This window comes from Lotus japonicus, chromosome 2, assembly GCF_012489685.1.
Source record: "Lotus japonicus ecotype B-129 chromosome 2, LjGifu_v1.2".
Lineage (NCBI taxonomy): Eukaryota > Viridiplantae > Streptophyta > Magnoliopsida > Fabales > Fabaceae > Lotus > Lotus japonicus.
The window spans coordinates 63,208,695-63,269,642 of record NC_080042.1 but is presented as its reverse complement, the minus strand read 5'-3'; the positions used below and the strand labels follow the sequence as shown (position 1 = coordinate 63,269,642).

The 60,948-nt window shown below is 36.9% G+C and overlaps 4 protein-coding genes across 4 annotated transcripts; 3 read left to right on the top strand and 1 right to left on the bottom strand.

Moving 5' to 3' along the window:
* Positions 1 to 13,346: 13,346 nt before the first annotated feature.
* On the bottom strand, positions 13,347 to 17,788 carry LOC130738793 (zinc finger protein VAR3, chloroplastic). The gene is made up of 8 exons (XM_057590946.1): positions 17,282 to 17,788; positions 16,964 to 17,081; positions 16,006 to 16,367; positions 15,357 to 15,473; positions 14,921 to 15,037; positions 14,008 to 14,100; positions 13,740 to 13,844; positions 13,347 to 13,644 (listed from the first exon to the last, which is right to left on the bottom strand). The coding sequence occupies exons 1-8, from the start codon at positions 17,641 to 17,643 to the stop codon at positions 13,536 to 13,538; spliced, it is 1,383 nt and encodes a 460-aa protein (XP_057446929.1). The 5' UTR covers positions 17,644 to 17,788; the 3' UTR covers positions 13,347 to 13,535.
* Positions 17,789 to 24,273: 6,485 nt separating this feature from the next.
* Positions 24,274 to 29,067, top strand: LOC130738792 (uncharacterized). Its single transcript, XM_057590944.1, has 6 exons — positions 24,274 to 24,743; positions 25,685 to 25,819; positions 25,890 to 25,977; positions 27,176 to 27,270; positions 27,976 to 28,143; positions 28,557 to 29,067. Exons 1-6 carry the CDS (start codon positions 24,425 to 24,427, stop codon positions 28,715 to 28,717), a joined length of 966 nt encoding a protein of 321 aa, XP_057446927.1. The 5' UTR covers positions 24,274 to 24,424; the 3' UTR covers positions 28,718 to 29,067.
* Positions 29,068 to 52,013: 22,946 nt separating this feature from the next.
* LOC130736817 (uncharacterized) lies at positions 52,014 to 52,508 on the top strand. Its single transcript, XM_057588599.1, has one exon. It carries the CDS (start codon positions 52,014 to 52,016, stop codon positions 52,506 to 52,508), a length of 495 nt encoding a protein of 164 aa, XP_057444582.1.
* Positions 52,509 to 53,507: 999 nt separating this feature from the next.
* Positions 53,508 to 54,512, top strand: LOC130736816 (uncharacterized). The gene has a single exon (XM_057588598.1). It carries the CDS (start codon positions 53,508 to 53,510, stop codon positions 54,510 to 54,512), a length of 1,005 nt encoding a protein of 334 aa, XP_057444581.1.
* The last annotated feature ends 6,436 nt before the right edge of the window (positions 54,513 to 60,948 follow it).

The following is a 60,948-nucleotide window of genomic DNA, read 5'->3' as shown; positions in this document are numbered from 1 at the left end:
GATGATGAAGAAGATGGAAGAAGGATTGTGGCAGTTAGGAAGCTACAAGCAAGAGATCCAAGACAACTCCTCGACCAAGCTTCAAGAATCACCTACAAGACCCAAGAACTCAAGATGAACACAACCTCTCATCTACTGAACATTTTCAATCGACGAGAAAAGCCTTCATTGGGTTTCTAAAGCTAAACTTTATCGATACTACAGTCAAAAGTTTCGGAATCAAACATACATTCTAAAACAGAACACCACAAGGTCTTGTTCCTACTCCGATTAGAAATCGAGGCTTATTTAGTATTTTACGGCGAGAGATCGCTTGTTGAATATTCTGAATTGTAATCAGTCTTTCAATACGATTCATAACTTTAGAGTTCGAGATGTAATTACAGCTTTATATATATAAGGCTTTTACATTGTTCCACTTGTAGGTTTAACATACACTTCTTACAAACATCCTTACGTTTGCACGAAACCCTAGGCATAAATTAAAAAGTAATGAAGAATAATACTCCTAGGAATATGGGTTGTACATAACTGGACTCATGGTAAGAGCTTCTACAATGGTCATACAATTTATAAATTCTACAACAGAACGCATTGTAAAATGCATTAACTACGCACTCTAAAGCGCATAGGTAACGTACTTTAAAGTGTGAAGGCAACCCGACTTTAATGTGTGTAGTTAACGCACTTTAAGTTGATTAAGGGCAGAAAACTAATTGTTCAAAATAAGACAGTACCTTGGACAAAGATGGGCGACGTACACGACGGTGACGACAAAGGTGACGACAACAACGAGGGACAACGAGGGACAACGACAAAAGCACTGAAAGAGAAGGAGAAGGAATTGGATGATGAGTTTGGATATGGTTATGGAGATGGGTATGGGTCTGGGTGGTGTTGGTGAAGGATGAAGAAAGAGGAGAGAGAATATGAGGATAAAGGGTGGTGGATGGTTTGAAGAAGTTTTCTCATGAAGGGTATATTAGACATTTCTCCTTTTTATGGGTGGTATAACTAGATGTGGGTGGTGGCAATAACAACTACCTCACCGGATTTGACCTTATCATCGCCGCTGAGACCCATCCTTATACTCTGTTCATGGTATCTTTTATGGGCTATGGTATCCTGAAGTCACTCTTGAGAAGTTTTCGCAAAATGAGTAAGAGTTTGATGCATCTAATATTCAATAGGGGCTTCTTCTTTGTGATAACGTCTTCTCTCACCTATGTACTAGGTGATGCTAGATTTTATAAATGGGTACAGAAAATGTCATTTGGAAGACAAACTAAAGAATAAATAAAATCATATACATTAATCTAGCAATATATATTGTCACGATTTTGTGCTCAAACATAATTTACTTTAGCGGTCTTGTGTTTAAGACACGACACTATGAGTTGGATACATATTTCTTGTATGCGCTCATGGTTATTTTTGAGTGTATTGTGTTTAAGAATCATAATTAGAATTTTCTGCTTAATGAGATTATTTACATCGTTCCCTACCTTATTAGTTATTGCTTGCCAACATATTATTATTCCAAAAATGGATGTCTAAGAAATATTCGGATGTCCATTGCTTCATCACGATGGTGAGGTTGTCTAGATCATTTAGTACTTGGTTACGCGATCGTTTTGACCTGAATACATACAGAGAAGAATGGGTCAGGGACCATCAAAGCCTACAAAAAGGGTTTTGTTGATAGGTTCTGATTGCCGACCACCATTAACCTTATCGAACATGGTTAATGTTCAGCTGATAAATGATATCTTGGTTACTAAATTCCATTTTTCAGAGCATAACATCACTACTCTTGTTAAGTTGAATTCTAATTTTAACTTAGCATCAGTAAGCAAGGATTCCACTAAGGCAAATATAGAAAACACCATCAAAACATTGGCACGACGTTGCAAATCTGGGGATGTGGTTTTGTTGTACTATACAAGGAGTGCGCACAAGACTGATGTCGATCTCTTCTTTGTTGGATCAGATGAAAAATATGTATCAGAGGCTTTCATGCGACCTTTGCTGGAGAAATTTCAGCACATTGTCGAATGTATATGCTTATTGAGAGTTGTTTTTTTGAATTGTTTTTCAATGACATTCAAATGAATGTGCTTCAAGACAAAAGAAAGTAAGGAGATCAGACAAAAGCACCATCCATTCTAACTTGTTTTGCTAAAGGACGGACAAAAGGTCCGTCCGGGCTTTTCTTTCTTAGAGCCTGTAAAGCAAACATGACAGCGGTTTATAGTTCAAATCCATCCCTGGATCCTTCCCTAGAAGATTCTGACGATTGTAAAGAGGCTGCGGATGAAATTTCGTATGGGTATTTTACTCGAACGCCCATCAGAGTCATTAAAAATTGCAAAGGGAGGATTGAGAACCGTTGGTTAGCGACCGAAATGTCGGTTAGGGTGCACAAGGTCAACCACCGACGCGTGTGGTGGATTTATGAAGAGGACCTCGGACTTCTCGAGTTTCTAGATTGAAGACCATTTCTAAGAGAGTTAGAGATAGTCACCCACCACATGGAACTTCATCTGTTCTAATAATTTCTTTCTTCAATATTGTTTTATCAATTAATTGATTCATCTCAAGTTTCAAGGAACGTTGATCTGGAGTATGGACGAAAACATTGGTCTAGAGCAAGAAGTGAAGTGTATTAGAAATTCCAAAGAAATTGCTAGGATCTTTTTGTTTATATATATTGTCCTCATTTTTTTAATTGATTGGGCATTATTGCATTGTGAGATGGTGATAAATGCTAATGAAGCTTGAAAGGGATTGGAACCATTTTGAATTTATTTCTTGTATGCGCTCATGGTTAATTTAGAGTGTATCGTGTCTGAGAATCCTAATTGGAATTTTCTGATTAAGAAGATTATTGACTTTGTTCCCCACCTTACTAATTATGGTTTGCCAACATGTTCTTTGTTTTCCCCTTTTGTTCATCTTATGTTTATGCAACTTGGAGTACTCACCTAAGTCAGTCGTCCCTGCTGTGTAACCCTTTGAGCATTTTTAGGATTTTTCTTTTCTTTCTTTTCCCCCTTTTGTTCATGTTATACCACTAATTAATCACCTAAGTTAGTCATCAAAAAAGATGAAGAAAGATTTGGATGTTCATTACTTTGTCATGATGGTGAGGTTGTCTAGATTATTAAGTACTTGGGTACGAACCCTTTTGACTTGGACATGTCTTTCTTGTATGTTATCAGGGTTAGTTTGGAGTGTATAGTGCCTAAGAATCCTAATCGAAAGTTTTCTTAAGGAGATTATTGCCTTTGTTCAGCACCTCATTAGTCTTGACTTGTCAACATGTTTTTGTTATAGAAAGGATCGTTCAAGGAATAGTTGCCAACATTATTTATTTCCTCGTTGTGATGGTTGAGTTGACTACATCTTTAGATCTTAGGTACAAGAGTATTCTGACTTAGACACGATATTCTTGGATTTTCTCATGGTTAGTTTGGAGTGTATCGTTCTTGAGAATCCTAATTTGAAGTTTATGCTTAAGGAGATTGTAGACTTTGTTCACTACATTTTAGTCATAAGTTTGCAACATGTTTTGGTACTGGTGGAAATTACCTAAATTTGTGGTTGGATGACATTTTTTGGATGAATATCAATTTTTAGTGCATTTACTCGAGAGATTCATGACTTTGTAAGCATGTAAGACAATTGTTCACAAGAATCAGCTTACACAGGAGATTGACGGTTGTCGTCATAGATTTTATAGCATATTAACGAGAACAGATTAATGCTTGGATGGCATGGAGAGGTTGGATTTTATTATGAAAATGAATATATTTGCTCCTTATTTTTCTTCAATGCAACATATTGGTAAATTCTTTGAGCTATTGGGTACTAAAGAGATGTGGAGGGACATTTTGGTGAATATATGACCTATGTTGTCTAGGCTAATTATTTTGTTTGCAAAGAAAAACGATAATCATGACTAGGCTTATCAGTTTAAAAGTGTGATAACTTTTGAAGCTAGGAGTCATTTGGCATTGATGCTATTGTCTGGTATAAAGGACGACGATAATGATCAGCATAAGGCGTTTAATGACCGGTAGGAACTTCTAGTTGATTCGTTCAATAATATTATCAACGCAAGGCTGCAAAATGGCATTTCTGTCGAGTTTTTGAATGAGTAGGGCAAGGTGTGGGTGTGGTGAGAGAATGGATTAGTTTGGTGTGTCACGCATTATTCAATCCACTCCATAAACTTTTGGTGGAATGCCCTAATAACTGTAGGAGATTTTATCCCAATTGTGGTAAGCATCATCTCTAAATTTGAATGCATTGGTTAAAAGACTAAACCATTCAAATGGATATTATGGTCATTTTATCATGTAATCTGATTTTTTATAAGCATGCAATTAATATGATGATATTGGTTTTATGAATTTGTTATGAGTATCAAAACCAATTGGAAAAAAAAATTATGCAGAGGGTATCCAAGTTCCAGTATTGTTAATGGGTGTATGTGTGTGACACTGTTTCTATCTTGTTCTTATTCTTGTGCATATGTGTAGGTGAAATGTGCAATGTCTTCTCATTCATCCAAGAACATTTATACTTATTCTTGTAATTTTTAGGCTTAATAGCACTTTTGGTCCCCCACGTTTCAAAAATGTGCAATATTAATCCCTCACGTTTGAAAATAGCATAATGGTACCACAACGTTTATCTCTGTTAGCAGTTTTGGTCCCCCACCAGTTTTCCGTTCAAAAAACTAACGGTTCAAAGGGCAAATATGTAATTAAACAAAAATTAACTAATTAAAATATTAACAACAATTAAAAACCCAGAAAAATATCCCCTCCTCATCTCCTTCATCATCTTCATCACCTTGCCCAGAAAACCCAGAAAAAAAAAATATATTCCTCTCCTAAAAATCTTCATCTTCTCCATTTTATTCCAGAAATATATCACCTTGCCCGAGAAAAATCAGATCAAACACTTGGATTCATTCTTCCATGGCTGGTCTGAACTCTTGATGCCACCACCACTTCATCTCTTCCGCACTTATGCCCGGATCTGGGACCAGATCTGAGTTGGGAGAGGCTGAGGGACGAGATCGAGGGATTCGACGGTTGTGGGTTGAGAAAACGGGATTCGGCGGTGGTGGAGGTTTTTAAGATGGGGGTTTGAAGGGATTGGGGGATGGCTGAAGAAGAAAAATGGTTGGGAACTTGGGATTGGTTTAGTGAGCAAATGGTCTCTTCTCTGATTCGTAGGACCATCACCCACAACATCAAAAAGCTCCCATTTTTATCTTCTCGTTACTGCAATAGCAACTTGGGATTGGTTCAATTCCTTAGTGATCTTTAAATGTTGTTTATTCATGTATCCACTGCTCCCTTGGCTTGATAAAGTCTATTCTATTCAATTTTGACATAAAGAAATATGATTTTGATTTTGATTTTGTTCGTTGGATAAGTGAACTCAGAGATGAAATGAAAAAGTTTTGAGTTGAAAAAAATTCATGCTTTTATTCATGATTTATGTGTTGGGAAAAATCAATTTATTCATGATTTATGGTTTGGGTAGTGCCTGGGGAGGTTGGAGGTGAAGAAGAAGATAAAGATGATGAAGGGGAAGATTTTAATTAATTTCATAATATTTTCCAATTTTTGGTTAATTTTTAATTAGATTTTTGACGGAAAATTTAAATGTTAACGGTGGGACCAAAATTGCTAACGGAGATAAACGTTGAGGTATCATTATGCTATTTTCAAACGTGGGGATTAATATTGCACATTTTTGAAACGTGGGGGACCAAAAGTGCTATTAAGCCTAATTTTTATAACATTGAGTATGATCATAAAAAATTTGTCTGCAACATCTTTTTTACCCCTTGAATACTTCAATTTCTCTGATCGTATGGTTAGTTTACCACCGATATATGAGGTTCAAGTGGGCATTTCTAATCGTGTGTTTTCCTTAGAATTGGCTAGAGAAGAATATATTTCATTTGATGATATACATGATTCAGATCCTTACCTGTACATGAGCAGCAAAGCAATATTAGATCATGATGTGGATTTAGATGCATTAGTACTCAGATTTGTTAGGAAGGTTAAGGTAGAATGTGGATAGAAAAAAATGGTTGAACTTTGCCATCATTGGAAAAGGCTTGTTGTCAATAATAGGAACATGGACAAATATATTGATCTTCTAATTTAAAACTACTTTGTGACTTCAATATCTCAGTAGATTAGTCATTTCAAGTTTTAGACCTTGACGATTTCAACAGGATGTACGGCACAGAAATTGCAATTTTTATTGAAGACGGGAAGAGTCACACTAATTGTTATGATATCAAGCAATTGATCCCAAAATAAGCTGGTTTTCTGAGGTATTTATTGAATTACAATCTTTATGTTTTCCTTTCCTCGTTCTTTGCTTCCCCCACCCCCATTTCCTTTGAAATTCAAGGTTTAGAGCATACTATATCAACTTTCCTGATGTGATTTGTTTTATGGGCAGGGGTTGCTTCATTGGGCAACATGTTGCCCTCTATGCATGTATCTTTTTTATCTTATATGGTCTTGGTTACTTACAATTGAATTATTTGCCTTGTCTATCTTATTACCTGTTATTTTTGTAGCCAACTTTCTCTTTCTTGTCGTTTTTTTTTATACTTTCTTTTCCTATTTCTCACCTCGTTGAAGGTATTCTTTCTGATGTTTTTCAAATAATTTATCATTTCATTTTTCTCTAATTGCTACTCCAATTTTTATTAACATTGTATTATGTTGAAACAACTCAAGAGGTTAAACAATTCTTGCATAAGAAGATCTACTCTTTTTCTCTATCCTCCTTTGCTTTGACAAGGTTTATGTCAAAATGACGTAGTGAGAGGTTTTGGCCCCTACGTGGGATCTAGATTTTCTTTCTACATTTACTGTTTCCTTTTGTCATTTCCTTCTGTTTGCTTTCTCGTTGATGTAATCGTGGAAAAATCTAGAATGGATCGTAGAAAAAGTGTGACGCTTGAGGGGGGTGTAGTGAATCCACTCCAAGTGATGATTGATGATGGTGAGTTCGATTCTCAACTGTTCTCAGATTTTTAGCTTATTGGCAAGGTGCTCACCCAACACAGCTACAACGTCAATGCTCTCAAGACCATTATGGCACAAATCTGGAAAGCGGAGTGTGGTGTGGAAATCAGGGATGTGGGGGAAAACGTTTTTACTAGGGGTGTCAAAGCGGGCAACCTGGCCCGCCCTGCCTAAAAGTGGGAAGGGACGGGCTAGCCCGAATGAGATGTAGGATGGAAAAGTCTAGCATGACCCGTGTCGTGGCAGGCTTGCGGGTTCGCGGGCTAGTCTGCACAAAAGAAAAAGAAAAAACAACTTCTTTAAGTGATTTTTGCCTTAAAAATATATTTTAGCTTATAATATATTTATATTAGCCCATTATTAAGTATCATAAATACTAAAACTCATAATAAATCAATCTCTCGTCATTTTCACTAAACAACTCACAGATTTAATTAATACAATTCTTTACAAAGTTTATCTGTTAATTATATACCAAATCTTACTAATCCGTTGAAAAGTCAATATAACAATAATTGAACCGGAAATATTAATTTATCAAATTAGATTTGAAATGGAGCCAAATTATTGGATATTCAAATAATGTAATCGTGTACAACACCAACACCATTTATTGTTAAATAGTTATAAATAGTTAAATACCCATCCATGCATGTTTTGTACTGCAAATTTTTCTAAAAAAATATTAAATGAAAAAACAGTAGGCTAGCCAGCCCCGCTGCGGGTTGGCCCGCCATGTTTGAGGGGCGGGTTGTCATTGTTGCGGGCTCCTCTTTTGTGGCTCAATCTGCCCCTCTTTTGCGGGCTTGCGGGTTGAGCCCACGGGCCATGCCCACATTGACACCCCTACTTTTTACGTTTCAATTTTTTGAGGCGAGAGATAGGGATTGTGTACTGAAGCAGGGTCTATGGTCCTTTAACAAATTTCTCATCATGCTTCAAATCATATATCCTCAAGTTCCCTTTTGAGGTTCCTTTAGAGAAGGTCCCTTTCTAGGTTAGGGTTCATGATTTGTCTTTGGCCCTTCGTAGGGAGTATGTTGCTAGATTTATTGGGTATATCTTGGGCGGTTTTAGCGCCTGGGATAGCATGGATGATCATCGATGGGGGTCGTTCATCAGGATCGGGTTGATGTTGATGTTCCGATCAGACGTGGTAAGTTGATCTACATTCTAGGTAAGGAGCCTGTGAAGGTTTGGTTTCAGTATGAGAGGCTGACAAATTTATGCTATGGTTGCGGGGGTTTGGATCATGTTCTAAAAGATAGTGATAGATGCGATGGAGTGGAGGAGGATGGGGGACTCATGCTTTCCCTTTAGCTCCTGGATTCACGCTCCTCCGCTGCATCCAAATGTGATCTCTGGTGTTAGGGCATGCCAAATTACCGACGACTTACCAACAATTTGTTTCATCGTGTGAAAAGTATGTCGTGGATACAATTATTGAAGGCTTAAGCCATTACTGATGTCGTTAGTTAATAACTTATGGAAATATGAGAACCTCGGAATTTTTTAGGCGACCCGCTATCTTTGCGACATGTAAACCGCCGTAAAGTCAAACAGTAACTGATCAAGGAACTTACAGGCAACTTGAAACTGTCAGCAGTGTGGATGTTTGATGTCGGATATAAGATCAATATGATCAGTTAAAACTAGTGTTCTTTGAAAAAATTCATGTGTTATACCATCTAGTCAATTGATGTATGAGATACATTCTTATTTATATCTATATTAATATACTAAAGGAAGGTTTTTTTCTAGAAGGTTTTGCCACGTGTCACCCCCATATCATCCCAATAAAAAATATACAAATTTTGTTTTTCAATATTAAATCTGCATTAAAAAAAGCAAATATTTTAAGAAAAAATAAAATATTTACGAATGGATGGGGTAGATATATATATTTTTAATGCATATTTAATATTGAACATTCCTTTTTAAAGGTAGCAATTTATTTCAAAAATAAATAGGGAGCAACTATTTTATTGCTTTCATTCACGTTTTTACCTCATACGCTTGCTTCCCCTGTTTCGTATATTTTCTCCCGTTGCAATTTAGAAGCTCTTTGACAACCCGTTCTTCCTCTTGAAGTCATGCTTAATTTCTTCCAGGTAACTATCATTTGCATCTAATTTTTCTCCTAAGAGAATTTGCATCTTTAATTTGGTTTTGTTTATACGGAACAACTGTTCACGTGTGGGTTCCTTTGTGAGAAGTTGTTGCGTGGTGTGGTGGATCTACATGGAGAAAGACCTTGCATTAGGTATAGAACCGTGAGTGCTGGTTCTATTTTGATTTCATCTCTCTTTTTTATTTTTACCTTTTCATTTGTATATAAAGGTTTTATGCAGGTCTAAAGGAATTAGAAAAATTATCAAAAATAAAAATTACCCCAGTTATTCATGCATTGCTTCCATATGTCATCATTGTTGTTTGTGTTGAGTTACTGCATGTGAATGTCTTCCCTTTTTTCTTTTTTGTTCTCTTATGCATGCAAATAGGGTTGATGATGAAAGATATTTTACTTTCCAAGTCTATTGTTATTTTGTGATGCACCAGACAAGAGCTTAATCAAAAAATTATTTCAAGTTGCTGTTGTGTAAAAATTTCCTTAGGGAGTGGTTTGATAATAATATTTTCCTTTTTTCTTCACCTTTTAAGGTTTGGAAAACTTCATGTGCTAGCTCCAAGAGATACAAATTTCAAGAACCAAGAACACGAAATTAGTGATAATATGGAAGGCTCATGGAAGTTAGTGCAATAATGTTTTCTTATTAATAAAATAATAATATTTTTTTTATGAAATCTTCCTACCGGTATAAAAAAAAATATAATTTAATCCATTCTAAATACTAAAAGCAAGAATCGACCACAAACAAAGATCTCCAGAAAGAATTCATGGCATTGATTAAGCAAGATTCACTTATTGGAATATGTGAAATAAAAAAAATGCAATCGAATTGATTACGAAGTACTAAGTTTTATAATTTGATAAAAAAAAAAGTATTAAAATAAGTCGTATATTTCAATACACAATTTTTTCTGTTTTGTTAGCATTGAAGAAGTTTTGATTTTTTTTGAAATAAGAAACAAATAAATTTAGTATAATTTGAAAGATTATATAATAATATACTAAAAAAAAAGTTTTTTTCTTGAATGTTCTGCCACGTGGCACCCCCATATCATTCAAATTCTCTCCAAAACAAAAAAAAACATTATATCAACTTTTTTACACAAAAATCTATTTTTGATTTTAATTACGTATTCTTTGACTTTTTGACCCAATTTTTTATATATTCAAATATGTCATCAAATATTTATTTTTCAGAGATTGATATAATATATTTTATTTCATTTTTCCCTTGAACAATTTGCAATCTATAAATAAAAACATATTTTTAACCACTCTAGAATTTTTGAAAAAATGAAAAGAAATATTAACTCAACAAAAAAATATTTTCCGAGATTCTTAGTATTTTTTAAAGCAAAATGTATTTATATGGAGTACTAGAGGTACTCCAACCCACTATATACAAGAGGTTTCACCCACAATACAAAGGACTGATAAAAAACAGAGCAAAAGAAACGAAACAGAAAGCTGAACACAACACAGATACATGGGCTGCAGGTAGCTGAAGACACTACACAGCTGAACACAACACAGATAGCCCTTCCACATTCATAAATTCTTTCCCAGCAGTAGAATTCACGCATCCATCAAGCAGAAGTGAGGTGGAAACACACAAACATCCAAGGAAAATCAAAGGCAGCCCAGGAAGTACCTTGGATTAGAAATCCACATACGTATATGAAACAACATTTAAAGTGTAATAAATGTGATACTTTAAAGTTTGATAGAAATCGAATTTCAAATTTCATATTGATTATTTCTTTTAGTATATTACTAAAATAAAGTTCGAAAAAAAAGTATATTACTAAAATAAGTAGTATATTGAAATATACTATTTTTTCTGTTTGGTTAGTACAGAAGAAATTTTGAATTTTTTTTTGAAATAAGAAACAAATAAATTTTAATATAATTTAAAAGATAAATTTTTACTAATAAATGTGCATTTAATAATAAATATAATTTTTTTAAAGAATTTGTTATTTATTTCGAAACTCGGGTAATCACTTCTTAAATTTTACCATTGATCTTTTTTTTACAGTAAAAAGGATATATTATTTACCATTGATCTTATGAAGTCCAAAATAATAAAAAAAGAAATTTTGTATAATTTGAAAGATAAATCATTACTAATAAAAGTGCATTATATTTTTATTTTAAACTTGGTAATCACTTCTCAAATTTTACCATAAATTGATCTTATGTAATTAGAAATGAATTAATATAATTATGATTTTTTTTGTACAACAGAAAGATAAATTACACCCTCCAATGATTGATCCCTGGACCTCCTCCTCTCAACTCATATGTCTCAAACGGTTACCACTTGTGTTATCATTCGGGCCATCATAAAATTGACTGGGGATGAAAAAAATGTGAATAAAGTATTTTACTTCAATAATGTTATTAGGTTAGATTTAGTTTATTTTTAAAATACGAACAAAATTATTCGCTAACCATCAATCTATCTATCTTATATATTAAAAGAATATTTTCTTCTAGAATATCTATGTCACGTGAATTCTCATATCAATCCATTTCCCTAAAAAAACAAAATATGTCTCTTTTTTGCACATCACATCTATTTTCAATTTTTAATCCCATTAACTAAACACAATATTTTATTTTTAGGAAGTTATTAAAATATTTTTGAAATTAAATAAATATTTGTAACAAAATATTATTGAAAAATAATATTTTTGTAAAATAAAATGAATTATTTTTTGAAAAGGATATTATTTTAACCTGTCAACGATTTTCCAAAAAATGTAACATAATATTAACAAAAAATAATAATTTTTTTAAAATAATTTTTTTGAAATCTCGAATATAGATAATAATTTATTTTTATGAAATCATGCACATGTAATACAAAATTAGTCAACTTTGACAATAAATCATGCGCATGTTTTTTTGTCAATAAAATTTTATAGCAATATATATATTTGGAAAAGAACCTAAAGTTTTAATAGAACCTAAAACCCAAGGAATGAAACAATGAGAGATTTTACAACATTTTTTTTTGATCAAAATGGAGAGAAGAAACAATGAGTGAATAACAAACTTATATATATTACTATAGATATATAAGTCAAAAAAAATAATGGTTATGAGTAAACACAAATTAATTTTTTAATTTTGAAAATGTAAAAAGAACAAATATTTAATTTATTATTTAAAAAAATGAAATTCATTAGTATAAAACACTATTACTAATAATTGTTAAAATTGCAATAACTAATTCGCACGTTGCTACTAAGATAACCCATTTTTCCATTGTTCTACAACCTTTCTCAAGTCTCAGTAGTATATACTATATAGGTACAATTTTGTTGGGTCTAAGGCACTTGCCTTTATTGTCTAACCCATTACACGACCCTGGGAGGTGGCGGCAGTGAGTGGTGGTGATTATGAAAGTGGAGCTGGTGGTGGTTGAGGTGGTGGTGGCATTGTCAGCAACGACGATGGTGGCAGGAGTGGTGGTGATAGTTGTGGCAAGTAGTTTATACAACATAATCTTATTCATTTTGATATATAAGAGTAGATTAATGTATTGTACCAAACTAACCCTTATTATCATGATTTTAAATGTTAATTGTACAATTTTCAACCTAAAGATCTTTTTTATTAACATTGGCATTTAGTTTTTTAGGAAATATTAAATAAAAGATAACTTTAAATATATTTTAATATTAATGTGGTTGTTTGAACGTATAGGTCGAAAGTTCATTCCTTAAGAGCCACACTTTTAAATAGACTTTTGATCTCCACCACACCCGGGTCAAAATTATAAGAGCATTTTAACATACAAAAAATCTAACAAACATTTATATATTTATGCAATTGAAAATCGAAAAGAGTTTAAAAAAATAGTATTAAACAAATTTTAGATATAACAAAAGTCACCCGTGCATTGCACGGGTTAATCAACTAGTTCTTATACATCTAAAGGTAAAAAAGTTCTCAACAATCAAGAAAAAAGTTCTCGACAATCAGTAAGTGGTTACTCTGACTGCATTATTCCCCCCTAAGTATTGTTGTAGCATTGGCTTACGGTTCAGCCTCAGTATTTAAATTTTCAAGAGTGCATTTATATGATATGTATTCTTAACAGAACAAATTGTGCACAAAACAAATCCACATGCAATCAAATAACTTAGAATATAACTATAATGATTAAGTAGCAATTTCCGGAGGTGAAGTTGTTTTCTCCACATTATGAAAAGATTAAGAAAATAAAAATGGACAGAGAATGCATTTATGACAAAACTCTGTAACAGACAAGGCCACAACCGTGACATCCCCAAAAAGGCTTTTTTCCCCAATCAGTTTTACCTTCTCCATATATTCTCCTCATACTCACCACTTGGTTGTTCTTTGGGCCGCTTAGTATTGCACTTCAGGCAAGCCATATTTTTAGTGTAATTGTAGAAATCACATCTGCAGGAAGAAACACATTCATGAAATGAAACTGAAAAACATAGTGGGCAGTGAAGATAGGGTGGGTTGGGGAGAAAGAAAAACAATGGTCTCACTTTGGACAATTCCAATCCCCAGGATATTTCTTGGGATTTTGGTTTTGGTTTGGCTCCAGACAACGTTTGCACTTCACATTACTAGCAAAATTCATGAATTGACACCTATATACATCGAAAATTTCATGATTAATACAAAATGAGAATGATAAGAGCCAATGCCCACATTTTGATTATACAGCCCTTGCCTAATGGAACAAATCAGATATACGCTATGTAACATGAGAAACAAAAAGTTTTTATGATGGGGGAGGTAAAGATCACTTACTTGGGACAATTCCAATCGCCAGCATTTTTCTTGGGTCTTGGCTCGGGGCAACGCAAACACTTAACATTACTGGCATAGTTCTTGAACTCACACCTATACACACAGGAAAATCCATGAAACTGTGATATACAGTTAGCAGTCAATGCACACATATTGATTCTAGTCATCCAGTGCAAATGTGCAATGTTAAGATATTAATCATCATAATGGAATATAATTTTTGTTCTTGCTCATATTCAAACTTATCTCCTTTTAGCTAAATGTAAATATTGTTGTTAAGAACTGTGATTAACTGATTAACAATTTTAGCCAGAGATAAATTAAAGAGTTATAAAGGAGCAATAATTGTTACAGTGCCATAAGTAATATAATATTAATACAGTAATAATGGTGCCCATAAATTGTTGTAAAGATGTGGGAGGGGGGGGTGTCTTTACTCTTTAGTGCACGAGTTAATCAGCTAAGACCATTATAAATATGGCCACCAACCTCGCTCCAAAGGCTAAAACTTGCCAAAACAATAAGATAGGCGTAAAATACACGAAATAAATCAGACTGCAGGAAAAATAGAGGATATATAGAACTTAAATATATAATCAAGTTAATAATGTGGTAGAGTATTTAAATGAGACGAGATCGTATGTATTACTGTGTGGATTGCCCAATACGATTATATCATATGGATTATTTTAGAACAAGAGGACTTCCAAAACTGAAGCTTTGAGGAGTCTTATTATTAAATATTGATAATCACTAGTGCCAAATGCAATTGTCCAACAGCATGCAAATACTCAGGCCAAAAAAATCATGAAAAAAAACAGATAGCAAGTAATAAAATGAATTCATCTGCTAGGAAGTAAAACTGAAAATATGTCAATGGGAATTTCCTTGTTAGTAGAAATAGGAGACTTACTTTGGGCAAGTCCAATCTCCTTTTTTCATTTCAACTACGCCTAAATTGACCCTCTCTGGCCCCTCTGTTTTGCATTTTAGACACTGTTTGTTTCTGGAAAAATTTAAAAAATTACATCTGCAGCAAAACCAAAGAGCAGCAGTCAGCATACCAAATGACACCAAAATCGGTATAACTGGGCACAAGTATTTGATGAGAGCATGAATAAGGGAAATATAGGAAAAGTGGAAAAAAATCTTAAGACTCATTTAAATACAAGTCATTTTGACAGCAGAATAGCATATTGAAAACAGAGAAAGCTTGCAGGACAAAGGTCAATAGAAAATCCAAGAAGCCCTTCATATATATTGTTTATAACTGACATCTTCAGGTTATTTAAAGGAAGCTGACAAAAAACAAAGAAAATAAAAAGAGAGTAAGCAAATAGAGGACTTACTCAGGACAGATCCAATCGCCTTGCTTCATTTCAACACCAGAAAGGTCACTATTCTTAGGCCTATCGTCTTTACAATTTAGGCACTGCATATTCCTACTGAAGTTCATAAAGTTGCATCTGCAGCAAATATTGGGGGGGAGGGGGGGGGGGGGGACCAACTCTTAGAAGCGAATCATTCAATAGCGAATATTTAATTTTAGATGTCATAAAGACAGAGAACACTTCAGCTGAACAAGAATAATTGTGGAAAACTAAATCATCTTTATTAATGATAAGGAAGGAGTAAGTATATTTTTTACAAAAGGGATGTAAAACAAATCAACTTATCCACCAGAAAAAAACATACTTCTGAATGAATGATATTACTAAAAACTATCGCATGGAAAATAAACATTATTACACAGGAACAAAAAGTAATAATTCTCACTACACACTTTATTAGAGAGAATTTTATACCTACAATATCTAGTTGCTATTACGTAAGTTTACAATTGGTAGGTGATAGATCACTCTGTTAATTTCTGCAGAAAAAAAGCCAGACAGATGGAGAAACTGTAGTTTTGCATATTAACGTCTTTTAAATTTTATATGAAAATACAAAAATACTACACACGCTATGAATTTATCTGCATGAACTAATATAACTCACTTTGTACACATCCAGTCACCTGACTTCATCTCAACATCTTTATGCACCTTATTAGTCATTGAATTTAGTTGCCCTTTTGCCACAGCCTCCTGTGCAGTGCGCTTTGAACGAACAGGAGCAGGAGCAGGAGGAGGAGCAGTGGACGTCTCGCTCAGCTCAATCAGCTGAGACAGAAGTTTTCTTACAGAGGAGTCAATAACTTCTCGGCCTGGCTGTTTCTCTCCTCCGTTAAAAACAAGTGGATCTATCGCGTAGAACAATAGTATTCGTACTATATCCACAGTTCGAGCATCAGCTTCAAATTCATTTAGAGTCACATAAGCTCTATCACAAGAACCTCGGAGACTACAAGCACTACAAACCTGGAAAGAAGCAAACTTGCACTGTCAGCTCCTCCAACTCCAAGACGAACAACAAAAAATTAAAACAGGTAGAACTAATGACAACATCGAACATCCCGCTTCATTAATGCTAGCAATACACTCTTTAAAGACTTAATTTTCAGCACACCCCGTTTAGGAAAACAGCTTAATTAAGCGCTTATACATAAGCTATTTTAAAAAATTTATTGAAATAAATTGAAAATAAGCTATATATAAGCATAAGCTCTTTTTCATAAGCTATCCTGAGAAGCTTATGAAAATAAGCTCAAAACAGCTTATGGTAGAAGCTCTCCCAAACACTGGCGCTTATACTATCAGATAAGCTCAAATAAGCTCTTCCAAACGGGGCCGTCTAACTGCCCAAAATTTCAAGGTAACTTCACTAAATAACCAGAGTCCACTCTCCATTAGTAGAGTCAGCAAGAGACCTCTCAATGGTAAAGACTGTAATGGAAAAAGAACATTTCTAGCATTTCTCCGGTTAAGTCTTACTTGCAAGTTGCATACAACCATTTTGAAAACACAAATGCTTCAAAAAACAAACAAAAACAGAAAAACAACAGCAACAAACATACATCGGCTTCCTCTAATTTCAGGTGAGCTCTCAGCCTTTTAGCTGAATTAACAGCTTTACGGAGAAGATTAGGGCACCCTCCCTCCACAATTGCTTGAATATCTTCCACTGGCAGCAATCTACATAACACAACATAACAAGCAGTGTAAGTTAAATCAACGCAATTGCTTAACATGTATTCTTACATAATCAACTTCAATAAACCACAAATTAACAATGAATAATAGCTTTTCACAACAATAATCTCAGTTTTCACATTCTAAATCAGCAAAATTAGGGAAGAAATTGAATGAAAGAATGGAAGAGGATGATGACGAACTTGAAAATGTCGTAACGGTCACGTCCAAAGCTGAGACAAGCGTCCTTCAAGAGGTTGACGTTGACGTAAACAGTGCCATCGGAAGGACGGGGTTTGGTGAAGTAACCTTTGGTGTTCAAGCGGTCGATGAAGGAGACCCATTCGGGCCAGGGATGGAGTTGGTCGGAGGAGGCGGCGGAGGGTGTGATTTCTTCGGTGGTGGTGGTGGCGGTGGCGGAGAAGCAAGTGCGGCGGTGGAAGTGGAGTGGTGGGAATGGGAGGATGGGTTTGAAGGAGAGAAATGGAGAGTTGGTAGTTATGGTTCGAGAGGTTCGGAACAGTGCGGTTCCGATGCCGTACAGTGCCAGCTTTGAACTTGACATCGGTGTTGTTTTGTGTCTCCCTTCTCCGCCTTCTCCTTCTCCTCCCTACGACTGCTACCGGTGACGGTGGTGAGGTTTATCGTAGCGAAACACACACAGGGTTTTGGGAAAGGGGATAAGGAAATACACCCAAAAAATGCAATATACTCACGTAATATAAAATGAAAACAGAAAATATTTTTGATTTAAAATAATTTTAAACATGTTTATTTTGAGTTTCACTTTTCATTTTCATCGCCGCCACTACTACCGTCATTGCTGCCTGAGCCTCCATTACAACCACCACCACCCCTACGGCCAACACCACCACCAACCGTCACTCTCACCATCGCCAACCTCCACTACCACTATTTTTCATCTAACTCATTTCAATCGTTTTCATTTTCAGAAAAAACGAAACCAACTTTTAAAGATGTGTTATTGTCTGACATATTTTATAAAATATTTTAAAAGAAAATAAGGTGAATCGTCACAACAATTGATTAAGAAATCAACTATTAATTTTTGTTTTGTTTTTAAAAGTAGATTTCATTAACCAATAAAAAAATGGGTTAAATGTCGGTACAACTAATATGATTGTGATTGTGTGATGACTTGTAAAATAACTCCAAACTAATATAAAAAGAATAATAAAAGGAAAAGGGAATAACTATTCTCACCATCCCCACGCTAATTCCCACCACCATTTTTCCCAATATACCTCAATCTTATTACGTATTGCAAACAATTTTGCGGAATGTATTTTTTTTATTTATATTCGGCATTTAAGAATGCATCATGGTGGATGGTGAAGAGGGAAGCAAAACGAGGGAAGCGGAGGAGGAGACAAATGCTGTGTTTGGTTTAGTGGAAAGGGAATGAAAAGATTCGTGATGGAAGGAAAACTGCTCCAAAACTTTTCTTTCCATTGTTCGGTTGCACTGCTACAGGGGAAGGAAAGAAGATTTTTTGTGGGCCCTGCCTGAAAAAACTTTCCGCTCTATACTGGACGGAAAACATCAAAGGCTTGTGAGTTTAAGTGAGAAAGACTAATATACCCTTGATTAAAAAAATTCACTACCTCTCCCCACATGTGCTATTTTATCTCCTTGTCAAAATTAAACAAGATGTGTACCAAAACAATTTGCCAAGGTTGCATATTATATCTACTACTTCTTATTCTCAAGTTTGATTTTTACTATTCCTACAAGACCTCCAATCACGTTGCGCCATCTGTCCTTCTTTTATTACTTTTTTGAATTTGTTTTTCATCTTCACCGTTCATCTGATCTTTTGCTTCTTTTTACTGATTTCCTGCTTTTTTTTTTCCTTTTTCCCCTCACCGGTCATCCTCTTCTACGTCATATGAGTGTATTCTCACCCATCCATCACAGCTCGCGTTTCCTATCCAAGGTCGTCATCTTCGTTCGCTGGCTCCTTCTATTGCTTGCTCATCCATGTCTACAGTTCAGTTGCTCATCTGCTCCCGTCAAATCGCGTGTTTGCTTCCTTCCATTGCTCATATGAGTGCATTCCCTAGGAGCAAATCGCGGATGAGCAATCCTTTGGTCAGTAACCGGTCTTAATCGCTTTGAATGTTACTGATTTTCTTTGATTTTTTTTGTACTTCTCATCCATCTTTATTTGTGTTCACATGATTATTTTCACTTAATTTGATTTTTGGAGTGAACATTTTTTATTCAAGAACATATGATGACCTACAACTCTCTATCAGCTGTAGGTATGTCAGTTAATTTATGCAATTTCTCTATAAATACTCCCCTATGTGAGGATTTTCATTCATCCTGCTTTCCCATATCCCATTTGCATCTTTTGTTCAACCATTTGTGTATTTTCACTGATATCTCCAATCTCCAATGTCTGGTCCTGCTTCAGCAAATTCGAAGCTTATGCGCTGGAAAAGAAGCATGAAAGATCAGAGCAAGTGTTATCAGAAAGGGAACTCCATAGTTGGCAATTATGATCTTGATTTTGCTGAAGGACTGTCGGCTAGTGGGTTAGGTGAGAACAAGAATGAGGACAGTAAAAACTTGAAGGAGAAGGAGGAAGATCCACAGTCGATTGTAAGGAGGACAGTAGACAGTTTATCCTGAGGTGGAAGCTTGAAACTAGATATCTTACCTCCAATTTTCCCAATTCAGATATCACCTGCATCTAAAATTTAAGTCCTGCATTGTCCCTGCTGCTCCTTGGGCATGTCCCTATTACATTACCTAAAAATAAAATAAATAAAATCTTGATATAAAGTACTGCATATATTAACATGTAATATCTAAGTGTCACGTTTAGAATTTGCTTGCTTCTATGTGAAGCTTCTTGCTATAAGTTAGGGGAGTTGTAGTTCAACTTACTTAATCCAAAAATTTGCTCAGGAAGCTTAAAACTTGGTTTTTAAAATTTTATCATTTGAAAATCTCAGTGCTCATTTTGGCATGCAAATATTTGGGTATTAGACTACTTTTTCTACCCTTTAGAGGTTTATTTTCTCGATTTGTTTTTAATGTTTGTGAGCTCATCTTAAATGTATCTCAAGTTTCCATTTGAGAAAAGTATTTGAAATTGTTACAGTTACTTTGTTAGCCTTTTGTGATTAGATATTACATTAGTGTAAAAAAGGCCTAAAGGGGCCTGTCATTCTTGGTGTTTTGCTATTTCTTCATTGTCTGTTGTGTTTATTAACTTTTCTGTTTATGCTTTATGACTACATATATGGATTAATTGATTCAGCCAACTTATTTTGTCCAAATGCCTATAGTTTTTTTATTTCCAGTCACTTTTATTGAATAGGTATGTTTTTTAGTTGTGACACCTCTTATTGCTAAAGAATAAAGTTATTTTTTGGTTTATGGTTTATGATGGACACTACCCATTGTAGTGCATCTTCAACTTCACCTGAACTACTTTGATGCTTTGCAATTCATTATTTTCTATTTGATATCCTGTTCTGGAGCATTATGTTTTGGGGTGAAGTTTCTTTATCATTATATTGTTGGTATGGCTGATCAGTGGTATGCTATTTTGATGGGGCTTGTGATAATTGAGCTTTAGAATTATTATCAATCTTAACATCTATATTTTAATGAAATATCACTTCTACTTTTTGTGCAGATACTGGTTTGCCTTTCTCTATGTATTCAACCTTTATGATTGAGGCTCTTCATGGTTTTAATAAGGTTTATATCCTTTTTTCAAATTCAATCATCTATCTCTTATTTCATCAATCATTTTAGTCCGCAACTTTTGAGTTTGATCTGGCATCTTATTTTGCTAATATTGATAAAAGTGCATCTGTTGTAAAATTCATATATGCATTCCTTTTATCATGTCCTTAAAGAATAGCCATGGTGTTTGCTGTATGATAGGAATTTTCCTTTCTGTAATAACTGGTTCATCTATTGTGGTTGCAATTGAAATAGTACATATAAAATCTCAGACTACTGGAAATAACTATCACTTACTTGAAACCTTAGCTTTTAAATAATTAAATTTGGATTATCTAGCTATTTTTGATTTAGAGTTACTTTTGGTTGTGAGGCTTTGATCCATCAAATTTAGAGTATATATAGCCTTGCTGGCAATGTGAGTGAAAAAAAAAGGCCCTAAACACTACTGCCCAAGTAGTTTCCAACTCTCTTCTTTGATTTTCTTAATTCCATTGGTTGTAAGAAAAATGATGATCACAAGGTTTTTATCCAAGTTTTGGAAGTTTAAGGATCTTTTAAGAAGCCACAGTTTATGGAAAACTCAACATTGCTTGAGTTTTAACCTATTTTGCAAGCTTTATTAGTTTCATTGAATAACTATGACTCTGTCTTTTGAATTCAGCTGCTTGCTTTAGACTTTAGACAAATTGAACTCAGGTACTTGAGAGCTTTTTGGCATGATATCAGAGTCTTTTGAATTCAGCTACTTGCTTTACACTTTAGAAAAATTGAACTCATGTACTTCAGAGCTTTCTGGCATGATCTAATGTATTCAAAGGATATATTTTTTCTTTTTCAATATAAGGGTAGTCAATGTAGAAAATGGATAGCTATGACTGATAGTTGAAGTGAACTGAATTTGGTTGATGAACTTGGTTCGTACTTAATCTATGTGATTTTGGTCCTTGTGACATGTTCTTTTCTTTCTTAATATGATACACTCCTGAGGTGATAATGAACTATCCCTGTCTTTATCAAATTCTGAAATGGTACTTACTTCGGTCTCTTATTAACTTTATTGAGTGTTCCTAATCTCTTTTTTTGTTTCATTTCATTATTCTTTTCTTACTTCTCCCTATGTCTTATCACCCCCACTTTCTTATTTGGGTTTGTTGCTGAAAGGTTTAGCCTTGCCATGGAGTTCTTGAATTATAGACTCATATACAAAGTACAAAAGGTATGATATTTTTTTCATGCATAATATTCTTGGGTTGTTAAGGGTACTGTTTCTCCAAGAATTGTGTAATGAATAGTTCTATTTATTTTCATTGATTAGTCTCTGAAGGCCCAAGAAATCATGTTTTTTGTGATGTCTTTTTCATTCTTCTGAGATAGGAGATGAAACCCCTTTCCTTAGATTTTTTGTGTTATCATTTTGTCTGTAAATGAAAGAACTAACGAGGAGGTGAACTCTTCGGTTCGTTATGAAAGAACTAACGAGGAGGTTTATGTGGTATTGGTTTATCATGCTCTTCATCATTCTCTTCAGTTTCTATTAAAATTTGAGGGAGAAAAGTTTTGAATCAAGCAGATTTTACTATAGAGGTACATGATCAGCCAAAAATTTAGAGGTGCGGAAAAATAATCTTTTATATAAGATGTCAAGCATGACTTGAATTTTTTTTGGACTTGCTTTATTGTGATGAACCATGTATTGTAAAAGATTACATTGTTGAGATTATAGCAAATTATCAATGGTTCATATTAAAAGGGTCAATTTTGTACAGAATGTAATAATTTAAGAAGATAAGGAAATTCATGGACAAGGAAATTATTTATTCATTTTTGTGCTTTATCTTAGTCACTATAGATTTATATTAGCAATGGATCATGAATCCACACTCACAAGCCATGTGCTTATTTAAAATGTGAACCAAACTTAATATTACAGAGTTATCCAATTACTATCTATAAGTAAGATGAAACATTTAGACATAAAGAAAGATAATAATGACATATAAATGTTTTACTAATTAAAATTGTATGTTTTAATAAATATATCATTGTATTAATCCGTATATATCAATTACTCAATGCAATTAATAATTGATTTAGTAAAACATTACCCGTGCATCGCACGGGCAAACAGGCTCTATCCTAGTTAAAGTAATTTGTTGACCTGCTACAAATATTAATATGAACTTAGCTTTTAATACATTGAGTGCATTTTCTTAATTATCATGTGTGAGAATTGATATTGACTATCCAATTTATCATGTTTTATATATCACTAAATCTTTCAAGAAACTATATCAATGACTTTAAGTATTTTTAATAGATTTTTTTTCGCAAACAACTCTCAAATTTGCGCATAGTTTGAATTTTCATAAAATAATAAGGACTATTAGTTTGACAAGTTTATTTGTGGATAATTATGTCATTTCACAAATATGACCTTTTCTTTCCTCTCACCTTTTCTCTCAAACCAAACAACCTAAAAAATCATCTCACTTTCCTTTCCCTTTCTTTTCTTTACCTTTCTTTCCTTCCTCTCCCTTTCTCTTCCAACCAAACATACCCAAAGAGGGAAAACTTCACATATGGGGAGAAGAGAAGACTTCACATGGTGAAGGGAGGTGACACAACCTCGAGACTCAAGTGGCCCTAACAATGACGTTGATCGAAATGGCCTCATTGATAAGTTGCAAAGCACATATGAGGATAGTGAACCATATTTGAGAAGGCGCAACACTATATTTTACGAAGATGAAACACGCAAGACTCATATACCTCTTTGTAACCAATGGTTTGGTGGAATACAAATGGAAATATCCCAATATTAAAGTAATTTTGACCAATAGGATGAATTCCTTTCCATTCTTTATGATATCTTTTTCTAACACTAAGCATTTCTTTTTAGAAGAGGGTGGGTTACAATGGCTCCTAATAGCAAAAAAAAAGTTGATTCAATTCAACCGGAGCTCCATTCACTTCAATTTTTTTTACACTCTTGCTTTATGTCTCTTCCTTCTTTCTCATTTTCTTGCTGCATTTTTACAACCATGGAGGCTAGAAAAAACAGAGGAACCACCCTATGAAAGATCATACATGAAAGAAGGAGGCGACGAAAATACAAAAGGGGATGCGAACGGTGTGCTCTTGGAGCTCTCAGTCCACGATGAAGTAAATGGAAAGTAATTGTGAAAGAACGAATTCAAATCCTCTTCAGCAACTATGGATCTTGCGAGTGCCATCAAACGTTTGAACCCTTAAATATAGCAATCAATGGTCATAAAACTGCTTGGAGGCTTGTGGTAGAGGATTTTGCTGTGAAGGATCCAAATTCGTCCTTTCATAGTGGGGATTTAATTCCGGAAAAATAATCAAATATTTATTATTTATCTATTTTTCAATTTTTGGGAAAATGAAAAATGGAGGAAGGTGAGAATAGTGAAAATAGTTATTCCCAAAGGAAAATATGTGAAGAAAATTCATGTCCACGTGAGCCTTCAACGACCATCAAATCTAGAATCTCATTTCTAAAACCCTCTTGATCTGCAAAACCGACATAAACCCTTCAACCTTAAACAACTCAACCATATTTTACCAGATCTCGTTGCTTCTAAATCTCACACACTATGAGAATCGCTTCCTCCGTTCTCCGCCGCACCCTCGCCGCCGCTAGCGGCGCCGGCTCCGCCTCATCCGTCGCCGTCCCCAACCGTTTCCTCCAGGCTGCTCTTTACAGCAGCGGCGCCGCCCGCACTCACCGCCGCTGGTTCTCCTACCTCATCGGCCCGGTCGCCGGCGCGTCACTCGGCGTCGCTGGAGCTTTGTACACTGCCGCCTCTTTCTCCCAGGAAGCTCTTGCCAAGGAACCTCCGCCGCCGGAAGCTCTCCCGAATGAGGTCGTTCTTTATCAGTACGAGGCTTGCCCTTTCTGTAATAAAGTCAAAGGTGAACTGAAATCTCTCTTTCCTTTCATTGCATTTTGGGAATTTTAGGATTTGATTGGTGTGATGTTGATAATGTAGTTTGCTGTAAATTGCAATTGATGTTCGTCACGTTCTTCAAACTGTGATTTGCTAACACCATGTGTTTGATTCAGTATTATTAGAATGAGTTTTGGTTTGTTCTGGTCATTTGGTGAAATCAGGAATTGGAAATTTTATATACACACATCACTTAAATAGAGTAGAAACAAGAAAGAGATAAATAAAAGGGGTATTTTGTCCAATTAAGATGTGTAATTGTAGAATTCCCTACATGTGTAAATGAATACATTAGCAGTGTAATAGATAATGCTTTGCTTAATTTGATCTATGCATGAAGAACTCCTTTTTTTAGTATGATCACCGAGGTGCAGTTCCATTGGAAACTTATTTTGTTATGTAAAGCTTCTAAATGGAAGCATTAAGTCCTAGAAATAGAAGGACGATGAAAAAAGAGTAGTGTACATTGGCAGTCAATTTACAATTTTAAATGAGGTTATTTTTCCCTGATAGGTACTCGGGGTTAGTTAGTTGGTAGTTAAGAAGTGTTAGTAGTTTGTTAGTGGGTTTCAGGGTTTATGAGGAATGTTACCTATAATAAGAGAGAGTTAGAGTGAGTTTGGGTATCTTTGGTATCATTGAGGAAATTTGGTTAGGAAGAGGGTTTGGACTTTTGTATTTCTCTCTGATTCCCTAATTGAGAATTAGGGATTTGGGTGAATAATAACAGATTTCTGGTTGGTTCCTTTCATCCCCATTGATTTATCTCACAAATAATAGTGAACGTGTGCTAGGATGTTGGTATATTCTGCTCCATGTCTTTCTTTTTATTTCTATAGTTTTTCCATTGAGCATTCGCAGCACTTTTCTAGTTTCTGTTGCTGAGAATTTTAATTGCTTTACCAGCATTTTTGGACTACTATGATATACCTTACAAAGTTGTCGAGGTCAACCCACTCAGCAAGAAAGAAATCAAATGGTCTGAGTATCAGAAGGTGCCAATATTAATGGTAGATGGCAAGCAGCTAAATGACTCATCAGGTTTTTGACATTTTTCCCTTTGAAAATTCCCGCTAGATAAGCCCCACTGTAACCTCCTTTTTATTTGCAGCTATAATTGATGAACTGGGGCAGAAGATTCTGTCAAAGAAAAAGGCACATGCAACGTCTGAGGATGATGAAGAGACAAAATGGCGGCGGTATGGTTTTCTTTTTCTTGGTCCTTTTTTTTTTGTCAATCAAACATGCAAGAGGGTGAAGATGCAGCAATCCTTTTTTAATATCGTTTTTCATTTCATTTCATTTTTTCAATTTTAAAAGTTGTTTTCATTTGAACCAACTACAAAGGAGATTTGTGTGTGATGTAAAGAGAGAGCTTTCCTTCCCTATGGTGGAATTTCATGGTGGGTTGGGTTTTTGGCTCTCCACCATGGCCGATATCCTTCCATAATCCGCCACCTAACATCATTATTTGTCAAATATGGCGGGTTTTTGGCTCTCTGCCATTAATAACAGTGCTTTCTTCCTCTGCTTTTGGTTCTTTCTTCCTTTTACTCTTCCGCTCTAGGATCAAAAAAATATATTTGGGAATGATTATATAACATTTCACCCATCTTTTTAGCTGTAGTATGCATGGAAACGTGGTGGGCTATCATGCTAACAAGAATATATATCCTTGGGCATTTATCATGTCAAAATATCATAAATTTTGTTGCTGCTCTCTTTCTTTGTGATTGTGTTAATTCTTAGCTTTCATTCTATGATGTGGAGGTTGGTTTCAGCCGTTATTTATTACACATGACTTGTTATAGGAATCTTATTTCTATGCATAATGACAATTTACTAAATATCTTTATGAGTAAGATTTCGATCAACCTTCATATTTTTTCAATTGTTCACTTCTGCATCTCCTTTTTTGTATTGTTGGTCCTTCCTGATTAGCGCACCACTATGTTGAATGTAAGGGGTCCCTTGGCTCATAATTTTTATTGACAATAAAAGAAAAGGAATTTCGGTCTTTCATCATTAAATATTTACATCTTCTTATTCTTTTATTCTAGCTCCAGCCCTGGTCACCATCAATACCATTCATTTAATTTAAGTAAGAAAGGTTAGGTGCAGGCTGTGGACATTACCTGCCAACTTTTCTTTTGGGAACACTACTTTTCAGTGCTCAACATAGCACCTAATTTTATATACTAAAATTTGTATTTCCGAACAATTTGACGCTTTGCTTGGATTGTGAGTTACAGTGATATAAGTAACCTCAGTTGCTGACTTGCTGTCAGTTAATTGAACTTGTTATAGGAAACTCAGACAAAAGGGGAAATAATTGAAGCCTATTTTAGCTTAGCATGTGCATGCACTAGGATAATTAATTTTTATCTTCTGTTGTAGGTGGGTTGATAATCATTTGGTACATGTTTTGTCACCTAACATATATCGAAATACTTCTGAAGCGCTTGAGTCCTTTGACTACATAACGAGCAATGGTAAGTCATGCTAGCCTTTGCTATTATTATTTATATTTAGTTGAGTGTATATTTTAATGTTTTTCCAACTAAGTTTTTTGCTATATAAAAAGGCTTTAGTGTTTTTTACGTTTTTCACTTTTAATTTTCATTTTTGGTGTATGTCATTTTGTACATGTCGTGTGTACCTCGGGTATATTTCTTGAGGCTTGTTCCCATTAAGTTTTTTATTTATTTAAAAAAAAATTGTGTCTGATACCTGTTATCCAGCCAAGAAAGAAATTCAATGTAGAAAAGACGTAAAACACGTTACATTATGTGTTTGGCACATGTTCATTTCGGATAATACTTAATATTTTTTATTTGTGAAAGGATCTGCATTACGGACCTCCATTCATCCATAGTTTTGTAACTTGAAAAATGTTGGTTTGGCATAGTGGTGGAATCTTCATAAGCGGATACCATTTTAATTATTGAAAATGTGGCCATTGAAATTTTGAAGAGGTTCAGATGGGATCATGCATATACAAAAAGATATATGCAGACATGCAAGGAATCAATTTGCCTCTAAACCTATCTTTACCTATGTTGTTTCATGTATACCTTGCTGGGAAACACTTATGCTATTTGAAATTGAGCTTTTTTATTTAATCTTCTTTGATCATGCTGCATTAAACTCCAAACTGGATAATATGTGAACATATTTCATTTTTATTGTTATTTTAGGCAATTTTGGCTTTATGGAAAAAATTTCGGTGAAGTATGCTGGAGCTGCAGCCATGTATTTTGTCTCTAAGAAACTTAAGAAGAAATATAACATCACTGATGAACGTGCTGCTCTTTATGAGGCAGCAGAAACATGGGTAGATGCTCTGGATGGCCGGGAGTTCCTTGGTATGTCCTCTACTGTTGAGTTAATAAATAAGTCTATACTAATACAAGAGCATGCATTCACACTGTGTGTGAAACTGAAGCCTGAGGATATCTCACTATGTTTTAATGTTTTAATTTTCTTTTATGGTGGATTTTGGCGAAGCGCATGTGTAACAGATAACATATTGGTTTTGTCATGATTGGCTCTTATCACAATATTTCCACTGCACTTGTTTGATTAACCTTGAAAGAACCTGCACATAAGAAAGTAACTCTTTCATATCTATTTGTAAGTTTAGCTATGAAAAAGTCTCAAGGGTTAGCTACATAAATTCTCCAGCGTTTACTTCTATTTTATTTTGCAAGTGCTATTGTAATGAATAATTATTTTATTTATTTGGATATTATCAATGATTACTTTTCTGTCTTTTCAGGAGGGTCTAAGCCTAACTTTGCTGACCTGGCTGTCTTTGGCGTTTTAAGACCCATACGCTATTTGAGGTCTGGGAAGGATATGGTGGAGCACACTCGTATTGGTGAGTGGTACACAAGAATGGAGGATGCCGTAGGAGAGCCTTCCAGGATTAAAGCCTAAACTGGGTGTCAGGATTTCAGCCATTTTTTTGCATCTATTACTATGCTCTTTGGGGTTTGCTTCCACATGTTGGAGGGGAATATTTTGGGGTTTCCCAACGAACATATTTTGGCTATTTAGAAAGATACAGCCATGTGGTGATGGTGGTAGTTATATATAAATATAGGCGAAGTTTTGCTGAACAATTGATTCTTTAGAAAAATGATTAAATCTGTTATAGCTCTGCTCTAATTGTAAAGATCAAAGAAATCTTTGAGCTATGTCCAACAATAAGGCAGCTGCTTTGTCTGTGATATTTATAACTTTGGAGTTAATCAATTTGATACATAAAATACTGGTTTGAGTTGGAATATGGAGTTTGATTGTCTCACTGATCAATTGATGTAAATAATTATTGAATAACTGCATTGGATTATGTTTAATTTTATGTGGTGTGTCTCCACCCTTGAAGAAGATGAATGATACTCTTGATTTGGCAGAGGCTGTGGGGCAGCCATGCCATACTCAATGAGTATTTTTTGTGGAACTGTCTTAGGCTTGGGAACCTACAAACAGTTTGGGCTTTGTGGAAGCTCAACCACTCAGAAGCTCTTAGCACTCTCATGAAAACATGTTAGCCTTCAGCTAAAATGTTAGCACTTTGTGGTTTTGGTAGTTTTTCAAATGTTTTTTGGACCGGGCGAGCCCCTATAGGGGCAACTCCCTAAGGTTGCCCGCCCACCGGCGGGTCACTTGGCTTATAACTTGGGCCAACACATGCGGCCCAACCAGCCCTTTAGGACAGGCTGGCATACGGGGGCCCACACCCTCACCCCTATAAATAGGAATCGATTATCAAATGTAAGAGACTTTTTGCTCATTTGACAATAATACATGAAATTCAGTTACTCTCTCTCTCTCTCTAAACTCTCTCATTAGTGCAATCATACCACACTCTAGGTACATTTTTCTGATCTAGTGTTTGGAATATGGCATGTCTAGGGCGGAGGTTTGTGCTTGCTTTGGAAGGATAGTGTGGAGGTGGAGGTAGTGCATGCATTTTGAATCACATTTTGTTTCTGCGTACTCATCCGACTCACGCTTCTCAGATGCAAGTATGAGGAACAAGACATATATAAAACTTGGGAATTTGTGAAAGGGACTAAGGCTGAGGCTGTAGTTCCTTGACTTTGTATTTGGGGTTTTAATGATCTTCTCTGCTTGTTTGACAAGCTTGGTGGTGATTTGCCAGATGTTTTGCACATTCGGGTGGCCCAACACGTTTGTTATGATTGTGGATTAAGGGATTGTGATTTTTCGGGTTATCGTTTGGTCCAGCAAGAGAAGGGAGCCTGATACTATTGAGGAGAGATAGGATTTCACTTTAGCAAAAGTGAGTTTGCATGGTTTATGACCAGTGATCCTAGTTTCTCACGTCCCACATTTTCGTGCCAATCATAATTCGATTGTGGTGGAGTGTGGCCTCCGTTGGTCGAAGCCTAAGTGTAGGAGGGGTCTTTAGAGTGAGGAAAAGTGTGGTGAGGTTGTTGTTGAATCTTGGTATATGATGAGGTAGCCTTTCTCCTCTAAGTTGGCGGCTTTGGGGCCATATTTGGATAGTTGGGTGTTGCAAATTAAAACAACACACACATTTAAGAGTTAGGGCACTCTGCTCAAGTAATATAAAATTGTGAAGATCGAAGTTCGAACCCAAGGAACTAGGAAAACAAACTAACCTTAGGGTTGATTTCATAGTTCATGCAAATATATATTGGGAGTTGGTGTGATCCAGCAAGCAAACAGACAGTAAGATAATAATTCAGATAGAGAGAAAATTATTTGTAGATGAGTAGGCGAATGAAGGGAAAACCAACATCTAAGCTTAAACTAAAATGCAAGATACTAAATGCATTTAAACTGAAAGTTTAAATAATACATGAATGCATAAATGAACAAGAGAAATCATTTTTGAATACTTATGCAGAAAATAAACACCACAAAATGCTGAAGGATGCTGGAAAACTTGAACTATCAACATGCACTTCTTATGAACAAATGCCAACGAAACAATGAAGTTAAGAAATGAAAACATGTTGGAATCAAAGTTTTTAACTATTAAAGGTTGTATTTTTACCAATGATTGAGAAATTAAAGCAATTCAAATAATGTTCAAATATTGGAAAGTAAATAACTCGGATTAGAATTGTAGAGTTGAAAAATAACATGATTGAAATAAAAATAAATGGGATTTACTGAAAATTCGACCTCTCTCCCGAATTCAGTAGGAACTGTCAGGAATATTCTTTAGCTATTCAATGTTTGAGTGGTCTTCACAACCTTTATTATGCTTGGAGGGTTTGTAGGAATTGGTTTTGGATATATGTGATTCTGGTACAATAAGGTGGAACTCGTATTGTTGGAAAATATATCAGTATTTATTGTTTTCCAGTCAATTCTAGAGATTCTATTATTGACTTTTTTATATGTAATAATTTTCTCCTTAATTCAAGGAGTAGTAATTCTCTCCTTAATTCAAGGAGTAATAATTGTATCCTCTCTATAAATACCAGCCTTTGGCTGAGGAATAAAATAGAACAGCATTTACCTATTATTTTCCAATATGGTATCAAGAGCCCTAGGTTGGGACTTCTACTGTAGAGCTTTCCACAGCTAGTCTGATCAACCTATTTCCTTCCCCGACCCGTTTCACATACCCATTTAGCCTCCTATGGCAGGTCGCAATAGGTGGCCCTCCATAGCAGAGGCCTACACCGGATCCACAGCCAACCACGGCGAACAATCACTTGACTCGGGCGTCAACAACGGTGATGGCGGTGGCAAAGGAGACGACGGTGGCCGCGGTAATGGTGGTGGTCGTGGAGATGGCACACCAAAGTTCGTCGCAAACAGTGGCGGTAATGGCGGCAACAATGAAAACAGGAACAACAATGTTTATGGTGACATTAATGTCAATATAGGTTGCAATGACCAAGAGGGTTCCTCATACTCCCTCAAGGTCAATATTCCTAAGATGAATGGGAAGAACTATAATGAATGGGCCCAAACCGTTCGCTTGGTATTGGATAGCAAAGGGAAGCTTGGTTTTTTAACAGGAGCAGTAGCTGAACCAAAAAGCGGAGACCCTCGTTACAAACAATGGAAATCTGAAAACTCCTTGATTATTGCTTGGTTGGTAAGCTCTATGGAAACTGGAATAGGTAAGCCTTACATGTTTTTGCCTTCTGCAAAGGATGTGTGGGAAGCTGTTAAGGAAACATACTCTGATATTCAAAACTCTTCCCAAATCTTTGGTTTAAAATCAAAGTTATGGCAGGCTAAACAAGGTGACAGGAGTGTAACTGCTTATTACAATGAGCTGTTGACCCTGTGGCAAGAATTAGATCTCTGTTATGATGACAATTGGAGGTGTACAGAAGATAGTGTTCTGTTTCTCAAGAGGCAAGAAAATGATCGTGTCTTCATGTTTCTTGCTGGGCTAAATACAGACCTTGATGAGGTAAGGGGTCGAGTTTTAGGAAAAATACCATTGCCAACTCTTCGTGAAACTTTTGCAGAAATCAGAAGGGAGGAGGCACGACAAGGAATTATGATGGGCAAGACACCACGAAGTTCTGAATCTGAAGGCTCTGCTCTGGCTACTAGGAACCTCGGCGACGGAAAAAGGTCAGACAAAGTTCCTTGGTGCGATCACTGCAAGCGCGAATGGCACACGCGTGAAAATTGTTGGAAGCTCATAGGAAAACCTCCTAACTGGAAGAAGAAAGGTGGTCGTGCATTTCAAGCAAGTAATTCTGATCAAGGGCAGCAATCCTCTTCGACTCAGCTTCCGCTCACTACGGAACAACTAGACAAACTGCTCAAACTCCTCGAGTCTTCAACCCCTTCTTGCTCTATAGCAACAAAAGGTAATTCTGCATGTCTTAGTGTCAGTCCCAGTCATACTTGGATATTAGATTCAGGTGCCTCGGATCACATGACAGGTGAATCCACCTTGTTTTCTTCATATAGTCCATGTGCAGGTAATCAAAAAATAAATTGCAGATGGCTCTTTTTCAGCCATTGCAGGTAAAGGGTCAGTTGTGTTGTCTCCAGTGTTAACTCTTAACGATGTCCTTCATGTTCCAAACTTATCCTGTAATTTAATGTCTGTTAGTAAATTAACCCGAGATATAAATTGTCAAACCAATTTTTTCCGTTCTCACTGTGTCTTTCAGGATTTGAACTCGGGGAAGATGATTGGCAGTGCTAAGGAGAGTGGAGGACTTTACTACCTTGACATTGGATCTGCATCACAACTACCTCCAAAAACAATAAGTTCCTGCTTTGAATCTTTTTTTGTTTTGAATAATAATGATGACAACGTTATGTTATGGCATTTACGATTAGGTCATCCTAGTTTTCATTACTTAAAACACTTGTTTCCTAAGTTATTTTATAATAAGAACCTTCCTTTGCTTAAATGTGAAGCATGTGAGTTTGCAAAGCATCATCGTTCCCAATTTCCAATACAGCCATATAAACCATCAAAACCTTTTTCTATTGTTCACAGTGATGTTTGGGGCCCTAACCGTACAAGTACACTTTCTCTTAAAAAATGGTTCATCACATTTATAGATGACCATTCAAGAGTATGTTGGGTGTACTTGTTAAAGGGGAAATCAGATGTTTGTCAGACTGTAAAGGATTTTTGTACAATGGTGCAGAACCAATATCAAACAAATATTCAAGTCTTTAGAAGTGATAATGGCAAAGAATATTTTAACACTAGTTTGGATGATTTTTTCCTAAAAAATGGGATTGTACATCAAAGTTCATGTCCTAATACTCCTCAACAAAATGGAGTTGCTGAAAGAAAAAATAAACATTTATTGGAGGTTGCTAGAGCATTACTTTTCTCAAGTAAAGTACCAAACTATTTGTGGGGCGAAGCTGTTTTAACAGCGGCATATTTAATTAATAGAATGCCCTCCAAAGTTCTCAATTTCCAAACTCCAATTAATACTTTCAAAGAATGTTTTCCTAGTACTCGTGTTTCAACTGATTTGACATTAAAAATCTTTGGTTGCATAGCCTTTGTTCATGAACATAAAAATGTTGGAAAACTTGAACCACGTGCTATAAAATGTGTTTTGTTGGATACTCCCCAACCCAAAAGGGGTATAAATGTTTTGATCCAAAAAACAAGAAAATGTTTGTCACTATGGACGTTACGTTTTTTGAAAATAAACCTTTTTTTAATGACACTCATCTTCAAGGGGGGGATATAAAGGAAGACTCGTTTCAAATTGAGGACATGAGTTTTTTAAATAAATTATCTTTGCCTGTACCACAAAGCTCTAAGACTTATAGTTCTGCACCAACAGAAAATGGCCAAGATACTCTATCTGATCCTACTCCTGTTATGAGTAAGGAACTTGGGGAATCAGAGCCTACATTTTCTCATGAAGAAACCAATGAGAATCTTGACAATAGGGATGATGATGATCTAATTAAAATGCCACAAAATAATGAATCACTTAAAGAGAACAGATTTGAAGTAGGAAACAGGACTTGGAAAGGGAAGGTTTATGTGAAAAAGCACCACAAAGAAAGGAATGAGTCCACATCTCAACACTGTCAGGAATCTGAACCGGGGAATGATCAACCTCCTAAGAAAATGAAAGGTAAGTCTATCTCTGTTTCTGAGAGTCGTATTTTGTATCCTGATATAGATGATCTTGTTGCCATTAGAAAACCTGTTAGATCTTGCACTAAACACCCTATTTCCAATTTTATATCATATTCAAATTTGTCTTCATCTCTGTCTGCCTTCACCTCAAAATTGTCTAGTGTAGAAATTCCAAAAAATGTCCAGGTTGCTCTAGAAATTCCAAAGTGGAGGGAAGTTGTACTTGAGGAGATGACAGCTCTTGAAAAGAACAAAACTTGGAGTGCTATGACACTACCAGATGGCAAGAAGACAGTTGGATGCAAATGGGTGTTTACTGTGAAGTATAATTCAGATGGGTCAATTGAAAGGTACAAGGCTCGCTTGGTGGCGAAGGGCTTTACTCAGACCTATGGTATATGTAAGATCAAGTTTTGATCTAGTAGTACAACTCTATGTTTTGATGATTACAAGTTAACCTTTTGATATGAACAATTATGGTACTCTAACGTGTTTTTCTGAGTGTGCTATTTACAGGCTCTGACCTCAATTCAATCTCACACAAATCAGAAGCACTGTACTTAAAGAGTGACCTAAGCAACGCTTTCGCATTGTCCATGTTCAGTCTGAACAGTGGAAAAGCTTCAGAAGATCTGAAGTAAATCAAGCTCTGATAAGGACTCAGCTCACTAGAAGTTCTGAAGATCCAGAAGTTCTGATAACCAAGAAACTCTGATGGTTCAGATGTTCTGATGGTGTAGAAGACTCTGAAGATCCAGAAGCTGAATAGTGAAAACTCTGATGTCCAGAAGCAAGAAACTCTGAAGACACCGTACTTCCCTCTGAGTTCAGAATCAGAAGATACAACGTCCAGAGGATCTGTGCTTTCCCTTTGACTCTGATCAACCGGCTCCACAAGTTCCAAGATGAAGCATTCCCCTGATCAGAAGTCTCCTAGGTTTAAAGGTCAAGTCGCTATCCAAGTACAAAAACATATGTACTATCCTGACGACCTACCTAACGTTCTCAGCCACAGCTGAAGCTGGAATTTCCAGAACTGCCCTCCAACGGTAGCATTTACATGCAGCGTTCAAACCCTAATCCTTGGAGTATAAATAGAGGCTGAAGATTGAAAGATGCGGTTGGAAGAATTACACTCTCGCAAGCTATATTCAAAAATCTTCAAGCATTCTTTCATCTGAAATTCATTGTGTTTACTATTAGCTTTTCAGAAGCAAATTTCTTGTAAACATTCTTTGTTAAACAGTTTGTTTAGTTACCTTTAGGAGATCAAGGTTGATCGGATCCTAGAGAAGACTAAGAGAGTGAATCTTAGTGTAAGCTAAGTCAGTGTAATTGTTATTCACTTGTAGGTTTCAAGTGCAGTTGTAACACTTTACCTGATTAGTGGATTGCCTTCATTCTAAGAAGGAAGAAATCACCTTGACGGGTGGACTGGATTAGCTTGAGGGATTTATCAAGTGAACTAGGATAAAAATCCTTGTGTGCTTTTCTATCTCTTATCTTTAGCACTTAGTTATCGAAAAGATTTGTCAAAATCTTTAAGGTGGAAGTTTTATCTTGAAAACGTTATTCAAACCCCCCCTTTCTACCGTTTTTCATACCTTCAATTGGTATCAGAGCGCAAGTTCTGATTACCACACCTAACAATGTTCAGTGATCCGGGCCGGTGTGAAAAACAATGGCTACCACCAGTGAAACTCAAAGAGACGGTTACAATGCAAAGCCTCCCATGTTCGACGGTCAAAGGTTCGAATATTGGAAAGATAGACTTGAAAGTTTCTTTCTGGGTTTTGATGCAGATCTCTGGGATATTATTGTGGATGGCTATGAGCGTCCAACTGATGAAGAAGGCAAGAAGATCCCAAGGTCAGAGATGACTGCAGATCAAAAGAAGCTTTACTCACAGCATCACAAAGCTAGAGCAATTCTTCTAAGTGCTATTTCCTATTAAGAGTACCAGAAGATTACAGATCGTGAGTATGCAAAAGGCATTTTCGAATCCCTGAAGATGTCTCATGAAGGAAACAAGAAAGTCAAAGAATCAAAGGCATTGTCTTTGATCCAAAAGTATGAATCCTTCGTCATGGAGCCAAACGAGTCCATTGAAGAAATGTTTTCCAGATTTCAGTTGCTTGTAGCTGGAATACGACCTCTCAACAAGAGCTACACAACAAAAGATCATGTCATAAGGGTCATCAGATGTCTTCCTGAAAGCTGGATGCCCTTGGTGACTTCAATAGTGCTCACAAGAGATGTTGAGCGTATGAGTTTAGAAGAACTCATCAGCATACTGAAGTGTCATGAGCTGAAGCGCTCAGAGATGCAAGATCTGAGGAAGAAGTCAATATCCTTAAAATCAAAATCTGAGAAGCCTAAAGCAGAGAAGTCAAAAGCTCTTCAAGCTGAAGAAGAAGAATCTGAAGAAGCATCAGAAGATTCTGATGAAGATGAGCTGACTCTGATCTCTAAAAGACTCAACCGAATCTGGAAGCACAGGCAGAGCAAGTACAAAGGCTCTGGAAAGGCCAAAGGAAAGTCTGAATCCTCAGGTCAGAAGAAGTCCTCACTTAAGGAAGTCACATTCTTTGAGTGCAAAGAATCTGGGCACTACAAAAGTGACTGTCCAAAATTGAAGAAGGACAAGAAGCCAAAGAAGCACTTCAAGACCAAGAAAAGTCTGATGGTGACTTTTGATGAATCAGAGTCAGAGGATGTTGACTCTGATGGTGAAGTCCAAGGACTCATGGCCATTGTCAAAGACAAAGGAGTAGAGTCAAAGGAAGCTGTTGACTCTGACTCAGAATCAGAAGGAGATCCTAATTCAGACGATGAAAATGAGATATCCTTGATAGCTCCACTGAAACACCAGTCATGGTATCTGGACAGTGGATGCTCGCGTCACATGACGGGAGAAAGGCGTATGTTCCAAGAGCTAAAACTTAAGCCTGGAGGTGAAGTTGGCTTTGGTGGCAACGAAAAGGGTAAAATTGTTGGTACTGGTACTATTTGTGTAGATAGTAGTCCATGCATTGATAATGTGTTATTGGTAGACGGCTTAACTCATAACTTATTGTCTATAAGTCAATTAGCTGACAAGGGTTATGATGTTATCTTTAATCAAAAGTCCTGCCGGGCTGTAAGTCAGATCGATGGCTCTGTTCTGTTTAACTGCAAGAGGAAGAACAACATATATAAGATCAGATTATCTGAGTTGGAGGCTCAGAATGTGAAGTGCCTTCTGTCTGTTAATGAAGAGCAATGGGTATGGCATAGACGGTTAGGGCATGCCAGTATGAGAAAGATTTCTCAGCTGAGCAAGCTAAACCTTGTCAGGGGCTTGCCCACCCTGAAGTTCGTTTCAGACGCTCTTTGTGAAGCATGTCAGAAAGGCAAATTCACAAAAGTCCCTTTCAAGGCAAATAATGTTGTCTCAACCTCAAGGCCGTTGGAACTTCTGCATATCGACCTTTTTGGACCAGTGAAAACTGAGTCTATAGGTGGCAAGAGATATGGGATGGTCATTGTTGACGACTATAGCCGCTGGACATGGGTAAAGTTTCTAACCCGCAAGGATGAGTCTCATGCTGTGTTCTCTACCTTCATAGCCCAAGTGCAAAACGAGAAGGCTTGTAGGATTGTGCGTGTCAGAAGTGACCATGGTGGAGAGTTTGAGAATGACAAGTTTGAGAGTCTGTTTGATTCCTATGGAATTGCACATGATTTCTCTTGTCCCAGAACTCCTCAACAGAATGGTGTTGTTGAGAGGAAGAACAGAACTCTTCAGGAGATGGCTAGAACCATGCTCCAAGAAACTGGCATGGCTAAGCACTTTTGGGCAGAGACAGTAAATATAGCATGTTACATTCAGAACAGAATCTCTGTGAGACCAATTCTGAATAAGACTCCCTATGAATTGTGGAAGAACATAAAACCCAACATTTCTTACTTTCATCCTTTTGGTTGTGTTTGTTATGTTCTTAATACTAAGGATAGATTGCATAAATTTGATGCTAAGTCTTCTAAATGTCTATTACTTGGTTATTCTGAGAGATCTAAAGGTTTTAGATTTTATAATACTGATGCTAAGACTATTGAAGAGTCTATTCATGTTAGATTTGACGATAAGCTTGACTCTGATCAGTCAAAGCTAGTTGAGAAGTTTGCAGATTTAAGCATTAATGTTTCTGACAAAGGCAAAGCTCCAGAGGAAGCTGAGCAGAGGAATATGATCCAGAAGAAGAAGCTGGTCCCTCTGATTCGCAAACTCTGAAGAAGAGCAGAATCACTGCAGCTCACCCTAAGGAATTGATTATGGGCAACAAAGACGAACCAGTCAGAACCAGATCAGCCTTCAGACCCTCTGAAGAGACCTTGCTTAGTCTGAAAGGATTGGTGTCCTTAATTGAACCCAAGTCAATTGATGAAGCTCCTCAGGACAAGGACTGGATTATGGCCATGGAAGAAGAATTGAATCAATTTTCTAAGAATGATGTTTGGAGCTTAGTGAAGAAGCCTGAGAGTGGCCATGTAATTGGAACAAAATGGGTGTTCAGAAACAAGTTGAACGAGAAAGGAGATGCAGTCAGAAACAAGGCAAGGCTAGTTGCTCAAGGCTACAGCCAGCAAGAAGGAATAGACTACACAGAAACATTTGCTCCAGTAGCAAGACTAGAAGCAATCAGATTGTTGATCTCTTTCTCAGTGAATCACAACATAATTCTACATCAGATGGATGTTAAGAGTGCCTTCCTAAATGGATATATATCAGAGGAAGTCTACGTTCATCAACCCCCAGGTTTTGAGGATGAAAAGAACCCAGACCATGTGTTCAAGTTGAAGAAATCCCTCTATGGTCTGAAGCAAGCTCCCAGAGCATGGTATGAGAGACTCAGCTCATTCCTTCTGGAGAATGAGTTTGTAAGGGGTAAAGTAGATACAACTCTCTTTTGCAAAACTTACAAAGATGATATCTTAATTGTGCAAATTTATGTTGATGATATTATATTTGGTTCTGCTAATCAATCTCTATGCAACTATGCAAAGAATTTTCTGAGATGATGCAGGCTGAATTTGAGATGAGTATGATGGGAGAACTCAAGTACTTTCTGGGAATACAAGTTGATCAAACACCAGAAGGAACATATATCCATCAGAGCAAGTACACTAAAGAACTTCTGAAGAAGTTTAATATGTTGGATTCCACAGTGACAAAAACTCCAATGCATCCTACATGCATTCTGGAGAAAGAAGATGCAAGTGGTAAAGTATGTCAGAAGCTCTATCGTGGTATGATAGGTTCTCTTCTATATTTAACTGCATCTAGGCCAGATATATTATTTAGTGTTCATTTATGTGCTCATTTCCAATCAGATCCAAGGGAAACCCACTTAACTGCTGTTAAGAGGATCCTAAGGTATCTGAAAGGTACCACTAACCTTGGCTTGATGTATAAGAAAACATCAGAGTATAAGCTTTCAGGTTATTGTGATGCTGATTATGCTGGAGATAGAACAGAGAGAAAAAGCACTTCTGGAAATTGTCAATTTCTGGGAAGCAACTTAGTCTCATGGGCAAGCAAGAGGCAATCAACCATTGCACTATCAACTGCAGAGGCAGAATACATCTCAGCAGCAATATGCAGCACTCAGATGCTCTGGATGAAACATCAGTTGGAGGATTATCAAATCCTAGAGAGCAATATCCCAATCTATTGTGATAACACTGCTGCAATTTCATTGAGTAAGAATCCTATCTTACATTCAAGGGCAAAGCACATTGAGGTAAAGTATCACTTTATTATAGATTATGTACAGAAGGGCGTACTTCTTCTGAAGTTTGTTGATACTGACCATCAATGGGCAGATATCTTTACAAAGCCCTTGGCAGAGGATAGATTTAATTTCATTCTGAAAAATCTGAATATGGACTTTTGTCCAGCATGAAGATGAATCAGAACCTCTGACTATGATACTTCTTTATCAGAAGATGTCTAGTCCAGAAGGTAACTCTATCAGAGTTTATGTACCCATTGGTGCTGACTCTGAAGCTGAGACAGTAAACGTGTGTCAGTATCTCTGATGCATAGTTCCTTGTGCCCGTGTGACAGTCTGTCATGATGAGTGTTGATGTGCTTCTCTCCTGCGTGTGATATGTGTATTTCCTGTTAATATCTATCTTTAATTTTCAACCGTTGATTTTAAATTGCTTTTTGAATCAACAACGGTTATTTGTCAAAACCCACTATACACACACGTTCTCCTACACTTAAGGTTTTACACTCTCTCTCTTCAGTTTTCCAAAACCTCTTACCCACGATCTCTCTCTCTCTCTCTCTCTCTCTCTCTCTCTCTATTCATCATCTTCATCTTCAACCCAAACCTTCAACCGACTCCAACAATGGTGGGACAAACCAGAACTGAAGCCGCTGAAGCAACCAGGTTCCCTCACATGGTAGTGGGTCAAGCTACAGGCCAAATGGGTCCTGAGAATCCGATTCAAGGTCAAGCGTCGGAGAAGATGATCCCAATCGCAGAACGGGACTGTGCAGTTCACTGTGTGTATGCTTCTGAAGAACTCCAAGTTCTTGCAGAGTGGAGATTCGACCTCGACAATCTTGCTGCAAATGGGTATGACTTGCGTCCTGAAGTTCAAGCTCAGGGATGGGAAGAATACTTCAACAGGCTCAGAGGACCAATCTATGACAAATTGGTCAAGGAATTCTAGAAGCATGCCGACTGCGATGACACTCAGGTGGTTTCCCACATTGCCGGAAGGAGGATAATCATTACTGAGAAGTCGATTGTGAATCTGCTGGGTGCAGAAACTGCAAATGGGTATCAATTTCAACTGACAGAATCGAAGCTGAAACCCAAGACCAAGGATACAACCAACAAGGTTCTGTACACTACATACAAACCGGGCAAGACTGATTACAAGGTGGTTGATCTTCATCCCAAGCTCAGAATCTGGCACAAGATTCTGCTGCACTGTATTAATCAGAGGCCAAAGGGCAGTTCCCCAGACTACATCAACTTCTGCCAGAAGGCGATGTTATTCTTCATCCAAGACAAGACGAAGATCTACCTTCCCTTTTTCTTATTCTCTTACCTGAAGGAATGTATCAGGAAATCAAGAACAACTGCCTCTATCAAGTCTGCTATCAAGTATATTCCCTTTGGGAGATTGCTGTCAGATCTCTTCATTGAGAGCAACTTTGTGCAAGATCTGATCAATGCTGGATGCACAGAGGATCTGACCACCATCGTCAGTGATGTCTTCACCGCCAATTCCTTGAAGAAGATGGGTCTGATCAAGAAGAAAATTGCCCCAGCTCATGAAGATACGTCTGCTGAAATCAGGCAACGAAGGGTGCCTCTGAATGATTTCCCTCTGTGGACACAAGCAGACAACCCAGAAGCTATCAGGTGCTACGTAGAAGATCTAAGGGCTCAAGGCTTTGAGATTGATGTAGATGAATTTTTCAGAAGATTGCCCCCAGCACCAGAGTTTGATTCTCCTCCCAAGAGGAAAGTTCAGAGGAAGATGATCTTAGAAGAATCCTCTGAGGAATCTGATGTCCCTCTGAAAAGGAAGAAGAAGGCTGACCAGCCCAAGAGGAAACATGATGAAACCAGCAAGCCAGATGATGGTGATGATGGTGATAATGAGGATGGTCCTTCTCCTCCCAAGAAGAAGAAGAAGCAGGTCAGAATTGTGGTGAAGCCTACACGGGTGGAAACAGCTGCTCAAGTGATTAGAAGGATTGAAACTCCTTCCAGAGTGACTAGGTCATCAGCGCAATCTTCAAGTAAGTCTGTTGTTGATTCTGATGATGATTTGAATACATTTGATGCACTCCCCATCTCTGCTTTGCTCAAACGATCTTCAAACCCACTCACTCCTATTCCCGAATCCCAACCAGCTGCACAAACCACTTCTCCACCCCATTCACCAAGGTCTTCATTTTTCCAACCTTCTCCAAATGAAGCACCTCTCTGGAACATGCTTCAGAACCAACCATCTAGACAGGATGAACCAACCTCTCCCATTACCATCCAATACAACCCATTAACTTCTGAACCCATCATTCCTGAACAACCAGAACCTGAACCCAGAACGTCTGATCACTCTGTCCCCAGAGCATTAGATCGTCCTGCTGCCAGAACCACTGATACAGACTCCTCCACTGCCTATACCCCTGTATCATTCCCAATCAACGTTGCTGACTCCTCCCCATCCAACAACTCTGAGTCACATCGTAAATTCATGGAGGTCAGAAAAGAAAAAGTGTCTGCCATTCCTGAGTATTACCTCACCTGTCCAAGCCCTAGGAGATATCCTGGACCTAGACCTGAACGTCTAGTTGACCCAGATGAACCTATCTTGGCTGCTCCTTTACATGAGGCAGACCCTTTGGCTCAACAAGCTCAACCTGACCCTGTCCATCAAGAGTCAGTTCAACCAGAACCAGAACAATCTGTGTCTAACCACTCCTCGGTTAGGTCACCCCATCCTCTGGTTGAAACTTCCGAACCACATCTTGGAGCCTCTGAACCTCATGTCCAAACCTTTGACATTGGCTCTCCTCAAGGTGCTTCTGAAGCTCACAGTAGCAATCACCCAGCCTCTCTAGAAACCAACCTCTCTATAGTTCCCTACACTCACCTCAGACCCACCTCTCTCTCTGAGTGCATCAATGTTTTCAATCATGAAGCTTCTTTGATGCTACGCAACGTGCAAGGTCACACTGACCTAAGTGAGAATGCTGAATCTATTGCTGAAGAGTGGAATAGTCTGAGTACCTAGCTAGTAGCTCAGGTTCCCATTATGATGCAGCATCTGACTGCAGAACGGGATCAGAGGATCGAGGCTGCCAAGCAAAGATTTGCAAGAAGGGTGGCTCTTCATGAACAACAACAGAGACACAAGCTTCTTGAAGCTGTTGAAGAGGCCAGACGAAAGCAAGAGCAAGCAGAAGAAGCTGCACGTCAAGCAGCAGCTCAAGCTGAACAAGCCAGATTAGAGGCAGAACGACTTGAAGCTGAGGCTGAGGCCCTTAGATGCCAAGCACTTGCACCAGAAGTGTTTTCTCCTGCTGCTTCTGCTTCCATTCCTGCTCGTCAGGCTGCTCAGTCTGTACGTTCCAGTTCCACACAGCCAAGCACGTCCAGACTCGACATCATGGAACAACGTCTTGACTCTCATGAGTCTATGCTAATGGACATGAAGCAAATGATGTTGGAACTTCTGTGTCGATCTGATAAACCCTAATCTTAGGATCTCTTCGTTTTTCTCCTTTAACCTTGTTTTTATTTTGTTAACTTGCTTATTTTCTTTAAGTTTTTTTTTTTGTTTTTCTGCTTTGTTAGTTGTTACTTATGCTTGCACATACATATATCTATATATTTGTCACTCTGTGTTTGCCAAAATTTTCTTTATTCATAATATTTATGCTTTTACATCATACATTTCCCTCTTTCCTAAAGTCTAGAATGGAGGATCCCTCCTCATTCTTCTGCACTCTTGGCGCTGCTCTGACCTCTCCCTCTCCAGACGATCCAATGCATATTGGATGTTGTTGAGATTGACGATCAGCTCATTCCTCTCCAGAATTTCTTCTGTTGTCTTGAGCCTCTTTTCTATCGTGTCCTTTTCTTCCAGTAGCCTCAGCTCAAGCTGGCTGAGTTCTTGCACTTCCTCCACGAAGGCAAGGAATTCCTTCAAGTCATTCTTCAACTCTGGACGCAGGTCCTCCTCAAGCAGTGTTCTCGTTAGCTTTGAAATGGTCATTGTACCCTCTGGATGCCTTATGTTAAGGAACAAGTCCTCCTCAAAGGCCTTCCTTCTGAGCTCTTCCAGTGCTACCATGTATGATGCCATTTTTTTTAAGGTATTGATCGAGTTGTGAAGCTTACCCTCTTCTAACTCCCTTGGTAACTGAAGTTCTATTTACTCCTGTGGCCGGTGGTAAACGTTCTTCTCCCGCATTAACTCCATTCTTTACTTCGCGTAACTCTCATTCATGCATCGTTTATTTCTCCATTTTCTTAAACTTAGACCTTCTCTAAGGGGGAGTACCTTGTACTTCAAGCTAAGTTTTTTACACCCCATACTTTTTGCTTATGACAAAAAGGGGGAGTACACCCAGTTTTTGATGTGTAAGCTGTGTTAGTGTGATTTCTTTTCTTTTGGAGAATTTAAGAGTTCCACCTTTATGACCATAGATGTGTCACTGGGCAAATACAAGGAATACATTTCACTTCCTCTGAAGTGATTTTAGTTTGACTCTGATACCCAAGACTCTGATACCTCGTCCGTTGACTCTGAATACTTATGCGCTCTGATTATTCTAATTCATCTATGTCATAAGTTTTTCTCTCTGAACTCTTATATTATTTAGCTCAGAATCTAGACTTTACTAACGTTTTCATCAAGTATTAGATTCAGGGGGAGCTAAGCTCAAAATCAAGCAGTGACTTGAATTCAGAATGAGCAAGATAAACTATTCACATCAGGATAAGTCTTATTCTATATCTCTAAACTCTGAGTGAATTCAGTTTATTGTTTAAGAATTGTTCATCAAAAATCTTAGTTTTGTCATCATCAAAAAGGGGGAGATTGTAAGATCAAGTTTTGATCTAGTAGTACAACTCTATGTTTTGATGATTACAAGTTAACCTTTTGATATGAACAATTATGGTACTCTAACGTGTTTTTCTGAGTGTGCTATTTACAGGCTCTGACCTCAATTCAATCTCACACAAATCAGAAGCACTGTGCTTAAAGAGTGACCTAAGCAACGCTTTCGCATTGTCCATGTTCAGTCTGAACAGTGGAAAAGCTTCAGAAGATCTGAAGTAAATCAAGCTCTGATAAGGACTCAGCTCACTAGAAGTTCTGAAGATCCAGCAGTTCTGATAACCAAGAAACTCTGATGGTTCAGATGTTCTGATGGTGTAGAAGACTCTGAAGATCCAGAAGCTGAATAGTGAAAACTGATGTCCAGAAGCAAGAAACTCTGAAGACACCGTACTTCCCTCTGAGTTCAGAATCAGAAGATACAACGTCCAGAGGATCTGTGCTTTCCCTCTGACTCTGATCAACCGGCTCCACAAGTTCCAAGATGAAGCATTCTCTGATCAGAAGTCTCCTAGGTTTAAAGGTCAAGTCGCTATCCAAGTACAAAAGCATATGTACTATCCTGACGACCTACCTAACGTTCTCAGCCACAGCAGAAGCTGGAATTTCCAGAACTGCCCTCCAACGGTAGCATTTACATGCAGCGTTCAAACCCTAATCCTTGGAGTATAAATAGAGGCTGAAGATTGAAAGATGCGGTTGGAAGAATTACACTCTCGCAAGCTATATTCAAAAATCTTCAAGCATTCTTTCATCTGAAATTCATTGTGTTTACTATTAGCTTTTCAGAAGCAAATTTCTTGTAAACATTCTTTGTTAAACAGTTTGTTTAGTTAGCTTTAGGAGATCAAGGTTGATCGGATCCTAGAGAAGACTAAGAGAGTGAATCTTAGTGTGAGCTAAGTCAGTGTAATTGTTAGTCACTTGTAGGTTTCAAGTGCAGTTGTAACACTTTACCTGATTAGTGGATTGCCTTCATTCTAAGAAGGAAGAAATCACCTTGACGGGTGGACTGGATTAGCTTGAGGGATTTATCAAGTGAACCAGGATAAAATCCTTGTGTGCTTTTCTATCTCTTATCTTTAGCACTTAGTTCTCGAAAAGATTTGTCAAAATCTTTAAGGTGGAAGTTTTATCTTGAAAACGTTATTCAAACCCCCCCTTTCTACCGTTTTTCATACCTTCAGTATAGACTACTCAGAGACATTTGCTCCTGTTGCAAAATTGAACACTGTCCGAATTCTCTTATCTCTTGCTGCCAACCTGGATTGGCCCCTACTTCAATTGGATGTTAAGAATGCGTTTCTTAATGGTGATCTAGAAGAAGAAGTATATATGGAGATTCCTCCTGGCTTTGAAAGCAAATTTGGACCAAATGTATGCAAACTAAATAGGCCTTTGTATGGATTAAAGCAGTCCCCTAGAGCTTGGTTTGAAAAATTCACTCAGTCCATGAAGAAACAAGGGTACATTCAAGGACAGGCTGACCACACCTTATTCACAAAATTCTCCCACGATGGGAAAGTTGCTGCCCTGATTGTTTATGTTGATGATATTGTCCTTACTGGAGATGATACAGTTGAAATGGCAAGAGTAAAAGAGAAATTAGCAGTAGACTTTGAAATCAAGGACTTAGGACCCATGAGATATTTTCTTGGAATGGACGTTGCTCGATCAAAGAATGATATTGTGGTTTCACAGCAGAAATACGTTCTAGACTTATTGAAAGAAACAGGAATGAGTGGATGTCGTCCAGCAGATACCCCTATGGATCCTAATGCTAAACTTTGGGAAGAAGGTAGTGTTCCCGTTGATACTGGAAGATACCAAAGATTGGTTGGGAAACTGATTTATTTGTCACACACTCGACCTGATATTTCTTTCTCAGTTAGTGTAGTGAGTCAGTTCATGCATTCTCCTTTTGAGGAACATCTTGAGGCAGTCTATAGGATACTGAGATATTTGAAGGGAAATCCCGGAAAAGGCTTATTTTTTAAGAAGACTAGTGAAAGAAATGTGTCTATCTTCACCGATGCTGATTGGGCAGGCTCAGTCACAGATAGAAGATCAACCTCTGGATATTGTACCTATGTTTGGGGTAATCTTGTGACATGGAGGAGCAAGAAACAAGGAGTTGTGGCAAGAAGTAGTGCAGAAGCTGAGTTTAGAGCTATGGCTCAAGGTATTTGTGAAGGATTATGGATTCATAGAGTCCTAGAAGAACTTAAGATGAAAATTGAGCTTCCATTGAAATTATACTTCGACAGTAAAGCTGCTATTAGCATAGCTCATAACCCAGTTCAACATGATAGAACCAAGCATATTGAGATTGATCGACATTTCATAAAGGAGAAGTTAGATGCTGGAATCATATGTCTACCTTTTGTGACTTCGAGTCAGCAAACTGCGGATATCCTGACCAAGAGCTTGGCAAGACCTACCTTTGAGCATTTGATAGGCAAGTTGGGCATGATAGATATCTATGCACCAACTTGAGGGGGGTGTTGGAAAATATATCAGTATTTATTGTTTTCCAGTCAATTCTAGAGATTCTATTATTGACTTTTTTATATGTAATAATTTTCTCCTTAATTCAAGGAGTAGTAATTCTCTCCTTAATTCAAGGAGTAATAATTGTATCCTCTCTATAAATACCAACCTTTGGCTGAGGAATAAAATAGAACAACATTTACCTATTATTTTCCAATACGTATTGTTGCTGGAAGCTAGATTTGGTCATGCTTCAATTTATATTGTTGGCCAATGTATACTATGTGGATTGCAGTTTACTGGTACTGATTTATTGTGGCGGCCTGCGGTGTGGAATCCATGTGGTGATTATATTGTCATTACTGGTTTAAGTTTGGTGGCTTTTATTTCTCTAGTTTTAAGGGTCTGGCTTGTATTTTTTGAATTCTTTCTTGTATTAAGGGTTGGTGTACCCCTTATACCCCTTTTAATACAAAATTTTGCTTATCAAAAAAAATATAATACTATTTAATTAAAACATACTACTGTATTTCTATTCAATAAATTCTTGATGGTAAAATCATAAAGGATAAATTATTTAGATAGATTTTGATCGTATAAAATTATATTTTTTTTTAATAAATAATGTTTTTTTAGTCTTTGATAGATAACAACCATCGCCGCCCGTTTAGAAAACGGTTGCATATCTCGCATAACAAATGTTTTTCACAGAATTCGAACTTGTGCTCTTATCCTTACGGGTCTACCTTTCTTACCACTACACGTGAAAGATAAATGATAATAATTTTTAGACATTCTTAAAAAATAAATGCTAATAAGTATTTTAAGGAGACTTTTCTTTTTGTTACATAGGAGACTCTTATATAAAAAATATTAAAATCAATATCTTAGCAATATATGCACATAAATCAATTTAATTTATTATTAATAAAAGCATAATATTCAATTATAGATTAATAATAAGTTTTAGTAATATGATAATATACAATATATATAATAGGATATTTATAGTTTTTATTAGTATTTAATAGTTAAGATTTCAGTCACAAATGGGAAAATAAATTAAACTTGTCGGAATCATTAGAGGGATTTTGTTACAACTTACAACAGACCTCAAAAGAATCCTGAGAATGTGAGGTTAGGAATATAATATTTCAAGATTTGGTACAAAAAATGTATTCCTGGGTATGTTGGACTCTCTAACATGTAATTTACTCATGTTTTCTATAATATTGTAATTCACAATATATATGTAATAGGATATTTATAATTTTTATTAGTATTTAATTATATAAATTATTTATAATAATCTTGTTGGAATTTTTTTTTTGAACCTTTGTTGGAATATGCTGAAAGGTGAAAGTTACATAAGTTTGCCATTTGTACATTGAATGGCACCCCTTTTATGTAAAAAAGAGAATAAAATAAAATTGGGTAACACAAGATGATAAATTGTGCTTCAACTTGGTCAACTACCATTTTCTATTTTCAGTAAAAAAATGAATGGCAAGGAAACTTTCATCCCAAAAATCCTCGCTGCAAAAAAAAAACTTATATAAACTCTTTGCTCACAAAACTTACTGGCTCTAATTGATTCCTGACATAAAACACATCGATCTGCTCTGCATTTATCTAGCAATCAGGAACAATACGAGTGTTTCCACGTTCATCACAACATAATTGGAGAGGTATGCATGAGTTTTATTCTTTCAATATTTTTAATTTTTTTATAGAAAATGTTAGTTGTTAGTAATATTAGTAAATTAGTCATCCACAGGGTTCGAACCCTGGACCCTTCACCCTCTCAAACTCTTTTATTCTCTAACTCTTATTGTCTTATTGTCTTTCATAAGATCTTATATGAGTTTACAAGATCTTCACCCTCTCAAACCCTTTGGGGTCTTTCATTGTTTACATTATTTTATATGAGTTTAGGGAAAATGTGTAAGAGAAAGTCTCATGCAATTTATTGGTCTTGAAACAACAACCTAGCTAAAGTTTCACAAACAAATAAGCTTTAATGAAGAAACAATAAAGTTGGATTTCATGCTGTCTCACATGTATAAAGATTTATGAGTGCAAGAATAATTTTCAAGATTTCAGTAACAAATGAGAAAATAAATTAAACTTGTAGGAGCTAATCATTAGAGGTCTTTTGTTAATTCTGTTGTCTTTGGGATATTGTATCAATCTTGCTGTATTTGGCTTGTGATGGGAGGGGTAGATTTGATGTAAGGGTTTGTTTGCTAAGGCTCACTTGGGAGGGTTATGGTCTCAAAAAATATGTTTCAACAAAGTATCTCTTTTGTTGTCAATTTTTTTTTGGTTACCCGGGAGTGATGTTTTTGGTAACGAGATTCTTAGGCATCATTATTACTTGGAATGTGATTCTATAACTTGAAACAAATCCCTACGGGAAATGTATTTCAATTTGAGGAATAATGGGGATCACGCTCACTTAGAATTTTTAGATATTGAAACATGGAGTCACCATGTAATGGAGTCAATGCAAAAGCAAGATATATAATAGATTTACTTACATATGAAAAACTGTGTGCATGATTGGAGAAAAAAATGTCTCTTAAACTTAGATAAAATCAGATGTAATATTTTATTTATATACATAATTTTACTATGGATGTGATCTTTTTTTATATATGTGCAAATAAATAAAAAGTAATAATATTTATTTTGTTGGGTCCTTTTTTCATTGACAAAGGTTTTAAAAGACATATCGACATGGCTCCTTCAAGTGATACCAACATCATAGTGGTTCTCGATTCATCAACTTCCGTGTACTCTGTGCTCTTTGGCGGATCAAACATTGAAACAATAGTGACAAACAAAGCAAGCATAGTCAGGGGCGGATTTACCCCCTGGCTTGCCTGGGCCATTGCCCTGGCTCACTCAGGGGGGGAAAATAAATTTTTTTCTTTGGCCCAGCTATGCTTTTGGACTAAAAAAAAAAGAGAGAAGGGCAAAATTTTAAGGTTAGGACAAAATTGAGGGACTAAAATAAAAAAAACAAAAGAGAGTGAAGGAGCTGTGAGACAGTGAGAGAGTGAACTCAGTGAAGGAGTGAGACTTGAGGGACAGAGAGAGTGAAGGAGTTGTGAGACTGTGAGAAAGTGAGAACTGAGACTTGAGATACAGAGTGAGTGAGGGCGTGAGGCAGATGATTTGTGGGGGAGAGAGCGCGAGGAAGAAGGGTCATGAGGAGATGATTTGTGGTGTGGGCGATTATTTAGAAAGCTAGAAAACTGTAAGAGGCGGTGCTGTGGAGAAGAAACAGCCTCAAGAAGAAACACACGGCGCTAGAAGATTGAGTAAGAGGAAGGATGAGATAGAATATTTAGGGTTTTGAAATTTTTTAGAGAAAAAAAATTAAAGCTTTTGCCTTTTTTTACGGCCCAGTAGGCGTACTCTATGGGCTGGATCCTAACAAACATATGATATTTTTTCTTTTGAAAGTAACAAACAATTGATATTATACTTATACATATTTTTAAGCATATACCCACCATATATGGTAAAATATTGAAAAAACAGATGTATGCACAGTAAAAAAAATGCATTGGGTGAGTGTGTGCTCTTAAAAATATGATATTAGAAATATTATCTAAATTTTTTATGATACATATATACTTTTTTTATTTTTCCTCTTTTTAATGGGTGAGTTTTCATATCATATATTTTTTTAGTGGGTTTAGACCTATATGAGTTGGTCTAATTTCCTTCTTGAGGAAACAACTATATTTATGATCTAGTGAACAACTAGCAAATTAGAAAAGTAATCTTGATCAGCTATAGCTGGGTTCAATCAATAAATTAGAATTTTAGGTTGAGAGAGGTGGAAAATTTTATGAGAATGAATGTTTAAATTCTTTGTGTGGGGTAAGAATATTATAAGTAAAATGATAGAAGGGAATTTTGCACAAACCATTTTCTTTATGTTTATGGCTCCTTAATATTTTGGCTCAAGCCATTGTTTGTAAGAGAAGAAGATGCTAACGAAATAGAAGAGCGCCCCCTGCTAGAACGTAATGATGGATTGATGGCTATATGCCTTCTTTGTCAGTCCTTTTCTAACTTGCCCCATTCTTATCACATTTTTAAGTTTTGATCAGATTTAATATATTTCATATTGATAAAAGGTGATATTGGCTTCAATTATTCCCAAGTATGTAATTTTTCAATGTGATAAGACTCTCTCTAACATCCCTCTGCTACATTATCTTTATGGTTGTACTTATATGTTGGAGTTGTGTGATTAATTGAGAATGTGACATATTTGTCATTGTAATAGGCTATTCATGCCATAACATCGCAATGCCCGCAACCGCAACCGTAATTTAAAACCCTAGGTCAGAGTCAGATGTGCGCAGTTAGACTTAGGCTTAAACTTGCCCAGGCTCCACAAAAATCCTGGTTCCGCCACTGAGCATAGTAGAGAAGTGGGTTCAACAAGTTTCATCAACACATGTTGTTGGAAGCCAAATGGTCGTAGGGTTGGACACAGAATGGATGTCAATCTACGTCGAGAAGGAGAAGAGGAATAAAACCGCAATCCTTCAACTATGTGTTGAGGAAAAGTGTCTTATCTTCCAGTTAAATCACATGGACTACATCCCCATAGCCCTCCATAATTTCATGACACACCCAGAGTTCAAGCTTGTAGGGGTAGGGGTTCAGCTAGATACTAAAATGCTTGAGAATGATCATTGGTTGATGTGCAACAAGGGCATAGATGTAGCCACTTTGGCAAAAAAACATTGGCCTGGTAGGTTTAGTTCTTCACCAGGACTACAACTTTTGGCAAAGGAGCTGGCAAATCTTGACATGAAGAAGCCAAAGGATGTGCGCATGAGCAAATGGGAATCAAAGGAGTTGACTAAAGTTCAAGTTGAATATGCCTGTATTGATGCTTTTGCTTCTTACAAGATCGGTAAAAAGCTCCTAATCGATGAAGGACTTGCCTCTACCCTACCATAATGGTTTTTCTTTCTCTCTGCTTTATTTGCTTAGCATGATGGTTCTTATGAGTTAATGACAATCATTGTATAATAAATATTAATTATTTTCATAAATTATTACTTAGAAGTTTTGCTTCTTCCATATAAGCTGATTTCTATCTTGCCAATTTACTAGTTAATTATTTCCATCAAATTGATTTTATGATAGCTAATAATGTAGGAAATTAGACTTTTTTTTATAATTAGGAAATTAGACTTTTATACATTATAAGACATTTTCAATGGACATTACTTTTCTAATAATAGCCCTTTAATGGCATCCTCTTTTTTACGTTTGGGTCATATGTACCTGTGTTGCATCATTTTAGGCTATTAAACTAGTGCATTGCCCGTGCAATGCACGTGTGATTTTTATTATATAATATATAAATTTTTTTACTAATAATTTTTTTAATTTTTTATAATGTCTAATTACACAAATATATAAAATGTTTGTTAGAAATATATATATATATATATATTTATATAAATCTGATTTTCTTATGGATTTTATATTAATATTCTCTAAATAATAAGAGATTTTAATGTTAATTGAGAAAAAATATTTTGGATGATAATTTTATATAAGATATTTCAATTTAAAATTATAATAATAAAAGAAATGACATCAAGGGTTTTACTTGGTAATTGTTTTCATAATTATTTATTTATTAATAATTGTAACATTATTTTTAAGAAGTATTTAACATAAGAAAAATATCAAATAATTACAATTAAATAAAATAATAATAAATAATATTAATATTGTCTCGCTAGATTATTTACCTTTGAATCATTTGTAAAAAATGTATTATGTTACTCATATTATTATACTATTCATGTTTATAAAAGTAACCGTTGGCACAAATAAATTTTTTAAATAACTCTATTCTTTCAAGTTATGGGAACATTTTTAAAAAATTACATATCTTAGTTTGAATTTATAGTATAATAAAATTAATTAAGATCTAATAAAGTAATGGCGAGCGTCGGAAGAGAGGAGAACCCTCATCCCCATGGAGAGACAAACAGCGGTGGTGGCGCTCCAAAGCCACCGGACATAGCGATGCAGAATCAAAAGGTCTCCTTTCGAGACAAGCTAATGGGATGTGCCTCGACGGAACCGCAAAAGAAAAGAGTGGAAGATGAAGGTTTGATCCGGGTGGAGTACATCAATGACAACACATCTCTGCCCAGGATTCGTGTACACCAGTCTGTGATCGAGAACATGTGCTCACCCTGGAAAGAAGCTTTGGTAATCTGCCTTTTGGGCAAGAAGCTAGGGTACCGCACCATGAAAACTAAGTTGGAGCATATATGGGGGCTCTCGGGCGCCTTCGACATGATAGATGTCGACAACGAGTTTTATATGGTGAAATTTGACATGGAGGCTGATCGGGACAAAGTTATAAGTGGAGGGCCATGGATGATCTTCGATCATTACCTAGCAGTTTCAACATGGAGCCCGAAGTTCATCTCGTCGGAAGCCCGCGTGACGAAGACCCTGGCATGGATCCGTATTCCGGGCCTAAATGTTGTGTTCTATGATGAAAGTTTTCTGATGTCGGTGGCCAAGGTTATTGGCATCCCCATTAGAGTCGACATGCATACGCTCAGGGGAGACCGAGGATGGTTTGCACGAATTTGTGCCGAACTTGATCTCACTAAACTAGTGATAGGAAAAATTGGAATTGAGGATTACTGGTACAAGGTGGAGTATGAAGGACTACACATAATCTGCCCAAAATGTGGTTGTTATGGCCACCGTGGAAGGGAATGCTCTCTGCCCACTCCTGCTAAAGAATCTGTTTCGGTGTCGGTAGCTAAGGTAAGTCGTGAACCAGTGGCGGTGGACCCAGGGGGTGGCGGTGCCGGAGACAAACGAGGTAGCAACCAAGGTGGACGTAGAAATGGAATCTCCTTAAATCTCGCAGGAAACGACACAGTTGGCGATAGAAGCAGGATAAAAAATTCAAGTTCATGAGAAAGAGAATCAAAGCACGAAAAAAAAGGAAAAACCGGTGGAAATAATTGATGTGGAATTATATGGAGACCGGATGGCGGTTACCAGAAAGAAGAAAAACACGAAATCCAAGGGAGCCATTAAGGAGGAGGGAAAATCATTGAATGGAAAGAGTGGGGCCCAGAAAGACCATTCCAAATTAAACATAAAGGGGGCGCAGATCCCAGGAAAACCATCAAAGCCCAATAATGCCATTTATGGGATTGGCAATGATTTACCAATCATAACGAAGGGTCCACCAAAGGAGGCTGATGGATCGAAAGTCAAACTCTTCAACATGGAATTCAAGGCTAGGGCTAAAAAAGAGTCTTTGAAGATTTTGTCTTACAGCTCAGAAACAGGGGTGGGTCCCAATGATATAATGGATCCAAGAAACCTCAAACGCGCACATGCGGAAGAGGGGACAAAAACCCTGCTACTGCCAGACAATGGGTCAGGAACAAGGCCTAATCAGAAGTTGTTGACTTTAACAGGTGGAGACATGCAGCCAATAGAGCTTACGAACTCAAACCCTAAGGTGGGTAACCTTGCTTCCAACTCAGAATAATGGAGAAATATCCCTCCATGAGGGCAGGAGGGGGCAGTGCCCTATTTCTATATGATTTATTAATTATTGGATTTGAAAATTTTAAAATCTTATCATGGAATGTTAGAGGCGCTAAGAGTGATACTGGAAGGTGCTTCTTAAAAGAGTTGATTAGAAAAAAACAACCCTGATATTGTTATCCTGGTGGAGCCTAAGTGGTGGTCCACCTTAGGTTTTTCTGCCAGCTTTGTCTCGGAAGCAGTTGGTTTCAGTGAGGGTATTTGGGTGCTTACCAATCAAGGCTCCGGTGTATCCCTCCGTCTCGTGGACTTACGAGCCAGAGCTATCACCTTCGAAATCTAGAAAACCTCATTCTCTTGGACGTGTAGCGCTATATATGCATCTCCAATTCCTGTCAATAAAGAGCAACTTTGGTCTGATCTTTCTGGGTTGCGTACCAAAATCACTACCTCCTGGATGCTAGTGGGTGATTTTAATGAGATTTTGTATGCGTCCGAAGTCAGAGGTGGCAACTTCCTTGCAAATCAAGCGCTGTAGTTCGCTCAAGTGCTGGAAAATTGTAATCTCTCTGATATTGGTGGAGCAGGAGGTGGAAAATTCACGTGGCACATGAAAGTCAATAACAAAATTATCCTCTCTAAAAGACTGGATAGAGCCCTGAGAGACATTGGTTGGGGCCTTGCTTTCCCAGATGCCTTCGTGGAGAATCTTCCAAGGCTACACTCTGACCACTCTCCCCTCCTGGTACACTGTGGAGCGGAATCAATAACGAGGGGGGAAAGGCCTTTCCGTTTCCTGGAAGCTTGGGCGGACCATTTGAAGTTTGCAAGTTTAGTTTTGAATGCATGGAGAAATAGTGAGGAAAACATTCAGATGAAACTGGGTTGGGTTCAACAAGACTCAGTTAACTTCAACAATAATGTATTTGGCAACATGTTCAGGAAAAATAGGAGAGTGGAGGCCCGATTAAAGGGTGTGCAAAGAGAATTAAACAAAAGAATCACTTCTGATCTCGTGACGTTTGAAGCATACCTGCAAAAGGAGTATAGAGGGCTTCTGAAATAGGAAGAATTACTCTAGTTTCAAAAAGCTAGAGAGAACCGTGTCAGATTTGGGGATAGAAATACCGCATATTTCCATGCCCATACCGTAATTCGACGGAAGCGGAATACGATTTATAAGCTCAAATTGAGAGATGGGGAGTGGTGCTCCTCACAAAAGGATTTGGCTAATGAAGCTCTTAGCTATTTCCAAACCCTCTTTGCGGAAGTGCCTCAAAACAACATGACGAAAATGACTCATAACATCTTCCCAAGTCTTTCAGAGGCAGCCACGACTTTTATAGGTTCACCAGTAGAGAAAGAGGAGGTTCACAAAGCACTAATGTCCATGAGATCCCTTTCAGCTCCTGGCCCATATGGGTTTCAACCCTTTTTCTTCAAGAAATATTGGAACAAGGTGGGGAATGATCTTTGGCGCCTTGTCTCTGTTGCTATTTGAGAGAGGAGAAGTAGACAGTAAGATGATGGAGATTTTATTAGCACTTATTCCAAAAGTGGATCATCCTTCATTCATCAAGGAATTTAGGCCCATCAGCCTTTGTAATGTGACTTACAAATTAATTACTAAGGTCTTGGTGAATCGGATTAGGCCTTTCTTGAATGCCCTCGTGAGCCCCATGCAAAACAGCTTTCTCTCAGGGAGAGGAACGGTGGATAACATTATTCTGGCCCAAGAACTAGTGCATATAATGGAGAAATCAAGAGCAAGGTTAGGAAATTTGGCTTTCAAAATAGACCTAGAGAAGGCCTATGATAGTGTTAGTTGGGATTTCCTGAAGGAGACCTTGGTTCTGTATAAATTCCCCCTCATGATAGTGAACTTGATCATGAGATGTGTAACTTCCTCTCAGTTAACCATTCTCTGGAACGGTTCCCGCCTCCCCTCATTTAACCCAGGATGTGGCCTTATGCAGGGAGACCCTCTTTCTCCCTACCTGTTTGTTCTATGCATGGAGCGGCTCTCAGTGTTTATTCAGGAGCAAGTGCAGTTGGGAAGATGGAATCCGATCAAGCTTTCAACGTCAGGGCCCCCAATTTCGCACTTGTTCTTCGCCGATGACGTTTTATTGTTCTGTAAGTCTACCCCATATCAGGTTGCCATGCTTGCTAACACCATTACCCTCTTCTGTGAGTGCTCGGGGCTGAAAATCAATGTGCAGAAATCGAAGGCTATGGCATCTAGAGGTGTGAGTTCGCAGGTGAGGGAAGAAATTGCCACCATAGCCCTAATTCTCTTTGTTGATTTGTTGGGGAGGTACTTGGGAATTCCTCTGAATGGAGGGAGAACTAGAAGTGGCCAGTTCCAATTTCTGTTGGATAATGTTCAAAAGAAAATGGCCTCCTGGAAAACAAACTTGTTAAACATGGCTGGTAGGGTTTGCCTGGAAAAATCAGTAATCTCCTCAATCCCTACTTATTGTATGCAAGCCTATTGGCTCCCGAGAAGAATACTTCACCACATTGACAAAACAATGAGATCGTTCGTGTGGTCGCGGAGAGGAGGCAGAAATGGTTGGGATCTTGTTGGCTGGCAAAAGGTGACAGAAACAAAAGCGTTGGGTGGTCTAGGAAAGAGGGACATGGCTACGGCGAACACAGCTTTGTTGGGCAAAGTGGTGTGGAGCATGCTGAATCACCCCCACAAGCTATGGGTCCAAGCGCTATCCCATAAATACTTGATTGGTTCTCATATGCTGCTGGTTAGTAGATGCACCACTGATTCTCCTTCTTGGAAGGGCATTCTCAACGCAAGGGATTCCCTGAAATAGGGGTTCAAGTTTCGTTTAGGGAATGGTGGGACATCGTTGTGGTATGACCCTTGGTGTGTGCGGGGGAAGCTGGCAGATCATGTTCTTTTCGTCCATATTTCTGATACGAATATGACTCTTAAAGATGTGATCCACAACTCTAAATGGGACCCTAACCGTGTGTTCACGTTGCTCCTAGACGAATTTAAACAGGAACTAGTGAAGATTGAGGCTGCTATTGTTCCTAACCACGAGGATGCTTGGACCTGAGATAGCAGCCCTACGGGTAAATATCGTACCAAAGATGCATACGAATGACTCTATGATCAGAAGCGGATTCAGGGTGGTACACATAACTGGGCCTGGATCTGGAAGCTAGGCGTCCCAAAGAAAATCAGATACTTTATCTGAATCATGTTGAACAGATCCCTTCAGGTGAATCAATACCGCTTCACGTGCAACCTTGCAGCCTCTCCAGCTTGCCCCCGTTGTTCTTGTGACCAGGAATCTATTTTACACTGCCTAAGGGACTGTCCATATGCGTTAGAGATTTGGGGAAGGATGTGAGCTCACTCTTGGCTGAGCTTTGGATCTACGAACCTGAAACATTGGGTGAGGAATCTAGCTAACATCTCAAATGAGATTAAATTCATTGCAACCGTGTAAGGCATTTGGAAATGGAGGCACAATGTGGTCTTTAAACCGACGGGGTGGAATGTGGAGGAAGCCTGGAGACGAATCTGTATTGAGCATGATGATATTGTGAGATATGGAAACCAGAATGAGATCGAGCATGGCACCGAGCGACTGAGGAAGACTTGGTGCTGTCCACCGGAAGGTCAAATAAAGCTGAATGTGGATGGGAGCTTCTTGTCGTTGACCAATTGTATGGGAGGAGGAGGAGTTCTTCGTGACTCAAAGGGAGCTTGGATCGCTAGCTTTCATTTTCGTGAGGCTGGGGGCAATATCCTTAGAGCTGAAGCTTTGGCGCTGCGTCACGGTTTGGACCAGGCTTGGAGTAAAGGCTGCAGATCTCTCGTTTGCGAGGTGGACTGCAAGGAACTGATCGAAGCCTTAGCTGATGAGGAAAGTGTTCGCATGTTCACGGTGTTGCAAGAGATTAAAGAGCATCTCAAGAGGCAGTGGTCCGTGAAACTAGCTTGGATTCCCAGGGAATGCAATAAAGTAGCTGATTGGCTCGCTTATAAGGTGGCATCGAGTAGTATAACTAGTTTACTGTTTTTTGAGGATCCACCAGTTGATGTCCAAAATCTGGTGCTGAGTGACCTTTTACTTTGTAGTTAATTTTGTCACCTTTCCGATGGAGAAAAAAAAAAGAATTTATAGTATAATATAATGAAAAAAATATAGTAACTAAATTATTTTAGAAAAGTAAACTGTTCATAATTATTTAAAATAGATTGTCCAATGCCACGTATCGCCTCCATGTTCATTCAAATTATTTCCATAAAATTTGAAATTTCTTAACTAATATAAAATAAATGAAAAATGTCCCAGAATGATAACTCAAGTGTTTTGAGTTAGAAGGCAAATGAGTTGGGAGGAAAAGGTCCAGAGAGCAATCCCTATGGGGTATTATTTATCTTTCTGATGTAAAACAAAAATTATGAATGTGGAGTTTGAAAAGCGATGCGTGCCACAAAAGTTTTACAATTATTTCACATCAAAAGCAACCGATTTTACAAAATTTGACAATGTTAATAATAAGCCATTAAATATTCATAAATAATATTTCCAATGGAATTCAAATTTAAAATTAGATCTTAAAAAATCCTAATCATTTGAGAAAATATATATTCATTTGATTTGAAAAATACATTTCATACACATTTTGCAACCAATAATATTTATTTTGGCTTAATTACAACTTTAGTCTCTAACGTTTACCAAAACCACGATTTTAGTCTCTCACCTAATTTAATTACAAAAATGTTCCCTCACGTTCCCTCCCGTTTGCAACGTTAGTCCTTCCATCTAATTGTTAACGGAGAAGGCTTATGTGGCAACGCACATGCCTCTCATGTGACCAAGAAAAATGATTTAATTGCACTTTTGGTCCCTGGCTTATACACATTATGTAGTTTTGGTCCTTAAAGTTCAAAAATTGCATTCACATTTATATAAAAACAAAAAGAAAAACCAGAAAATGATAAGTATTCATATTCTTCAAATTTAATTACATATTTATTAAATCATACTCAGGCATAATATTATAAATTTTAATTTTAATTTTAAATAATTAAAAAACAGATGTATTGATTTGTCTATACTTTATAGAATAATAAAAATATATTTAATCAATACATTTAACTTAATATAAAAGATATCGGAAAAAAAAACATGAAGGATTATATATAAATATTTTCAATTTAAATTAACTAGGATGGAAAGAGAAACAATTATGATTGTTATCAAAACATTACTGAATAAAAATTTAAATAAGTATTTTATAAAATCATAATCAGGCATAGTAAAATAAATTTTAATTTGAGTAAAATTTTTGAAGAAGATGAATAGTTATCATTTTCTATTTCTTTATTGTTTTTTTATTAATTTGGATGCATTTTTTGAACTTGAAGGACCAAAACTACACAATGTGTATAAGTAGGGGACTTAAAGTGCAGGTAAATCATTTTTCTTGGTCACATGAGAGGCATGCGCGTTGCCACATAAGCCTTCTCTATTAAAAATTGGACAGAAGGACTAACGTTGCAAACGGGAGGGAACGTGAGGGACTATTCTTGTAATTAAATTAGGTGAGGGACTAAAATCGTGGTTTTAGTAAACGTCAGGGACTAAAGTTGCAATTAAGCCTAATATTTATTGGCTTTTTTTGTTGAATGGGAATAAAATATTTATTGGATTTTTTAAACAATAAATGTTTTTATGTATTTAGTAAATTATATTATATTTCCGAAATTGTTATAAAATTCAAATATAATTAAGAAAATATTAAAATTCAAAATAAATATTGAATTCTGATTTTGAAATTTGAATTTGAATTTGAATTTGAAAAATGT

Coding starts and splice junctions, on each gene's coding strand:
- LOC130738793 (XM_057590946.1), bottom strand. CDS start 17,643: ATGTCAAGTTCAAAGCTGGCACTGTACGGCATCGGAACCGCACTGTTC. Junction 14,101..14,920: donor GGAGATTGGACTTGCCCAAA/GTAAGTCTCCTA, acceptor CTGTGTGTATAG/GTGTGAGTTCAAGAACTATG. Junction 13,645..13,739: donor GGGGATTGGAATTGTCCAAA/GTGAGACCATTG, acceptor TTCTTCCTGCAG/ATGTGATTTCTACAATTACA.
- LOC130738792 (XM_057590944.1), top strand. CDS start 24,425: ATGAGAATCGCTTCCTCCGTTCTCCGCCGCACCCTCGCCGCCGCTAGC. Junction 24,744..25,684: donor TTTCTGTAATAAAGTCAAAG/GTGAACTGAAAT, acceptor TTGCTTTACCAG/CATTTTTGGACTACTATGAT. Junction 27,271..27,975: donor TGACTACATAACGAGCAATG/GTAAGTCATGCT, acceptor TTGTTATTTTAG/GCAATTTTGGCTTTATGGAA.
- LOC130736817 (XM_057588599.1), top strand. CDS start 52,014: ATGGTCGTAGGGTTGGACACAGAATGGATGTCAATCTACGTCGAGAAG.
- LOC130736816 (XM_057588598.1), top strand. CDS start 53,508: ATGGCGAGCGTCGGAAGAGAGGAGAACCCTCATCCCCATGGAGAGACA.